We start from the raw sequence: 72,089 nt of genomic DNA, 5'->3' as shown, positions 1-72,089 counted from the left end.
GGCCAACTTCCAAGCCGGGCTACAACATACACGAAAAGTATAAGTACGATTCTATCAGAACCCTGCTTTGCACTGAGAAGTGAGGAGACAGCGTATGAAAGCTGTTTTTGTTCTTTACGACGCACTTTGACATTTCAGCAACCGCTTCCTGTGTCATTAGCTGAATCACACTAGACACAATTAGTAAGAAAGGCGTTAATAGCCACTGGCTCAAAAGAAAGCATATTAGGAGATGTTTTCATCATTGTGAAGTAATAATTACATGTGGAGGCAATTCTGACCAGAAAGTAGATGAAAAAACAATTACTTGCCGGCGGTTGGATCCGACGACAAGTTGTTTTTTCTTCTACTTTATTTTTGTAGGTACATACAGTCTTGTTTGACTGCGATCATCGTAAAGTGTTCACGGCAGTATAAACAGGGCCGCCTTCCTCTCCCCCTTGGCGAATACCGAGCTGATCCCAGTTTATTGCGAAGAAAATTCCAAGAAATGCATAATATAAATGAATCGCCCTTCACAACCTCCCGCCGCGCTCACCAGCAATGGTCATAAACCTCCCTTTAGCGTATAAGTCGAACCAGGCGTATAGCCACACGGGCGTGGCGCGCTCACCGCGCCCTTTTTAGTGCAGAAGTTGGTCAGCCAACAATGACATAGCATGCCCAGAAATGATTTCTCCTACTGATTTCCTCATTATACCCTGAGATATTCATGCTCTATACATCAGTGCTAACTACTACTGAGTTTACAACGCCAGTTTAGATTAATTGAGACCATTGGATCCAGTAAGCAAAGCAGGTCAACGGCGACAAACTGCGGCCGATAGACTGGCCATGATATCGACATTTTCCACCGCCATAAGCTCTCAAGTCGCACTGAAAACAACTGTACCGGTGGCTATAGTCGCGCACGTGTAATTTCCACTAAAGAAATTTGTACAAATTCTTGAATCGCCTTTACAGGAACAATGCAAGGCCGAAATTAAAGGTAACTGAACACAGGTCTATTTTTGTTGGTTGCTGCAGGCCGTCCGTGGCGTGATCATGCGATGAAGATGTTTTTGCACAACGTTGCATGTAAATTCAGTCGTCTGCCTTTAATTGATGCAAGTGGCAGATGGAAATTTGAGCTGCCGTTCCACGAACGGCAGTTGGAACCAGCATGCAACAAGAATCATTAGAGACCGCGAAGACATCATTTTGTCACCGTTGGCAAGTAGCCCACCACAAGGTTGGATCTAGGATAATTCTTGAGCACCTGCGTGCAGCCTAAGGCGACAGCGATGCGCGCCAAAAAGCATGCACCATTTGATCGGGAGAAAGAGAGAAAAAATAAATGCCAAAAGTGAATAGTGCGCGAAAAGTGGCCGATAGATCAAGAAGTAACGACCCTGAAGAGTTTCCCACGCTTTGACTTAGCCTTGACGATTGCTTTGCCTTGCTAAACAAGGAAGCTCTAGTTGTTCCAGGTGTTTTGAAGAGGAAAATGAGAATGTCTGCTGAAAAATTTATGTCGTGTATGTCTATACGTGTGTTGAGACTAGGCAATCATACATGGGTGTAGTTCAGTACATTGGTTCGTACAAAGGCAGAAGAAATAAGCTTCTTTCATGAACTCTTCTGCGTGACTGTACAACGAAATGCAGAGAGGAGGCGCTGTGTGCTAGACATGCCAACGTCACATGCATTTACTATGTGCATGATGAAGGCTCACAAATCATTCTTTGCCCGGCCTGTTCGTTATCAATAATAAATCTTGCGAATTAATCGCTTTATTTGCGTTGCGTACTTCAGGTACACCTTTCTCAAGACAGATGAATGTACTCGAATACCTTCGACAGAATCGCGAAGATATTTAATACCGGGTTTTGAGAGCGGCCCTCCTATGTTGCACGGCTCGCTTGTGGGGCAAATGGTGTACACTGAGAAAATACTGCAGGCCTTAATGAAGTCTTAAGCAAGAAGAGAAAAAAAAAACAGATGTATTCGTAAAGTCTAATGCATCACAGAAGTGAAACATATTACAATGCTTGTTTAATGAAATCAAATTCTATATAGCCTTTGCAACTACAGCTGTAAGTTTTCAGCTCGGGAGAGCATTCACGGAGCCAGTACTTCGGATTTCCGATGCAGCGCTGATGGAAAGTTGCCGTGAATACAACACAGCGAGGCAAAGTATAGCACAGGGCACGTCACGCATGATAGCGAAGGATAGTAGAGTGCAGTACAGCACAGCTCAACACCGCATTGCATAGCGCAACATAACACAGCAAATAGCAGTACAGCATAACAGCGTTGCACAGCATAGCACAGCATTGCACAGCATAGCATAACATATCACAGCATAGCACAGCATATCATAGCGTTGCACAGAATAGCATAGCGTTGCACAGTACAGCATAGCACAACATTGCAGAGCATTGCATAGCACTGCATAGCGTTGCAATGCATAGCACAGCATAGCATAGCATTGCACTGCATAGCACGACATTACAAAGCATAGAATAGCGTTGCACAGCATTGCACTGCATAGCACGACATTGCACAGCACAGCATAGCGTTGCACAGCATAGCACGACATTGCACAGCATAGCATAGCGTTGCATGGCATATAGCACAGCATTGCGCTTCATAGCACGACATTGCACAGCATAGCATAGTGTTGAACAGCATAGCACAATATGCACAGCGCAGTGAAACCTCAGTACACCATGCACAGCAAAGCACAGGCCACGCGGCAGAACACAATGGAGTACAGCACATCGCTGCACTGCACAGCCCAGACCAGCTCAAGAAATACAGCACACTACAGCGCAGTGCTACGCATCGAAGCACTGCAGGTGGCAAAACGCAGCACAGCACACCGCGTCATAGCAAAAAAACTGCGGACGCAAAAATAATTTGTCCTGGTGACGAGCCTGACTGGAATTAAAAAAAGTTACTTTATTTTCCTTTCATTTTCTTTTCTTTTTTCTATAGTCACGAAATTATATACCCTAACTTTCAGGAAAAAAGAGGGACTCGGAAATGTTTCGGCGTTATCCCCATGCAGCCACGTGGACCTCTACGAAAGTGTACGTCCTAGAGGCGACCGTTTTAACCAATTGGTGTCTGTAGTCAAGGACGGCACCGGTTGGAAAGCATGTCATATATGCGGGCAGCTCAACAAAAGATCCTGACTTGGCCTTCGCTGGCCGGTCTCCTATTTTTAAACTAACCGCTATTGTCAGCCACCACAACACCTGTGCGACGTTGACGCGGAAGTCCGACTCGTTTCCTGCCGCAGCCGACGAAACCTTGACAAACGCGACTTTGTCCTCCCCTTCGCAAGAACAGCAACATGGTTTATTTTTGTTTAGGGGATGATTTAGTGGAACATCCTGTATGCTGCCTTGGGATTAATATTCACGCTGTGATACATCCTAGTCGGTTGCCTACATAACGTGGAAAGAGATGCACCCATTAAATAGTTTCTTCGACGCCATTTAATATTGCATCCGATCAGGCAGAACAACACAAAGCGATGTTGCGAAAAAAGAAAAGGGCTTCCTCTTGCTTATTCTCAATTCATTTCGAAAATATAGACCAAGATTGAAAACGCATCTCGCATACCGTGGCTAAGTATGTAACAGGGTGAATCACCGTGCCGTAATATTCCGTGGACTTCGGCTGTGACTGCAGCACTTGAAACAGTACCATTGCTATTTCGTCTTAATTATAAATTCATCGCAACTAATCTCGACGTTCCTACCCCGCCGGGGTGGCGCAGTGGTTACGGCGCTCGACTACTGTTCCCAAGGACGCGGGATCGAATCCCGGCCTCGGCGGCAGCTTTTCGATGGAGGCGAAAAGCAAGGCGCCCGTGTGCTGTGCGATGTCAGTGCACGTTAAAGAACCCCAGGTGGTCGAAATTTCCGGAGCCCTCCACTACGGCGTCTCTCATAGCCTGAGTTGCTTTGGGACGTTAAACCCCACTAAACTAAACTAAACTAATCTCGACGTTCCGGTGATTCCAAATGCAGGGATTACCCTAAACTAAGTGTCTACTCTGGGCGCTTAAGGAATAGAAAAAGAGCAGCCTACTTCTATTTCCCACATTGAGGTTTATCTATAACTGAAAGCATGGAGCATGCTACCGGTACAAATTTCGCCATTAAATCTGTGCCATTACATCAGGATACCAAGAATAGAAAAAAATCACTTTAAAACATCACTAAGATTTGTGATGCCAAATTATTTACATCAAGATTATTTGGTTATTTTTACTCTGAAAGCTGTCAAGCTAACAAATGTTTAGCGCGGCAGTGCGCTGTTTAACTAAGCCCGCACGTTAACTAAAGTTAATTTTCTTAAACTACCTCGTCCTTTAGAATCAGCGCACACAGTGGACAAATTTTCTGTTTACATGCGCAATTTGATTGCTTTGCTAGACGCTATACTGATGAAATCACGTATTAAAATTCTTTTCAGACACATATCCTTCACAAGGACACGCCAGTGAAAAGTCATACTTTGACTTTTATTCTGTTTAGTTCAGCTTCCAGTCGCTTTTCTTTGTTGGGGGCCAAAGCTATTAACAAGATGTCGTTAGAGTTCAGCTTCTGAGCGTCTGCTATAAATATCCCTCATTGGTCGTGGAAGGTTGATGTAGTTTCGTTAGGTCTCATTACCGCGGACTAATCAGTGATTTGCCAGGTCATGTGACTTTGTGGCATCATCAACATATCATAAAAATCAGGACATTCCACAGGCGAGCTGGAAGGTACTCGGAAGGTGGCACTTGGCAAGTGTCATGGCAAGCGCCTATTGGTCGTCGGGGGGGGGGGGGGGGGGGGGGGGCGACGTCACAAGACGGCTTGATGTGGCCGATATGGCAGGTGCTTTCGCAGAGGTCTCTCCAAGGCTGTAACGCCATCCACAAGGCCGCAACCTCAGAAAAAGAGCATTGTAAGGTTCATCTAAAGATGAGCAATTTCATTGAAAATAAAAAGGGGGTCAAGCGAGAACGAGCCTTACCCAGCCTCGACGCCATCGATAAGCATTACGTTCGATAAGATTAGGGGCCTTATATGCGATCGCCTCATACTAAACAGCAGACAGTAGCCACACATTACAGCACCTAGTCAGATTTAGAACCACTAATTAGAGCTACTAAGCACCCATTCTAAACGTCCTAGCACTACTAACTAAGTAGAATTACTACTTGGCAATGCTAATTAGCAATGTTAATTATGACTGATAATTATAAACTAACTAATGTAATTAGCAGCAATGCACAATGTCCATAATGTAATGCTATTGCATCAAAGGAAACTATGGCGTTTTTTTTTTTATTATTCGAGTTAATGGATTTTTGTGTTCCTAAGAACTTTCTTTACTTTGTGAAATACCAATTTTCAAAACATAAAAAGAACCTTAAAAACTAAAATCGAAACTTTGAAACTGAAACTGCAGAAGCATCCTTAGGGCGAATTAACTCTGATTTCATGGGTTGGTTCGCCGAGCTGCGCAGGTCGATCGAATGTCAGAACTACATGAAGTCGCAATATGCAGTTTTGTCAACATATCTTCAAGGGCACAGAGCAGCTTTCCAGCAACCACCGAGTCTTTGGAATGCGATTCGTTGAGTGATTTTCAACCGGGCGGTGTGCCCTTCATGTACAGCTAGAACCAATATAAGAGGGAACACAGGAGTGCGTGGCCTTTGCGTTTCGCAACGCCCTGCCACAAACAGAAGACGAGAATGGATGGCACCAAGGATATGCTCGGAAAGAGTTGCCGAGCAAGCTTACTTTGCACGCGCCTTTACTGCTGATTCTTATCACATGTCGGTTGCAGCGCTTTGCGAAATGCGAAATCTACGCTCCACCTTGTTTCCTCTTTATTGGTTATAGGTACACGATCTATCAGCGCGAGAGTCAGAGGAATCGCACAATGTGCCTCGTCGTCTGAAAAATAGTCTGAGAGATAGAGGCAACCTGATAAACTTGGAGTAGCATATAGTGCCATGTCATTTAGTGTGCATGTATTACTTATGCGGCCGTCGGAACTAAAGTTAATTTAAGTGGTATTCATTCTTACAGCTGGTACCGCTGCTTTCAAGCTGTTCATGAAGCAGCTGAACCTTTTTTTTTCTGGCTTACTGTACTAGCTGTTTGTGAAACAGTATATATAGGCAGTCAACATCTACAGTATGTGAAATAAAGCAGCGTGCATGAAAGTGTAATGCCGACCCAGATGGGACGAGCCTGTACCTCAGCACGTGCCAGCATCCTAGGCTCAACCATAGTATCTTGTGAGTCGCGAAGGGTGTGTGACCGGCAGTCCCATTCGACCAGAGATCCCCTCGGCTCGACCGATGTTCACACTTGCGAAGGCGACCCGCGGGTCGCTTTCCCGAATTGGTCTCGTTCGGAACGAGACTTGTCGATCGTGACCGTTCACAAAGCCAGATGTAAAACTGACTTCCGTTCACTACAGCTCCGTCGCTAACTGGTTACCGGTTCGAGACCAGCAGTCGCAAGGCTGGAAAATCGAGCAGTGCTCGAATGGCCTTCGACTGTCGCTTTTCGACCAGTGCGACCATTTGCGCGACAGTCGCTTTTCGACCAAAATGGTCGCACGAACTCTGTGAATCGCAAGTGCGAACGAGCCTTAAAACAAACTTACTAAATTCGCATTTCGCTTTTTTGTTAACCCAGCGTCAATATTTTGTTGCATGTCGCAACAGGCAAAACAACGGGAAAAATTCAAACCCCACCCCACGCAGCCGCAGGAGCAGTAATAAATTTACTTATACATGGTTTTAGATATCGTTCATTGTACATATAGCAAACGCAGCGCAGTGGTTCCGCGATAATGCGCTGAAGCGTGTGTGTGTATATATATATATATATATATATATATATATATATATATATATATATATATATATATATATATATATATATATCGTAATGCGCTGAAAATGAAATTGCGTTTCGAAACGACTTAACAGCGCGATTCCAACGAAGGGCCAGAGAAATTGTACTGTTGCGTCCTTTTGAAAAGCAATAACGTGCCCACTAAGCTATGTTGCTATAATTAAATTGCGAGCCGCGTAAACTATCGGCACTGATTGCGTGTATGAAAAGAAGCAACGAAAATTTTACCTGTGCAAGAAAGGTCCCAAGGGACTACACATTTCTTTCCCACCAATGACGTCGCTGATCTTTGCTTACTTGCGGTTTGTAAGCAACAAATGCACGAATTTTTGGTTTTACAGGCATACTTTAGCGCTGGCGAAATCTCGTGAACTCAAATCAACGTAGCTCCCGTTTTGGAATGCGCAGTTTGGCAAAAGTGGAACGAAGTTGGGCTCATGATGTTATCGCCGGCTCGCACTTGATACATTGTTAGGTGTTTTCTATAAAATATAGACTTTTTCACCTTCATTTCTCGACAAAAGATCGTTAAATCGGGACAAATAGTGAAATTGGTTTCGTTATTTCGAGTTATTCAAAGCTCTAGAATATGGGAGTCTGATGAGTAATAGGGACATCTTCGCTAAATCAGGACTTTCGTTAAATCTACTTTCGTATATCGAGTTTCGACTGTAAAATAAACACAAGAAGAAAAATGCAGTAAGAACACGCTGCTGATCGCCGTGGGAGCTTCAAAGTATATATCGCTAAAAGTGGAAAGACAAAGGTGTTTGCATTGGCAAAAAAAAATTAAGAAAGTTTTTGTAGTGGCTTGAAAAATAGACACGCAGTCGTTAATCAAGTTAACTACTCGCAACCGCATTAAATACTTGACCTTGCAGAGCATGACCTACCTTTTCTTCTTTTTTTTTCGCTTCTCACGCTAGCAAGCATATGTCGACATGAGCGCGAGGCTCCGAACGGAAATTCTATTGTATTAATGTATCCTAACATTGATGCAGGCGGTACATTGTTGTCATAGAGGCAGTAATCACTGAACTGACGATATATTAAACTTTTTTTTTTAAGTATGAAGCGTGGCCTGCTTGCTCTTGACTGCAGCATCTCATTAACATGGGTGCTTTGACAAGACGTTGCCCTTGAACAACGCTGGCACAGAACCTGCATTCAAGCAGCTCCTGAATGCAGTTTTCATCATCATCAACCGGACTATACCCACTGCAGGGCCAAGGCCTCTCGCATTTTCCTCCAATTAACTTGGTCCTGTGCTAGCTGCATCTAATTGACCCCTGCAAACTTCTTGACCTCATCCGCCCACCTAATTTTCTGCCACCCCCTCCTACGCCTACATTCCTTTGGAATCCAATGGGTTACTCTTAGTCTTAGAGACCATCGATTGTCTTACCTTCCCTCGGAATCCAATTGGTTACTCTTAGAGACCATCGGTTGTCCTCTCTTCGCGCTACATGTCCTGCCCGTGCCCATTTCTTCTTCTTAATTTCAGCTAGAATGTCAGTAATTTGAGTTATTTCTTTGACCTACGCTGCACGCTTCCTATCTATTAATGTTACACCTACCATTTTTCGTTCCATAGCCTTCTGCGTTATCCTCAACATGAGTAGAACCATTTTTGTTAATCTCCATGTTTCAGCTCCATAGGCGAGTACCGGTAAGAAGAAACTTACAAAACACTTCCCTCTGGCAAGCTGCTATGTTTGAGTACCTCGCAAATGCGCTCCATTCTTATTCTCCTAGCTGTTTATCTTTTGTGGTCCGAATCTGCGGTCACTACCTGTCCTAAGTAGACATATTCGCCTACCACTTCCAGCGCTTTGCTACGTATTTTAATCTGCTGTTCCTTTCCCAGGCTGTTCCACATTACCTTAGTCTTCTGTATATAAATTTTAGATCTACCTTTTTGCTTCTCCTGTCTAGATTATAAATCATTAGTTGCAATTGGTCCTCTGAGTTACTTAACAAGGCAATGTCATCAGACAATCGCAGATTACTGAGGTATTTTCCCTCGACCCTGATGCCTAACTGCTCCCATTCCTTGTCTTTGAATACACCCTCTAAGGAAGCTGTAAATAGCAATGGGGAGATCGTGTCTCCTTGCCTAAGATCTTTTTTAATAGGAATTTTCTCACTTTATTTGACAGCTTTAGCGAGTCCAGAATATTCTCTAAGGTATATCGCAGTGTCCGCGACACTACGGTACAAAATGTTCCGAGCACATGCGGACTTCATGCTGGCGCGGCGGACAGCTTTTATCTACAGCCAACGTGTAGTCGTTGCTAGGAAATTTACGACAGATCCCGCCCGCTGTCACCGTCGAGAAATTTGTGCACCGCTCAATACGGCAAAAACTCTACTCTGGTGTATATATACATAGAAAACGGAATGCAGGGAATTCAACCGGCGTGAGAACACCCAGATGCCGCGCAATGACTTGTCGATCCCGTTCTCCGCATGCTCGTGACTAACACATGACGTCATCAGTACAGGGTGGTTGTAGACATCGCTTGATTTACTAGCGTCAATGGGCAAATCTTTGAAATTTTACTGCGGAAAAAATGCCACGTTTAGGTGGGAAATTTCACATGGAAGATTGGCACAACATGGTAAATAAGCCTTGGAATTTCTAGCCGATACGTGAACATGGAAAAAAAAAATTTAAGAGCACTGCAGAATCTGCATTGGAGTAATGCGAAAGCACGGATGCTGCTGCTGTTGATTGCTTTTGGTTGCTTCTAGTTGCTTACTTCACTTCTTGTTTGCCCATTTTAGTCTTTGTTACTTTCAAATTGCGCGCCAGTCCCTTCCTATGCCGTTTTTTTTTTTTTTTGGCTCTGCTTCCAGTTGCGTGAAGTTATATCCACTATGGCACCCCTTTCTCTCTTTCCGCTTTCACTCCCGCCTTCCTCCCTTCCTTTACGGCGCAGTTCAGGTGGCCACAGAACGAGTGTGGCAGATACTGCGCCTTTCCTTTCCTGTGAACCAGTTATACTAATTACCTAATTAATCTATTGGCCTAACTTTTTTTTCTGACACAATATTACGTTACCCTCTATCGATTGACACCACTCATTAACCTCTACCACTTCTCAATTACTCACAACTGCTGCGGACGCGACTTTGCGGACTCGTTCTGCGGACACGGTCTGCGGACAGAAGTCTGTGAACATAGCGAAGTAATGCTTTCGCATTTAAAAAATCACCGAGTTGAACGCAGCCGTAACTTTTTCCATCCGTCTTCAATTGCGCTTCGATTCAGGAAATACGTATATGTATAGGCGCACCTTAAGGAAGCATCTAATGATGCAATGGAAAACGTGCACTGCTGTCCTTGTGGTTAGACAAAAAAAAAATCCATTACTTAGTCGCTCAAACAACTCCAAGACGTCCCTGAGACACTGCACTAATTGCGTTATACGTTCACGATTTCGATCATGAAGACGAACCGGCAGTTCTGGCGTCCCAGCTGCCAGCCTTGACCTCTCCCTCGTTCATATATGGTCTCACATGAAAGCACGCCGCCGCCTATTTTTGCTCGTTCACGCATTCACAAAACCCACGCAGCGAGACGAAGCGGGCAGCATTTGCGGGACAAAGCCAACAGTGAAGTCAAGCCAGGCCGATATATACGGGCGCTAAACGCCCGACTGAGCATTGCTCAGGCAGTATAGCCGCCTATTTACACATCCCGCGTGCATTAATGAAGCCGGAGAAACACGTCCATCATCCTCGCTGCCAGCCCTGTGAGGGATGGGCCCCGTTCGCCGAGCACGGATGAGTGCGTGGCAGAGACAGGGGCACGCTTTGGAGCCGGCGGAGAAAGAACTGCTAAAGGAAGCTATAGAAAGACTAAACTGAAAGAACTTTGAGATGGAAAGTGCGTGTGTTTTGTTCCACGTCGCGTACTCGCATCTATACCTTTCCGGTGAGAAACTGAAAGTGATCGATCGCGTCCTCCGCCAGTGTATCGTGCATGGTCGGCGGAACTAGGTTTTAGAAGGATCTTCGACTACTCACGAGTCCCGTGAGGAACACATGTCCGACACCGAGTTCCAGAGAGACCCGTGAAAGACGGAGCGTGAGAATCTCTGATGTACTCGCACGTACGTGCATCCCTGTATACGTACACGCCTGTGTACAGTTTTCTTACTGGCGAGCTCCACTTTTGTATCATTTTATCTTTTCTTCGCTCACGCGTACGTGTGCAGTCGGTCGTCGTTCTCTCATCCATCAGCGCACGTGACCGCGCGTTTGCGCTTGCGTTCAGGAGTGGAGACCGGAGTTTTTATCTCGTGGACCATTCGGACATATACCTTCTGTATATGCTTTATTTTCCAAAGCTCTTAAATTTAATGGAGTCCATGCCTGGTACCGAGAAGATTCGAAACTTCTTCGATAGGTGGACGTAGTGATTGATGGCAGCAAAGGGATACAAGCCAGTGAGCACGAGTTCCATCATGCCAAATGGCGGAGAAAGCTAATACTCTGTCAAATGTTCAACGCTTGCTTTACACACGCTGCTGGATGTAAAAGTTGCTCTACAGGCACAATCTAAAGCAAAGTAAATTGAGTTAGGCATCGTTACACTCACTCTGTCCTTAGTTATTTCAAAGCTCTTTCTGCGCTCACGTATATATAATTGTAATAATATAGTGCCGTGCAATGGTCGCGCTTGAATCATGCATGCAGTGAAAAAAAAAAAAGATTACATTGCACACGATCCACGTGCTCGGCTGCGTCGAGACTATAATGGTCATGATAGCGTCATAATGACCGTAAATTACCAAAAGCTGATTAGAGAAATTCGCCTTCTCCAGTCAGCGCCATATTGGATGTAAATGGCTATAAGAAGTGTTTATCGGAGTCAAGTGCGGCAACCTGTGGCACGAAACCGTCAACTTGTAGGGAGGTACTTTTTGTGCTAACGTCTGAATTATGTGGCCTTGAATATAGATTTGCAAGTCGAGCCAGGCACAGTAAATAGCTGATAATCAATTTTCATTTACGTTACTTTGACGTCAGCGCAAGAAACGATTTCCTATATGACGGGAGGATCACGTCAAGAGTTAAGCACGTGACTACAGTTTACACTTTTGAGTGACATAGGTGAAATATGACGCTGACAGGCGAACGGGAATTTTGGGAATTGGGCAACACGTGGCCGACTCAATCGTAATCAACGACCCGGTGAAGGCGAGCTACCACCCTCGAGATAAGCTACACCTCAGCCCTCCAAATCAATAGCAAATCCAAAAAGCAGCAGAAAAGAATTGCATTGAATTGAAATTGGTTCTTGCCTCTCAAACAATTACCATCCCATGCGGCTAATTTGGATGCGCACTTAAGATTGAAGCTGCCCATACTTTCGCACGAGGACCCGGGCGATGAAGCAACCTCTCATGAGGTCGGCCATAAACTGTGACGTCACAAGCCGCTGACCAATCAGCACCAGCCACATTACCTGCCATTCCATTACCACGTGTCAGAGGCGTGCTCGGGAGGAGGACCGGAGAAAGAAGCAAACATGAATGAAATGCCGAAATCGGGCTCTTAGTTTGGTTTGGTTTATATGGTTATAACGTCCCAAAGCGACTCAGACCATGAGCTCTTAGAGTGAGCGCACTAAAAAAATTAAGGGGACGCTCGCAATTCGGTCGCCTTAACTAGTACACACGATAGAGCCTTTAACACTGCCTGTTCACTTCGCGAATTTCCTTTCTAATGGTTCCTTATCATACAGTCGTATACGGCAAAGCAATCGCTAGAAACACATTTTATACTGTTTCGCGCCATATGTACTGCGGCAGTGCGATACGATCGCGGGTTTCCTCGTGGGCGTCGCATGCTGGCGCTGTTTTTCACACAAGGCTTTCGAGAATGGCTGGATACCATTGTGAACCAGATGCAAGGTCAGTCCAATTCTTCACTGGTTTGTGGAAATACAGAAAAGAGATGATCAAGTTCCTGAATCGCTTTTGAGAGTAGGCCTCTATTGTCTCGGAGGGAATTTTAATATGACGAAGCCAACTGTGACTGGTTCATTATTTGGATTGGATTGGAAAACATTTATTGTCAGCAATGAGCGATTTGTGGGCGCTACACTTAGATGGCCTCAAGTCCGTTGCTCTCGGCGATCTTTTGAGCCCACTCAGTAGCCCGTACTTGCGTCAACGGGTCTGAGCTGGCCAGTATAGCCTCCCACCACTCTAAAGAAGGTAATGGTATGTCCGCCGGTGGCGTCGATTTTTTGCAGCTCCATAATATATCATCGTATCCGGCTATTTCGCCGCAGTGTTTACAATCTGGATTGTACTGTGCGAGGTACATGTCTGATAATTTAGATAGGCTGAAGAAGGCACGCGTCTGGAGCCGACGCCAGATTACTTCCTGCCTTTTGTCAAGTTTCTTGTCTAATGGAGGATATATCCGCCTTTCTAGTTTAAAGTGATTAGTGTAGTCACGAAATGAGATAAGTGCATCTCTCGAGAAATTGGGGGAATCAACTTGGCTCACTGCTCGGCTGACATTACCTCAAGCTGTTCTGTGAGCTCACTCGTTTCCTTTGTTCCCCGAGTGTGCCGGCACCCATATTAATTCCACCTCTTTTTGGTTCCAGTCTTTATATCTTAAAATTCGCTCTGTCTCTTTGGAGATCATGCCCTTCGCAAAATCGTTTATAGCAGATTTGGAGTCGCTAATTATGGTAACCGCTTTGGTGCTGACCATCACCATGGCGATAGCCGCCTCCTCCGCAGTCCCTGAGTTGTTTGTTTTTATCGAACCTGCCGTTAATGGTTTACCCGAGTCGTTCACACCCTCAATAGCAAAAGAGCTGCATCCTTTGTATTCCGCCGCGTCTACAGAAATAGTATATTCAGAGCCTTCTAACTTGGCCTCAAGGGCCTTTGCTCTTGCTTTTCTCCTGCCTTCATGAAAAGCAGGGTGCATGTGTTTTGGTAGCGGTTTAATAGTGAGTGCGTTCCTTACTTCAGTCGGCAGTTTTACTTGTGCATTTCTTTCCGGGATTCTATCTTGTAGTCCTAATTTACCCAGGATTTTCCATCCCGTGGATGTGGTGGCGAGCCTCTGTTATATGTTCCTCGCATAGTTCCATGGTTTTATTGTAGACCCCCAGGTTAAGAAGTCTTTCCGTAGGGGTGCAGCGGGGTAGCCCCAGTGCTGCTTTATATGCCTGCCTTATGAATGTTTCAATTTTGTTCTTTTCTGCCATCCCTATCTTGAGGTAGGGGATAGTGTGGACTATTCTGCTCATCACAAAAGCCTGAACAATTCGGCACAAATCTTTCTCTTTGACCCCGCTTCTTTTGTTGGCTATTCGCCTTATCAACCTGGTTGTCTTGTAAAATCGCCGCATGCAAGGGGATAATTGTAAATGTTTTGTCTTGCATGTATTGCGTCGAAGACGGGCGGTAAAGAAAAACAACAAGAAGAACACAGAGACCGGCTTTTCTGCGATGCGAGGCCCTTACGCTACCGCGCGTAAAACTGTGACAGATCGAGAGCGAATTGACAAAATTTTGCCAGTAACTCGCCAGAGTGTGTGTAATTGCCCAGGAGGGAGAAGTTTGGCGGTGCTATTGATGGTGAGCCCCGTGGTTGCAGCAGCCACCTTTGTCGTGCTAGCCCTTTTTTCTTCCTCTTTCCTGCCCTAACAGCGTTTCAAAATAAATATTTCCAGCCACAAAAGGAATCCAGCCACAAAAGAAATGAACAATCACACGATGATTACAATACTCGGTAACATGTAACAGGGCCGCGTCGCTCTTAGCGATTCTTGCAATTAAGAAAGTTTGGGGGTTATTGGTGTATTTTCATGCTATCATGCTATTTCGAAGATTAGGGAGGATTTCGTATACGTATGGTCCTTGCCTTCTCTTTCGTCAGCTGTATCTATAGTGCCACAGCACTTTTGCGTGGACGGCTCATTTACGATTATGATACAATTTTTGTTCACAGCTACAACGCATTCCTCTGTTTGACCCTTCCCTCATTTACTTGTTTTACAGCACAGGGGTCGACCCGCTATATTGCTGCCGCATTTTTCTGCGTAACTACTTATCGCAGCTACACAGACGGAAACAGAACTTCCGAGCTTCAACCACGGAGAAGAAGATGGTTACAAGAAGCTTAACTGTCGGCTACAAGGGAGGAAGACCTGCATTTGTGGCTAATTGGCAGTATTAAGAGTCGGATCTTGCTCCGGTTTCTAGAGGGAAATAGACTACACGACTTTAAGTTTAAGACAACCCCATTCTATGCCACATGACAAGTCTTCGAATAATGAAAGAAACGTTTGGTTTCGCAGCGTTGGGCGGCGTCCTACGACCATGTGCCCCATCCTACGACAACTAAGGTTGCACAATGCGCGAGGAGAGCTGCGCGTGGTCACGTGATCGGTGGGCACGGTCCACTCGAAGACAAAAGTAGTGCAACTCAATTGTAGAGGACCGTCGCGTCATCTATTACATCATCGCCACCACGGTCGTCGCCTACCCACAAAGAAGTCAGTAAATAAGTTTTCGCATTTATCCTCTTCATGGTTGCGAAGAAAGAGTTCAATACCAAATGGACTGGGTTGCTAAAATAAATTGCGAGAGAGGAAGAAGTACCTATATGTTTGCGGGGAAGGGAGGTAGGGCGGGGGGGGGGGGGGGGTGCTCCATATCTGAGTTCTGCTCTTGACCTCGTGACTTAGTCGAGCGCTCTGCAAATTTATTAAATCTTGCAGCCCAGAATAAGCTCCCGAACTGCTCATGACATCTTTATGCCTTGTTCCCGTGACTCCAGCCTTTCATGCCACTTTGTGCAGCAAATTGTACAGGTGGCCCCATTAAATCAGTCCTGCAAAGTGCAATCATTAAAGTCCTATTCGCAGGCTCTGAATTGTGACCAGCAACGTTAAGGTTTGTCAGCACAAACTTCGCGTTATACATTCAAGATCGCGACTATTCGAAATGTTTCTCCGTGGAACACCGGCGACACGCCAAGAGCCATCCGCTGAGGTTCAAGATGGCAATGTGGTCGTAACGAACCGAATCACAAGCAACTCTTCTTCGATACGTCCGAGTTTAATCAGCGCAATTTTGATGAGTGTTGTCCTAGATGACACTTAAATGGCTGCCGTCCAAGGCTTCCAGGCAGCGACAGCTCAGTAGAGGGGCTGTGGAACTCCGTTGACCGTGCGGCTCACGAGTTGGTCGTTGCGGTACTCCTCGACGGTTTCTATGCCGTTTTCGACGATAATTCGCTTCTCGTATTTGCCGGGCTGTCCAGGTGGGACCGTTACGTTGATGTTCCTCACCTGGAAAGCGTTTGGTTAAGCAGCGTTAGCATACTGACACAGCGGCCATTTTAAAGACTCGTCCTGATTACAGAAAAAAAAAAAAAAATAGGGGGACACTTAATCTTCGCCGTTAAATGACGCGATAGCGTTGCACGAACACAATGTTTTTTTCTAGTTTAATTTTGTAATTTTATTTTTTTTAAACTTCTTATGCACCGATACTTAGCATCAGCAGGCATTAGCCTTGAATTCTGAGCATTTTGACGCCTTTGAAGCTCCCTTCCCAATTTTTCATTCTTTTTAGTTATTTCAATTAATTACGCGTTCCAAATTTTCTTATTCACCAAAGTCGAACACGGCTTTTCATTCTGAGTAGCGTGGCACCTTTGAACCCCCTTATTTGTAATTTTTAATTTGTTTTTAATTATTTCAATAGAGGGTTTACAAAAGTAAGTCTGGCAACCATGAGCGGCACGCTGATCACGCGCTGGCCGCCATATTTTGCTCGCTTCATCCGTTCGCTTCGTGTCCGTCCGTCAGCGCTCGCCGTTCTGTTCGCGCTTTTCACGTTTTTTAACCTAGTGTGCTGTGCTTGTACCTCTGCTCTGTACCTGGCGGTTTTTGTTAGCAACGCCTAGAAGCGTATTTTGACAGCCGAGACGTGGCGGGGCCCACCGGCCGCGCTGCTGAGCGCAGTTACAAATTGCTCTACGAGTCGTGCATGGGCCCCTCGGCAATCTGTGTAGCGTCATTCCTATCCAGGACAGTATCAAGAGTTTTGTAATGTGGATTTTTTTTTTGTCCGTGTGGCTTTGCTGTTTACTTGAACGCTTATGAGAGACGATCGCGAGTTTGTTTGCTTGGTTTGCGCAATCACCGTCTCTCATCCCACTGGTAGATACTTGGTTGATGAAATGAGCGAGGATGCATTTTATTTTATGATAAAAGAATCGTGCGTAATTTGACGTAAGTTGGACTGGCGCTGAACACTTTTCTTCCCATGCCGTCGATGCAGTATTTGGCACGAGTTTCGAAAATAGTCGGGGACTGCGTAAAAAAAAAAAAAAAAAGAAAATATGCCATGGTAATTTGTGCTTCCAGAGATTTAAGATTGATTGGTGTGCGATAGGCGACGACGAGTTAATAAAATCTTCGTAATTAATTGATCAACTGATGAAATAAAGAAACGAAAAAAGGAAAAACTGCAAATTAAGGGTTTAAAGGTGTCAGAATGCCCAGAATGAAAAACCAGTGCTTGATGATGCTAAGGAAGAAAATTTAGAATGTGTTAATGATTAATGGAAATAATTGAAGAATGTGTTCAATAGTGTCAAATTGCTCAGTATGGAAAGCGATTGTTGCTGACGCATGAGTATTGGTGTATAAAAATATAAAACATCAAATAAAATAAATATAAATAAAGAAATGATAGAAATATAATATAAATGAAACAGCTAAAATATGAAACGTGAATAAAAAAACATCGTGCGTGTGTGTGTATGAGAGAGAGAGAGACGCTATCGCGTTATATCTTTAACGGGGGAGCTTAAGTGTCCCCGTAATTTTTTTATAACGATATGATATAATATAAATCTGACTTTATGAACACAGCCAGTTGCACCAAACACAAACACTTCGCAGTAATGTAAGTTGGATTTTCAAATTTCTTTTCGTTTCAGCCGAGTTCCTCTTCCTCAGAGTTCCTCAAAGCTTGCCATGTCAGCGCTATCATATGAGGTTACAGCTTCAAATGTCTACTATCTGACAGAGGGAATAAACAAGAAATCGGCATATTTACAAAATCCACTGAATTTCAGGTAGCTGTCAATTAGCGAACCGTCGGGTGGCTCGACAAAACACACAAAAGTGAAGCGCACGCTTCGTTATTTTATCGGCCGCGCTGGCAGGTATACAAGGCACAGAATGCGAACCTGAGCTGCGCGCTCTGGACGTGGATCGGTCGAAACGGGCTGGACGTGAGCATATTACAACACACTAGTGGGATGTCATCTTTTCCTGCTTTACTAGACGCCGCAGGTTTGGAAGCCGCTTGCTTTTGCAGCGTGAAACACGCACCTCGGGCGCACTAGAGAACCGTATTGCTCTCTGCACCAAGCAGTACCATTTCGTAGGACTGTGAAAAGTAGTTTCGGTAATCATGCCCGTGTCTTAAATAAAATACACAATGCCCCTGTCTTAAATCAAATACGTACAAAATGTTTCAAAGAACGTATTTGGACTATAGCATTCGTTATAGATGCATTGCTCCTTCTCCCGTGTTCTCCATCGCAGCATAAGCTTCTCCTTCAAGTTCACAAGGCTCCATAGCACGCGAAACAACCTTGCTGTTTTAGGTGATAGCACGTTCTGTGAGCTAGCTCCCAGTCAGAGGGACGTGCAGTAATGCTTTACATGATGCAAGTGACACTTGTAAAGCCGATTAGGATTGCAAACGAGCGGTGCGAGTGCTGCAGAAGAGCACGCAGTAACATGCTGGCATCATTCCGAATAGAGCTTGGTGCTAACAGTGACTGCCGTGATGTTTAAAAATGGAACAATCACTTGTGAGCATGGAATGCTCACAAGTGATGGAATGCTCACCCGTGCATGCACGGGTTCCACGAAGGCGCGCGTTGACAACGTTCTCGATGGGAGGCGCGGGCGGACTGAACAAAACATGGCCGCCGCGCACAGTTTCTGTTTCTTTCACTAGATGGCGCTAACTTTTGTAAAGCCTCTATTCCGTAATTGATCAATGACATTCTAAATTTCTTTAGTTAGCATTATCAAGAGTGCTTCATCATTCTGAGGAGTTTGACACTTTTGAATTACCCGCTTTCTTTCAGTTTTCGAATGATGTTAATTATCAGTTTACACAAATTTTTTTCTTAATTAGCATCATGACACACTGGCTTTTCATTCAGAGCATTTTGGTACCTTTGAGGCCCCCTTTGTCCATATTTTCATTATTTATTTTTTATTTCATCACTTCATCAATTACAGTGATTTCATTAACTCATCTTTACCTATAACACACCAATCAATCATCAATTACTAGAACCAAAAATTACCTTGACAAGATTTTTTTACGGAGCCCCCGATTATTTCCCACACGTGATACCGACAACCACTAAATTACTACCTACTACGCCGACGGAATTTTGGCCGAACGAGCTGAATGTAAGCTATCGCCTAAAAAGCCGTGTTTATCAAGTTTCCTTATTTTATCGCATTTCTCATACGTGCTTGCTATATGTATAGACTGCCCCGTATGGAGGACATACCTGACCAGTCTGGTCCGCGATTTGGTAGTTCGTGCCTTCGTTCGAGACCGTGGTTCTGACGCTGTACGGTCCTTCGCCGTAGATGGTCAGGTTGCCGGTCTGGTCATCTTGATTTACCTGCACCGTGCTGAGTTCAATACGCGAGCCCGAGCCCTGGCTACCGGGTCCCATAGATGCTTGCGAAGCCGGTCGCGAGAGATTGGTGGCCGACATTTTTCCTCGGCAGCCCTAGTATGCTGCCGCTACCTGCGGTTATAAGAGAGAGAGAAAAAAAAAGAGGGTGTCTAGATGTGTTTTGAGAGGAGGATGGCGAAAGCCTACCCTTCCTCTACAATTATCTGCCTCTCATCGCTTGCCTCTTATCGACGTTTATTGCAGTTCTACATACAACTATGATTGATTTACAGGAAAGGAAAGGCACAGTATTTATCACACTTTCTCCGGCAACTGTGTTTAGACGGTACACCATCGCCCCTGTCGCTTGGCGCTCCTTGGCGTGCGTTCAAGTGTGGCATTGCAAATGGCAGGAACGCTAGACAAGAACACATCTCGCAGATGGTTTTGTTTGGCTTGTGGGGTTTAACGTCCCAAAGCAACTCAGGCTATGAGAGACGCCGTAGTGGAGGACTCCGGAAATTTCGACCCCCTGGGGTTCTTTAACGTGCACTGACATCGCACAGCACACGGGCGCCTTGCTTTTCGCCTCCATCGAAAAGTGGCCGCCGAGGCCGGGATTCGATCCCGCGTCCTTGGGAACAGTAGTCGAGCGCCGTAACCACTGCGCCACCCCAGCGGGGTGCATCTCGCAGAATCTCGCAGAATGTGACAGATCTAACGCACAGATCTCGCGCACAACTCTTGCTCACGGGATTTCGTTCCATGAGCATAGAAAGGGTTTCGCTTTAAAAGAGCACAGAATATCGATTTAGAGTTAAGGAATGGAAGGCAAGACAGAGCCAAGAAAACGAAACAGAAAGAAACTGTTACCATCCATAGTAGTGCATCTTTCACGGGATGCACTACTATCGCTCCCCGTGCGCGGACTATACAACGACTGAAGATTTTTCTTCGATTCTGTTCGATCTCTATTATTCGCCGCGATGAAGCGACGACGCTTTGGCTAGTAAAGACTCAAAGTCACTGACATCGATAAATCGGGGCGGCTTGATTATAGCTGTGTCATTTGAACAGAGTTTTTGTTGAAATTTTACTCTCTAGCATCATTTTAAATACGGCCAGATAGCTTGGGTACGTGAAAGGAAAGCGGCATATACGTGCACTCTATCAGCAGTGGCCCTCGATAAACTATTTATACTGCACTGTGAATGCAGGGGCTACTGATAGGACGTAAAATGGTCCACTCCAGACTTCTCTTTATGGTCTTCAGAATTGGCTCAAGCAACACCATAATCGAAAGAAAAAGAAAAAAAAGTTTCGAGCGCACTACAGAGTCTGCAGTGGGAAAATGCGAAAGACTCAGCATTGCTGCTGCACGCGGTACATCGTGCGCACCTCGTCGAACCCAATTAGTGTTCAGTTGATCGAATCAAAGTTCAACGGCGTTCTGTAATTGGTTGACAGGAAAGGCGCAGTATGTCACTCGCGGAATCGCGCTGACGCACTTCGCGGACAACACAGCAACACCCAGGCTTACGCATTTCTTCAGCGCTGATTCAGCAGGAGGAGGAGGAGGAGGAAACTTTATTGAAGAGAATTTGGAAAGTTCTTTCTTTGTGGGAGTTCGCTTCTCCTCAAGCCGCCCCAGGGGTGGTTATCGCTCGATGGCGCTCGACGACCTCCTTGGCCCAAGCCGTGATGGCGTGTTGCTGGCTTGGATCAGAGCTAAGCAATGCGGCCTCCCACTGTTCCGAATTGTTAATCTGCAGGCCCTCCGGCGGATGCATGCTTTCACATTTAAACATGATGTGTTCGAGATCTGCCCCCTGGTCACCCCAAAGTGAACATGAGGGGCTGTATTCGCCTGGATACCATTGTGCTAGCTTATACGGATTAAAGCACGTATTTGTTTGAAGTTTTCTAAGTAGTGTTTGTTGTGATTTGCTGAGTGTATAGTGGGGCTCCGGATATTTCAGTCTGTTTTTATACCAATTCGTAATTCCTCTCTATACGTAGGGTCTCTCTCGCGAGCCGATCTTAGTTCGGGGTAACGCACCTCCCGGCCTTCGACGAATCCTCGGGCATACAATTCAGCAGTGGTCTCAGAAATTGTATTATACGGAAAAAAAAAAACGGCCTACATAGAGGAGAAACTCTCTTGACAGTGTTCGAATGACCTCACAGCCACAAGCGCACCTGGCGTTCTGCGCGCGCTACGTGGTCGCCGGCGTATTCAAACATAGGCAACCTAGGCCTAGGTTCGAAGCGCCCGCAAAAACGCAGATTGGAGATTGAAAATAAGGCGCGCCAAGACGTATTCAGCGCACCGCGGTGTAACCTAGAACACTTCCTCATATTCCAACACACCTGAGAAATAACCGCAAGGTACTGGCGCCCTACGCCCGGCAGCGTTCTAAAGGCTCCAGAAGCCCACGAGCCTCTAGCCGTCGGTCCGCGCTGTGAAGGAGAGAACTGGCAGCTTACCTCCAAAATTTTGACCTCCCACCACCGCGCTGGCCTTGGTCTCGGGCAAAAGGCCGCTACGCCTAGAACTATACGCACTCGACCTTCTTTCCCGAGCTGGAGGCTTCACGGGAGCACGAGCGACGCAGATGCTTCTTCTTCTCCTTCGTTATAATGGCACATAACCACAGTGGGGGATTGGCCAGAATTCATTGTAGGTGACATTATATAACTGATAATGTCGATTTGACTGTATGATAGATTCCCTAATAATTAGGAGTTAGTGTTGCTGAAATATTTTGAAATTTTGAGGCGATAATAATAGAAAACAATGCTGATGATGCCGATCATGAACGCCGTATGAATTTTCGTCTCATTCTGATCGTATTCGCTCTGCCCCAGTCTTCAAAATTATTAATTGCAGTATGTCTAACTCACCGTTGGTCGTGATAGTTGACGAAAAAATGTCTGGCCGTTCTTCCTGGCGGAGCTATTTTTTAGGTAACAACTTCTAAGACAGACCGCACGGCACCGTTTCTTTGGCGTCGCGTCAGCGTCTCGTATACGGGCATTCGCGGAAACAAGCCACACTTGTGCTGCAGTGGCTAGAATTCTAGCCACCGTAGCTATGCGTCACAACCAGTGGTCACGGCCTGTGGCGGGTGCGCCAGAACTTCTCAACCATCCCGTCATGGTTACACAGCGGTTAGGGCGCTTGATTGCTACCCTCAAGGATGCGGAATCGAATCCCGGCCGCCTTTCAATGGCGGCGAAATGCGAAGCGCCCGTGTGCTGCGCGATGTCAGTGCACGTTAAAGAACCCCAGGTGGTCGATATTTCCGGAGCCCTCCACTACAGCGTTTCTCACAGCCTGAGTCGCTTTGGGACGTTAAACCCCGTAAACTAGGCCGAACCAAAACGTTGCGAATGCGTGACTTGTCGTTGGTCCTCACCTTCGAAGTAGATCTCAGCGTCGACAAGGACAATTAGATGCGACAAGGACAAGGAGCGATCGGAACGTCGCAGACGAGAATGGCTTGCACGCATCAACAGACGTGGCATTCACGGCAGTCCGCAAAAATATGCACGTCATTTCATTTCAGGTAAGCAAGCAATTATCGATGTGCAGCAGCTCCTACGTCGCACTGGCCAATTTCTTTACTTTTTCGCAGCGTCCGCGGTAGCTTTGTTTTTATGCATGCCCCTGGAATGTTGTCGATATGAGGCACGAATTGCTGCAGAAGCTCACCATTCTAGCTTTACGCATTCATTTTGAAGGTCGGCAGTCTAACTTTTCGATGACTGCAATATCTTGGTTGGGCCCCATCGTTGCACCTCCTCGGGCACACGGATAAAAACAAAGCAACCACGGAGCCACTCCCGACTTAAACCGCAAGGCGCGTGGCTGCGAAAAAGTAAACAAATTGACCAGTGCGACGTACGGGCTTCTGTAATCGAGGAGGAGGAGGAGGAAACAACTTTATTTAACGCATTACATTAAGCGTTAAGAATGTCCTGGGCCAGGGTCACCAAGGCCAACTGATCTTGCAGCTGGTCAGAGGCTAACCAAGCCCGCCACGTTGGGGGAGGAGGGTGTGGAAAGTGAGGAGATTGGAGGGCGACAGGGCATGAAAAGATGCAATGCTCCAAGTTTGCATAGTGTTCTGGGCAATTTGGGCATGCAGGGGAATGTATGATTCTGTATAGAAAAGATCGGGCAGGAGTAAGTACCTGACACGAAATGACGTGCACACACTTGGTATTTGTCCGGACTGCTGTGAATGCCACGTCTTTTGGCGCGTGCAAGCCACTCTCGTCTGCCACGTTCCGATCGCTGTCTTGTCGCATTCGTGCGAGCGTACCTTTGGTATTTTTAAAACCCCGCAGTCATCTTGTTTGGACTTCACATTTTGCTCTGGAGCCTGCGTTAAGCTGTTACGACCCACGACCGCACAGTAAACCATCTCTGGCACTATTTGCGCGGCCCGCTCCACGGTCGACTGTTGCACTGTACAGGAAAATGGCGAACTTCCCCAGACTACCCAGAATGCATAGCGTTTTCAGCGTTCGTGCAAGCTCGCGCTGTGCGCAGTGCATTGTGGGTAAATGTGGCGTAGTCAGCCATTTTTGTGTCTATACCGAAAGAACAGGGCGAACACACATATTAAATGCTGTCGTGCGCGTGCAGCTCCACAAGCCGTGCGATCCGTAGCTATGGTTTATTGAGCTTTTGAACGGGGCAAGCAACGGAAGCTGAAGAACTGCGCGCACGACCTCCGACCTCGGGTTACTTAATGTTCCGAAAGTACACACGAACGACTTCGCCGGAACGAAAAACTCACCAGGATGCGACGGCATCCACGTATGGCTGGCACGGCTCAACCACGCAAGTATCACGGAAAATGAGAAACCTATGTCGAAAAGGGGCTATAGGCTGGAATCTTCCGGATGTTCTCTGGCAGCGAGCTGTTGCCACGATCCGGGCACGGCTGCTCTTCCTGCAGCAGCAGCCCCTAGAGGCCCAAAAGGTCTTAACGCAGCGCCCCCGGGCTGCGGCAAACGCCAATGGAGTGCCTGTCTAGGCATCCCACCTAGTGTATATACCTCTATGTATTATAATAAATGTTTTCACCACACCACCTTCCTGCACTCGCAAGTCTTATTCCAGGTAAAAGAGCAGCGCGGAAACATGACAACATGCATCACAGTGTCCAGCCATGCACATGCATTGCGCCGCCAAAACATCCTCGTCGTGTTTGCGGCAATGCATGCCTTCAAAGAAGGGGTCGACAAATTCTGTTTGCCATATACCTGACTTACTCGATCTGAAGTCGTATGTTCGCCATCGTCTGTGTCGTCTGCGAAGCAATATTCGGCGAAGGAGCGTAGGCGGGCTGAGTTGTTTTGCGAAAGGTTTGAAGAGCTTTATAAACTTATGAATAATAATAAGCGAAACTTAGTTTGGCCAAAACTGCACTGTATTTGAAAAGTTGTTACACAAAATTATTTAAAGTGACGCCACCCGGCGTCTCCGTTGCTGCAGTTTTCAGGGAATGGCAATACGCGATGACGCCACCGGTGCCACGTCCCTGTGGCAGCGGCTTCTTTTGTTTCGTTGTCGTTACAGACGATGAAAACATCCGACTTCTGATCGAATGAGGCAAGTACGCCAAACAAGTCTGATATAACAAATACTACTGACTACAATATGCCATTTCTGTGCTAAATTTGAACTACAAGGGCTCAGCGGTTTAGCTGGGATAAGCATTGTATACGGCACGCAAAGTGCGAGTTCGTCTGCTTCAACAGCGGCTCTTTAACCAGCCGCTTGAAATGTAGTCTTCTTCTTCGGGGGTCTGTAGCCTCTCAGTTGGTTTCTTGTGATGGATCTCGTCCGTAGTACAACGAACTCATAAATGTCACTTATTTATGCTTACCATCCACTTGCGTATCGGCTACGAAAGGGTCGGTTCCACAGTTGTTGTTTTTTATGATCTACCGGTCTCTGTTCACATCGCTCATACTTTGCAGATAATCTGACGTGTCGCTAAACTCGGGGACTTTTTTTCTTGGCAATGGAGTCAAAGCTACAGAACCAAAACGCACCATCTTCCTACGCAGCTGAATATAGTCCCTAGTTACATGAGTAGTTTCTCCAAAAACAAATTGAAATCATAGCGCTAGTTATTTACGGTATATTTTTTATAACAGAACTGATTTTCCGACCTAAAACACTTGTCTTGGTTCCACCAGGTTTTCTTCTGTGATGTCTGTCGCGGGTTTTAGAGACGCCCCGACTTTGCAGACAAGATGGCGACTCCCGCCTCTTCCGGTCGTTCCGGTCCTGGCTCGTTCACTCCGCAACGAACTTGAAGCGTTTTCACCAGACAAGATCCGAGTCAAGTTCAAGAGACGTTGGCTGTCGAAGCAAACGAAAGAAATGATCTGGAACGTCTATGCTGGCCGAAAGTCGCGTGGTCGAACTACATGGCAGAGCGACACGTTTAAAGGCCCCGCCTCCCTACCTTTGCTCCCATTGCCAAAAAGAAGTGTCCATGAGTATAATGATGCCAATTTGGTTTTCATTACGTCAGTGCTGGCATGAGGTAGAGGGACCGAGAAAACGGACGCACACGAGCAGATATAAGCCGCCGACCGTACTATCAGAAGAGGAAGCAAAGATGGCGTCGGCTGCCTACCTATTCACTTCCTCTCAATCTCCAAGCCTCCTTGTTTAATCTTTAACCACCCTCCACAGTCATTCCTTCGGGGATGCCGAACGCGCGCCTTGGAGATTGAACGCGAGTTCAGCACGTGGTCGGTCGAAAGCGAGGGCGTGCCACATATGGGATGCCTCGCGTGCTTCTCCCGGCAGTTCCGCTAGGGAGAGTGTGCCAGTTCCCATGACATACTTCGCTGTTGAGGGGAGCGGATCCGGGGGTCCCGCTCCGAAATGTAGGTCGCGTGCCGGAGTCGCATGCCGTCTCCAAGGGATGAGGAGGGAGCAAAATGCGCAGGAACGTATCAATGCGCGCCACCCATAGCAGCGCCTTTTGTGGGGCCCGAAGTTGAACGGTAGTACGGAGGAGAGGTGCGGGAACAGACCGCGCCTCAGCTCCCTAACGCAAACATACCTGGGAGGACTAAGTAGGGTCGTGGCGTGTGGGTGCGCCTCCTTTTCGACTGAATGAAACACCTCACACGTGCGGTGACGAAAGTCGGAAGGGAGGAAGTGACAGAAATTTCGCTATCAGGTTGCCGGTCTTTACTTTACGATTGCCTTTGCTTTTCTTTTTAATATTCTTCCTTTCACGGGGAAGGTTTTAAAAGTTATTCGGGTGCCTTAGTGCACCTAGATTGGCGCCAGGTGCGAGCCAGTGATCTTGGCCCATATTGCTGACCGGGTCACCTGGTTTCCACGTGCACTGCGCGCGGCCTGGCGTTTCCGGTACAGCGCCCACGTGACCAAGTTGCCCGTAAATCGAGCAGAGTGGCCACCTGGCGGAGGACGTAGAAGCCACCAGATTAGGCTCTGGCGTGGCTTCCTGCTTTGCATCGTTTTTGGGGAGCGAAAACTTGGAAAAGGCGAATGTGCAGAAAGTGGCTAAAATGACCTCAGTACCGCCACGACAGCTGCGCGTCTCAATCTTGAACGCCACCGCTTCACTCGAGGAGCCCACCCGCACCCAGCTGCGTGTTCATCCCACCAATAACACGTGTACAATGAGCACGCCACACCAGAACGACGCACTTATGCTGGTACAAATCACCAAAATTAATTACCAAGACACCGACTACGCCGTAGCAGCCTACATCGCTCCCCCGGACGGCGCGGTGAGAGGAGTAATCTCGAACGCTTACTGGAATGAAACCCCCAGGGAGCTACTGGAGGATCTCGTGAACAGCAATCCCCGTGCCCCAATAGTGGACGCTCGACGCATGGGTGCCACTCGATCAATATTAATTACTTTTAGAGAAGGACCGGTTCCTCGCACAGTTCTTTACGGCGGGGGACTCCACAGGTGCACCCCTTACAGAGGCCACATGGACGCTTGTATCAACTGCAGACAGCCAGGCCACAGGACAGATGTGTGCACGCTGCCACGTACGAATAACTGCCCGAGGTGTGGGAAACCACATCCCAAGGAGACTATCCCTTCCTGCACTCCGGAATGTATTTTATGCGGAGAAGCGCACATGACGGGTACGGGGAGATGCAGGGCTAAAGGGCGAAGACCTGCAACCAACCCTGCAGCTCAACACCTCTCTCGTAAGGACAAGCCGCCCGGAGACGCTACTCGGAAGATAGCACTCAACGCCACTCGATCCACGTCGCTTCGCAAAGGAGAACACGCAAAGGACCCACAAAAGATGTCATGGGCCGACCGAGCAGCTGAAGGCATCTCTAAACAAACCCCGCCAACCCAGCCACATCAGGAAGAATCACGCGACAAGGAGCTCAGGGCCCTGCGGGAAGAGGTAAGCCGCCTTTCCTCCCTTATACAGACCCCACACCAACCCTCCTCATCCACCCTCCCTTCCCAAGCTGTACCTCCCGCCTTTTCTCCAACATCCCCAGCCACGCAGCCACCGCCCAAAAAGAAACGTACGTCAGAACCCCCACCTGTCACACATGATGCTCTTGAGCAAGTTGAGGCAAAATTTGAATCAAAGCTAAAGGCTTTAGAAGCCCGGATAGATTCCAAAATCGACTCCCTCTTCACCCAACTCGAGAACAAAATTGACTCGATGTTCTCACGCTTGGTTCATACACTCGACATGAGAATGACCAGCATAGACACCCGAATTCAAACCTTAGAGCACACACAAACCGTTATCCTGAAGCACATCAATCTCCAACTACCTCCTCTTCATCCCTCGCAACCACCACCCTCTTCAACGCCTAGTGCACTTGGCTCCCAATCTCTCCACTATGGCGGGGCAGCAACTTAATTTACCCATTCTCCAGTGGAATTGCCGCGGCTTCCGGGGCAAGCGTGCGCCTTTCCAATTACTCATTCCCATCCTCACCCCGCCGCCCCAAATCATTCTTCTCCAGGATACGGCCACTAGAGCATCACTGTCTAGTTTTATGCCCCACCACTCAGATACCACGGACAAACCCAGGGTGTCCACTCTTATTCACCGTTCAATCACCCACCAAACACACACTATTACGTCAGAGACACCCTGCGTTATCACGGAAATAATGCATCACCCACACACAGTGCCCTCCATCTTCATTGCCAATATATACCACCCCCCATCTCATCCAATGTCTTCCCTGGTGACGCTCTTGCGGGACCTCCACCGACTCGCTGGCAAGCACCCTCTCCTCATCGGAGGGGACTTCAACTGCCAACACACCGACTGGGGGTACAGTTACACTACGGGCCGTGGTCGATGTCTCTGGTCCTTAGTCCAGGAGCTGCGCCTAACTACACACAACAATTTCCACACACCCACGCGGATCGGCACCAGCGTCAGCATGGACACCAGTCCGGACCTGACGCTAAGTCGCTTCCTCGGTGGCGTCACCTGGGCAAGAACACAACACACACTGGGAAGCGATCACTACATCATTAACATCTCGCTCCCCTTTAAACAATCCCGCCACACACATATCACCCACAAACTGGTGAACTGGGACGCCATCCGCGCATTGCGGAAGGACGACCCAAACACAACTATCACGGACATCGACGAGTGGGTAGAATCACTTATGACCGATGTCCAACTCAATACCCGGCTAATTACAACCACACAAGACACCCCCACTCTAGATTCCCGCCTCGCCCACCTCTGGGAGGCGTACCACAGCTTACTCGAGCGTTGGAAACGCAACAAGTTAAATAGAACGCTTAAAAAGCGACTGGCCGGACTGCAGACGCAGATACGACAACACGCAGAGGAGGTCTGCCGGTGTAATTGGAGGCAAGTTTGCGACGGACTCGCCGGAAAACTGTCCACCAAGCGAGCTTGGCAACTTCTGAGACATCTCATAGATCCAACACAGTCCAAATCCGCTACACAACACCATGTTACACGCCTCTTACACACACACAATAGCGACCCGGACGCTCTCATTGACACACTTCAGCGAACATACACCTCACCCGGCACATCCGACTCCATGCCCCCCTACTCAGGAAAACCTAACCCGGAATTAGACGCTGATATTTCGGAAACGGAGGTAAGAGCGGCCCTTCTGACGCTCCGCACAAATTCAGCATCGGGACTGGACAAAATCTCCAATTCTATACTCCGCAATCTTGATGACAAATCAATCACACAGATTACAGACTACTTCAACAAATGCTGGTCGGAGGGCACCCTCCCCCAGTCCTGGCGACACGCCAAGGTAATATTTATACCAAAACCGAACAAGCCTCTTAAACTAGAAAACCTGCGACCAATCTCGCTCACCTCGTGTCTCGGGAAACTTTTCGAGCACGTGGCACTTGCGAGATTGACACTTCACATGGCGGACAACGACCTTTACCCACACAGCATGGTGGGATTCCGCCCCCATCTCTCCGCTCAGGACGCCATGCTGCAGCTCACCCACGACATCTTCGACCCGGCTGTCCCGGGCCACACAAAGGCAGTCCTGGCTTTGGATCTGTCCAAAGCTTTTGATCGCGTCGAACATCAGGCGATCATGACTGCTCTTTCTCCTCTGAACATAGGTGTACGGATGTACACTTATGTCCGGGCTTTTTTAACGGACCGCATGGCTGAGGTTCATTTCGGCCCCCTTACCTCCCAACCCTACACCCTCAGGAGCGTCGGTACTCCACAGGGACCCGTCCTCTCTCCTTTCCTATTCAACGCCACGCTCATTCCACTCGCCCGGAAACTGTCCACGATACCTCATCTTAGACATACCCTTTATGCGGACGACATCACACTGTGGACCACACACGGTAGTGATGGCGACATAGAGGGTACCTTGCAAAGCGCCGCATCCCTCACACAAGAACACGCCCAGAGCATCGGACTCTCATGCTCCCCAGAGAAGTCTGAGCTACTTATACTTCGACCCACGACCCGCGGATGCCCCACCACACCGATTGTTATCGAAGTCGATGGCCGTCCCGTCCCAGAGGTGAATACGCTCCGGGTTCTGGGACTTCACATCCAGAACAACGGCAAAAACACATTAACTCTCAAGAAACTAAAGCGGGTGACAGGCGCGATATCGCACCTCATCCGACGAGTTTCGGGCCATCACAGAGGCATGAAGGAGAACGACCTATGTCGTCTAATTCACGCCTTCGTCCTCAGCCGTTTTTTATACACAGTCCCCTATCTCCGACTCAACAGGCAGGAAACGGACGCCTTGGACGTCATGTTGCGCACGGCGTTCAAGACGGCCCTACATCTCCCAATTAATACTTCCACAGAACGCCTTCTACAGCTTGGCCTCCACAACACAGTTGGGGAGCTTGTGGAGGCCCATCGCCAAGCCCAATACTTGCGTCTCACCAAGACCTCCACCGGTCGCCATATCCTGGAGACTTTAGACATTCGTGTCCCAGCGAATGACCCTACCCTCCTTCCCATACCTCGCCCCCTCCACCAAGACCTTCTCATCAAGCCTCTCCCTCGCAACATGCACCCCCAGTATAACGAGCAACGCCGCCGAGCCCGAGCAGCGGCGCTCCACAAATACTACGGCTCCGAAACGGACGCCGTATGGGTGGACGCCGCATGCACGAATGAGGGAGCGGTATTGGCCGTCACAAATTCCTTCCTGCAGCCTGTTGCTACTGTCCCCCTCCCCTCGGTCACCTCCTCGGAGGCAGCCGAGGAAGCAGCCATCGCCTACGCGCTTGCACACACGGAAGCACGCTACATAATTTCCGACTCGAAAACTGCTCTACTAAATTTTGCGCGTGGTAGAGTTCACATTTCTGCATTCAGCATACTGAACTCGCCCGCCACTAACCCACCCCGCTATGTGGAGCTGATATGGGTGCCTGCGCACTCCGGGAATCCCGGTAACGAGGCCGCCAATGCGTTAGCCCGAGGTTATTTAAACCGGGCGCCGGCGGCCTCCGATCCGGGATTCACGCGTGATCGCATGCACTCCTTCAGTGAGCTAACGCAGGCCTATCGGGCCGAGCGACTACTCTATCCCCCACCTCACCCATCTTTAGACAACTACCACCAGACGCTCTGGCGACGACTACAAACGCGCACCCTCCCGTCTCCTTATAGTGCGTCTCGCCACCACCACACCCTCACCAATCCCTCCTGTACCCTTTGTAATAACCCCAACGCCACCCTCGCCCACATCCTGTTCCAATGCCCGGCGGATCCTCCCCCGCGGGGTCTAGAGCACCTTACCACCTGGGAGGACTGGGAGACCCTGCTGCACTCTGAGGACCCGGTTCGGCAGAAGATCGCCACAGACTGGGCTGCCGACGTCATGAACCATAGAAACATGAACGTTTGAGTGTAGTGGGGCCGTGCGGGGGCCCAGGGGCATGCATGCCCCAAACTCCTCTGTTTTAATAAAGTTATTACCACCACCATGTTAGTTTTCGCGTAGAGGAGAGGCGCTTTAACTGTAACGTTGCTGGTTGGACGCATCAACATTGGCATGACGGGAAGGTAGGAAGGAGCGAGAGTAGTGACGAGCTAAAATGTGCACTGTCATCGTACAGCAGCAGACTGCCGCTTCTTCATAGATTCTATAATAATAATAATAATAATAATAATAATAATAATAATAATAATAATAATAATAATAATAATAATAATAATAATAATAATAATAATAATAATAATAATTAATTGGTTCACAGGTAGGGAAAGGCGCAGTAGCTATCACACTTGTTTTTGTGGACACCTCAACCGCGCCGTAAGGGAAGGGAGGAAGGTGGGAGTGAAAGTGGAAAGAGAGAAAGAGGAGCCGTAGTGGAGGGCTGCGGAGTAATTTCGACCACATAGGAATCCTGAACGGGCGCTGACATTGCACAGCACACGGACGTCACTTCGTTTCGCCTCCATCGAAACGCAGCCGCCGGCGGTCGAAATTGAACCCGGCTACTCCGGCACAGTAATCGGGCGTCTTGCCATCTGCACCACCCTGGCGGGGCTAGCTTCAGTAGTAATACGGCCGCAACAGCTTCAGTAATAATGCGGCCATTGCGACTGGGATTTGGTTTCATGACCTCGTCACCGCCGTTGCCATTGGGGCGGCGCAAATTCTGCGCCTGAGCGCGTGCAGTGTACGCTTTTGAGTAGAAACTGCCGGTCAGCCATTTGTAATGAGTTAAATGGGAACCTCACCGACAGGTAGCTGCCGGACTTTTACAGTTGCATTGTTGTCGAGATTGCCAATTTTCATGTATTACGGCACAGTTTCTGGCCAAAGAGCTCCACCACGGTGCTCAGCTCTTGCTCTGTGGCTCTCGCATTCGGCTCAGTTACCAAGGTCACATGGTCGAACCCGATCGAAGACAGCCGCATTTCGATAACAGCGAAATGATGGGCCCTCGACGGACTCTGCGAACGCCAAAAAGGTCCAGGTGGCCGACATTATTTTGCTTGTTTATTGTGCCTTTGACATTATATAAATAATCTCATGTGCTAGAAGCAATTAAAAGGTGATGATAATGTTTGCCTCATTATACCATTATTAGTTGGCTTAATTTTCAGATTTTATTTTCCAAACATTGAGGCTGACTATTTTTGGTGTTTATATTGTAATACAATGTCAGCTTTTTTTTTTCTTTTTTTTTTCATGCTGATATTTTCACGCATGGATCCTGAAAAATTCCCAATGTCCCCATGTAGCGAAAAGTCAGGTAAAGTCTATGGTGGCTGTTTTCGTACCCCGATCAAGTGGGTGTACAAGTAACCACTCCGCAGACGCTCGTTCTTGAACCTATATTTCAGCATAACAAATTACATCACTACGACAAAACATTATATTGTTACGGTATGCAGTACGAGGCGACGACGATGTGCTGGTGTGGTGCGGTGAGAAAAACGGCGCTGATATGCGCCATAAATTTACAGGAGAACAACAAAAACCACGGCGACACTGGAGCTAGGGTGGGTTCGTTCTGGTGGTGTGTCCATGACAGTGATCCGTTTCGGTTACCGCTGTGTATTTTCCCCTAGCAATACATTTAAGAATCGATTGAAGTGACTGCAACACAGGCACGTAAGTAAAAGTTTGTTTCAAAAAAGTTGCCATACAACGTAGTCCGCGTGTCGAGGGCAGCGAAGCAAGAAAATGTCACTGTACCGCTTCTTTATTTATTTATTTCAAAATACTACAGGCCTTATGGCCCAAGCAGGAGGGACATACCAGGTAACAATCACACACAGAAAAACAAAAAATACAATACACATTACAACTCGACGAGAAGAAAGGAATCATAATAGTAATAGTAATTATTAAAAAATTTGACAGTCTGACAAATAAAAATAGACAATAACACACAGCACAATTCGGCATCAACAAAGGAAACAGATATAAAGTACTAAAAAGTTGAGCAGCCTAATCAAACAAATGACCTTCCAGTGCCTTGTTAAAATTACTGCTTTGGAAAAGAAATTCTGGAAGCAAATTTCAATCAGAGATGGTCCGGGGGGAAAAAACTGTACTTAGATGATTTTTGTTCGAGCAAAGACAGGTTGCAGCATGTGTTCCCTAGTGTGTCGTGTTCGTCTGGCAGTAGAAGGTTGGACAAAGTTAGGTAATGGTTAGGTAACTTCCTGCAACAGAATTTTATGAAGAAACAAAATTCTGTTCATTTTTCGGCGGACTGAAAGGAGCGGGATGTCATTTTCATCTATCAGCTGTGTGGGAGAATCAGATCTGCTGTACTTGTGGAAAATAAACCTGACTGCTTTCCTTTGTATTTCAAGATCAGTTATGTTCTTTTTTGTCTGTGGGTCCCAAATGATAGAGGCGTACTCGAGCTTAGTCCGATGAATGTGTTGTAAGCCAAAAGCTTTATATTAGAGGGAGCCACGTTTTCGTTTTAGGAAGCAGAGTGTCGAAAATGCCGAAGAACAAATTTGTGAGATATGCGGTGACCAGTCCAATTGATTGGTAAGTGTCAACCCTAAATACTTATGGGTTGCTACTTCTTTAATATCGGAGCCTTGTAGGGAATAAGTGAATTGGCTAAAGTGTTTTTTCCTTGTTAAACTTTGGAGTACAGTTTTCTTGATATTAAGTTTCATGCTGCATTCCATACACAATTTGTCGATAGCTGTCATAGAGGCTTGAAGAATACCATGATCAGAAATTTCTCTTATCTGCTTAAACACTATGCAATCATGAGAAAATAATCGTATGGATACAGAATTTGGAATAACATCAGGCAAATTGTTTATATATATAAGAAACAGTAATGGACCCAACACGCTTCCCTGCGGTACACCCGAAGTGACACACAGTATGTGGCTTATGTGTGCTTTCTTGTCTCAGAGACTTCGGCCTCCAGTGTGGTGAAAACGTCTACGTAATTAAGCAGCCGCGTTAAGGGGGTGACAAAAGTCTAGCGGGTGGAGTAGGAAAAGAGGGGTGAAGCCTTCCGGTGCACGCTCTAGCGTGCACCGAGTATGCGGTCAGAGCCACGCTCTAGCGTGCACAGAGTTGTTCTCAGCGCAAAACCGGGACACTTCGTGAAACGATACCCTTGCTCCACTTTGTAAATTTTCTAATTGCGATGAAGTATATTCTCACTCAGCAGGCAGTGAAATATGGCGCGCACGTTGAAGGGCATTTTAGCGCGAAAGTGTTAATACACGGGGTCAATCGGAAAACCAGGAAGCGTGGGGAGCCTCGACCTTTGACCTCAGTGTTCGACATTTAATTTCAGCATTTGTCCGTTATCTTGAAGTTGTTTGTCATTGCTGAAGATGATCAGGATAAACTAAGCTAAACTATAGGGCTTTCACGCGTTATTCTAGCTTAGCCACATGAAACCTTTACATTGTTTTTTCGACTAAAGCCCAACTAAAGGAAATTGTGGGAACACATGCATAGTCTCCGTCTTTAAGGGTATACGGTGTGATATCGTGTGCTAACCCCCAACAACAAAGCCCCGTTGAAACAAAGCTGTACGAGCGTGCCTGAATAAGTCTATGGGAGTAGAGTGCCTTTCTTTGCATCCAACAACACTGGAAGGTTGATTCTTGTTCCTCTTGTTCCACCAACCCACTTCAAATGACTTTAGCAACCCGAGTTGACAGCATGTCCAACTTTCTTATATCATATGATTTCTTTAAGTCGAAGAATCAATGCCCAGCATGCTAGTTGCCAGTTACCGCCTGCCGCAGCCATAAGCCCGTGACTTTTCGCTCATAATATAGACATCGACGCCGAATTTTGGGGCTAATGGAACGTTTAACGCCGTAACATTAAAGTGGTTTCCGCGTCCGTTTATCGGTGTTTTGTTGTTTATAGAGTTCGCTCCAATGACTATCCATAAACCGCGTTAAACCTCGCGTACCAAATACCGCCTGTGCATTCAAGGAGGTGCAGGAGAATGGCGGTCTCTCTCTTGCCGAACTTTTTCGCGAGACCACCATTACGGTTGCCTGTCCACACTCCCCGCTAGATAAGCACGAGCGCCTATAGCTCGACGTTGCCGGGAAAAGAAACACGACGATCCCTTGTGCAGGATGCAATAAATGCACTGGAAATTACTTCGCAGAATTAATATCTACAGAGATTTAGAAAAACACGGGGGAAAAAATGGAAATGACTGAGAATTTCATCGCTAAAGTGAAAATTACCAAAAATGACGCTGCAGGCGGCACAACTAAGTTACTTTGCCCAGCAATCTGCAGCAAAAAAAAAAAAAAAAAAAAAAAAAACTTTAATAATGAAATAAATGCATTGTTGTGCATAGGTATAAAGAAGAAGGTAATGCATGATAGAGGCAATTAAAGGTGATGGGGACGCGTAATGCTCAGTTATTGTAGTCGCATGTTGATAATTGAGCGCCCATGTATTTTCTACCGGCGTGTGCCTGAACGTGCTTACATGATGTCATCATGTGAATTCAAACTCATGCCCCGAAATCTCGGATGAGAATCGGTGCAAGCGCTTTTGTCCTCCCCCATCTCATTTCGACCCTAAATATGAAAGAACTAGGAAAGGTAGAGGCTGCGTGCCACAGTTGCCGTGCCTATCACCTGCTTCTCTTCTCCGAGCGTATTCTCCAATTATTTCTCTATCCATCTCTTTCACATTCTCACTTTCGGTAATCCGATGCACATGAAAACTCGCAGTATGGCACTTACGAAAGAAAATATGCACTTGCATTTTATCCCCTTCAGCGTGACAGCGTTCTTTATGGAATCAGTATTTCCAGCTTTTGGAAAAGCGGAAGCCTCTGACACAAGGTGTTTGCGCAAACGGGCACATACAGAAAGAAATGACGCGTGACGACTTTTTTCCCCATGTGTCCTGCCATGGCGGCCGCATCGGGGTGTGATAAGTTAAAGAGCAAAGCCATAGGAGGCGAGAAACAGCTGCAAAAGAGAGTCGTGAGGAATAACTCGAGCGAAAAGACTGGGCAGCCAAAGAATGCGTTTCGAGCGTTGCGGCAGGAAGTGTGCAGAGGAGAGTGGAAGGCGGCAAAAGACACAAGAACTTTAGATATCCACGCCTTCCTTGGAGAGGTTCTGTTGAAACGCCATATGGTCAGCCCGTATGAGCCAGCGCCACTCGACGCGTTCGGGGCACACACGCTCGCGCCCAGGCTGAGGTTTGCCAACGGGGGCAGGTGGTTTCGCGCCACCCCAAGGGAAGAAAGCACCGTCGGGGCGTGGTCCCCGCCTTCTCTCGTTTATTTAACTACCCAGTGCTAACTCACCCGCTGATGGTGGTCTCTGTTTCAACGACGCTTTGAGCTCATTTTTTGCCTTCTTACTGTACTTAGCCAGACTCCAATTCACTCCCCTCCTCCGCAAACTTCCCTCTCCCGTTCAAACCTCGTTTTTTCTTTTAGTTTGCTTCTTGCAAGCATTCCCAACTGGTGTTTATCGGACACGGAAGCGAGCGGTCACCTCTCCGCCCCGCTACGTACCGGCCACTTCCTCGGCTGAGAGAGAGCGGACGCAAGCATCTGGTCTCGAGCCCGTAAATTAGCGAGCAAGTCTTCTTGCGGAACCGCGAAACCAGACGGATTGCTGTTTCTTGGAGCAGCTGTACGTGGTCCGCGACAATCTGGATCGCCACGCCCGCCACTTGAAACAAATCTTCCGCGCGACTCGCAAACGGGAAAGGAAGCAGGTTGTCTTTTAATGCTTCGCGCCAGGAAAAAAAAAAAAAAAAAAAAAAAAAAAAAAAAAAAAAAAAAAAGGTACAGATTGGGTGCGAAGAATGCCGCCCGTTTCTTTGAGCAGAGCCGTGATAAGTGAGGAGATTGATCGAAATGAATAAGGCCTACGGCAGACAATTAGTCTGCTGAGCAGTTTCGGCCTAATCTTTATTGCTGGCAGCAGAAAGAAGGAGCAGTTCATTAGCGTTGCAGCCCGTAAACACGTCCGAATTCGGCTCCCCCCCTCTTCCCTTTGCGGGTATGTTACTAGCTCTTCTTCTCCGGAGTTATCGAACAACCTTGTCGTTAAAAGCGTTCGGCTTTTAAACTTGTCCTCCTCCCTCTCTTAGTCATTCGAATGGATGTAAGACAAAGCAGCAGTATATGCGGGCTCCGAGCACCGAGAGAAAGAGGGAAAGATTGTGCTGCGGAGATTGAGAGTGAGGGAGAAGTGAGGGTAGTACATTCTACGCCTCGTAAACGCTGCCCCTTGATAGGTACTGATTGCGGGGTTGTTGATCGCGCTCAACAGCTTGCTAATGGAATCGATGAAAGCTGCGCTGTATCAGTATAGCAGTTATCAGAAATGTATGCTCTTTTAGAGAAACCACTAAATAAAGCTCAAGTTAGATAGACTAATGCATAACAGGTGACATACAGCTAGCTTTGCGTGGACAATATTCATCCTCCTGAGGGAAATGTATATAAATCAGTTTTCGTGGATACTTACAGACAAATATGCGCCTTCCTGAAGTGAGTATGCGGTCAGAGCCACACTGTTCTTCATCTCTTGAACGGAAACGAAATGGCGGCTTTAGAGAAGAAGTATTAGACGGTGGTGACAAAAAATATTGTGCGCACAGATGCGCATTTCAGGCTGCTTTAAGGCACTTTTAAGCCTTTCTTGGTACTAGGCGACATTTAGCTTTCTTGTCATCTAGAAATACGAAACCCTTGTTAACACTGTTCAGTGGGCCAGGGTTTCTTTAGTAGAACTGAAGGATTCCAGCTTTCCGAACCAAACGGCTCGCGAGCACACACTAGAGTGATGTTTTTTTTTTTTTCGTGTTTCGACCGTCTCGGGTTTCTGTATTAAAAAATGGCATCGGAAGGAAAGCTTTGATTTATTCTGAGCTCGGCAAATTCTTTACCAGAAAAAAAAAATGAAAAGATGCGTGACATGCTTTATTCAAGACTGGCTCGGTTTACTTTATTTTATTTACACGAATGACAAAGGATAGGTTGGTGCCGGCTCTGGCTGCTCCTTTTCATCTATTCATAAGATCCACCTGGTCTTACGATATACGTACTGTTCAACATTCGGCTTGCTATGTTCTTTTAATGCGACACCATTAACGTCGACATTCTAAGAAGCTTCGGGTTTGCTCACTGCGCCAGTCGCGAACATCGCTGATTGGTCGATAGAGGTGGAGTAGTCTCGGGATTTCAGACACCCTGCCGAGCAATCAGCATACAGCCAGTTCTCGTAACCCTGTGACGTCATCAACCTCTCGACCAATCATGGGGGCAAGAGGTTCTACAATGTTGTGACGTAACCCGCAGGGTCGGAACCTCCGCCATAATGCGTTACAAGATTCATCTCAAGAAAGAATAGGATGTTTGCTAAAAGGAGGAGGAGGTAAACTTTATTTAAAGAAGAGGTCGTAGGCACGAGGTGGGTTGACGTTCCCGTCCCCGCGGTGGGCTCCTCTTCTAGGCCGGACGCCAGGTGGCCGACCGACGATGTCGTTCGGCGACCTCTTCAGCCCGCTCCGTGACTCGGAGTTGAACCTCCGGGTCGGAGCTGAGCAGCGCGGCCTCCCACTGAAATTGGGTAGAGAGCTGCAGACTCTGTGATGGCTTGTCTTGATTACATGAGTATAGGATGTGTGGTGTGTCTGCCTTTTGATGTCCACAGAGAGAACAGACAGGGCTGAACTGCTCTGGGAACCATATGGAGTACATGTACGGATTAAAGAAAGTGTCTGTTTGAAGCTGCCGCCAGGTGACTTGTTGTGTTTTACTTAGAGATCGATGTGGTTCTGGGAAGATTTGTCTTTCTTTCTTGAAGTGGGTAGTAATTTCTTTGTCGGTTGTCATCCGCTCCCTGGCCGACCTGAGCTCAGGGCAGCGCACCTCCCGGTTAACTACGAATCCTCGGGCAAATTGGTCCGCTGCCTCGTTCCCAGGATGGTCCGAATGGGCAGGGACCCAGATCAATGTGATAAGGCGGGTACGGGAGATTTTTTGTAAGATTTTGATGGCTGCGGAGTGGGCCCTTCCTTTTGCAAAATTTCGAATTGCGGTTTTAGAGTCGCTAAGGATGTATTTGGCAGTGGTGGAGGTAATGGCTAAAGCTATGGCAGCCTCTTCAGCCTCCTCCGGAAATTTTGTTTTATTGATTGTCGCCGATGCGAGGGGAGAACCTCGATGATCGACAACTGCCAGGGAAAAGGCATCTCTGTCCGCATGTTCTGCCACGTCCACGTGCGCCGTGTCTTTCTGTACTGAAAATCTTTCGTGTAATTTTTTTTTGCCCTGGCCCTTCTGTCCGTATCGTATTCTGGATGCATGTTTTTAGGCAGAGGACGGACTATTAATTGCTCGCGCACATGTCTTTGAATCGGCAAAGTGTGGGTCCAGGTCCCTTCATATTGTATTCCTGTTTTTTTTTTTTTTTTTAGGGTGAAACGTCCCGTTTCAGTGCTTGATAATCGTTCGTATTGTGCGGTGAGGTGTGCTTCCATCATTTCCGCTAAGGTGTTATGAATTCCTAACTTTATTAGTGTTTCATTTGGGGTATTGCGAGGGAGGTTAAGCGCAATTTTATAGGACTGCCTAATTAGTGAATCCAGGTCGTCTCTTTCTCTAACTGTGAGGGTGACGTATGGTGTAGAGTAGATAACTTTGCTAAGAACGAAGGCTTCTACTAGTTTCCTGACATTCACCACTGACATTCACGTGGCGAGCCCGGCCAGCTCTCTCTACACCAATGAGAAGTGTTCCTTCGCGTGATGCGGCTGCCTGACATTGTGAAGTAGACAGCCGCCGCATATTACAGCAATTTAGTTGAAATATTAATACTAAAAAGCACTACTGCTACTTAACGGTAACGGCGTGGGCTGCTGGCTGGCAGTTGCTCTAGGAACAATATACGGCCATAAGTCGCCAACTTTTAAGGGCGCGTAAGAATCCAGAATTTCTCCTTTCGATTAATTGTCCTTCGATGGTGCAGCTGTGGGCGCACCCCAAGGAATCACCTAAGAATACTGCAGAAAGAGTGTACTGCTGTTCCTGCGTTCAGGTCATAGAGAGGAAAGACAATTTTTGGGTTGCTCAAAAGATTCCACCGACGTGCCTCGAACGGTGCTCTATAGTGTACATCTCCACTATTTCAATCATGAATACACGCCGGTGGTTATGAGGTTTATTCTCTCCTACATGATTATTTTGAGTTTCGTTTCAGCTTTTGCATGGCGGTAGAGAGAGCGAATATGTGGGCCACGCGTTTTTACATGCTGTTCATCACAACAAACCTTTTTACAAAACCTGTTTGGAAGACCTTGGCATTAGTTACACACACACGAACCAAAGAGGAGGAGGAAGACGAGGAGGAAAGGCAGGGAGGTTAACCCCTAAAAGAAACCGGTTTGCTACCCCAAACTGGGGGAAGGGGGTGAGTGGGTATAAAAGTTGTGAGAGAGGGATTGGTGAATTTAGTACAGACACATCACAGACATGTCACATCACATCACGTCAGTCATATCACGTAACATAACTGCACGCGAACCAATATATATATATATATATATATATATATATATATATATATATTGTTAAGGTTTATTTACAAGGTGGTTCTGCTCTTTAGCCTGATGTGCTAACCAAGATATAGCGAGCTTCCTCTTCTTCCACTTCTATCTCGGACAGCCTCTTTTTGCACTTCCTTGTTCTCTTCTGTTCGCATGCCTGACATTTCCCCCTTCGCAGACGAAGCCCCTGGGCTGTCAGTCAGAGTCCCGAGCGAGAGTGGCAGCGCTTCATTCTTGCGACATGAACTACCTGTGTTTTCCGAGAGGGGCGACCTTGGGAACATTGACGAGACACGACGTAGTTCAACTCATTGATGCGTTTGAGCACAATAAATGAGCCTGTGTAGTGCGACAACAGCTTCTGGGACAAACCACACTTGCGGAGAGGTGTCCAGAGCCACACTAAGTCGCCGGGAAGGTAGGAGACATCCTGATGCCGACGATCGTAGCGCTGCTTAGAGCGGTCCTGCGAGGCCAGTGTGCGTAATCGGGCGACCCGACGAGCCTCTTCAGCGCGGCAGAGGGTGCTCGAAACAGACGGCTCGGTGTCGAGAGAGAACGGCAAAATGGTGTCAAGAGAACGTCGAGGCGGACGGGCGTAGAGGAGGAAAAATGGACTATAGGAAGTTGTCTCATGCTTCGAGGTGTTATAGGCGTAAGTAATGAAAGGAAGCACGTCATCCCAGTTCTTGTGCCGCGAGTCAACATACATCGCAAGTATGTTCGTCAGTGTCCGATTTGTACGTTCGACGAGGCCATTTGTCTGGGGATGGTACGGCGTAGATTGACGCAACGGGCAAGTACAATAGCGCAAAAGCTGCTCCACAACATCTGCCGTAAACTGGCGGCCTCGGTCACTGATAATTACACGAGGAGGCCCATGACGGAGGACGACAGCGTGGAGAAGAAATAACGAGACGTCAGCGGCGGTGGCGGCATGGATGGCGGCAGTTTCACAGTAACGCGTGAGATGATCAACGCACACGATGACCCAGCGATTGCCTTTGGACGAGCGGGGAAACGGGCCTATGAGGTCAACACCCACTTGCTCATATGGTGTGGTCGGTGGTGTCACCGGATGCAAGTGGCCCGGCAGAGAAGTCGTGGGGAGCTTGAACCGCTGGCACTGCACGCAGGAGTTCACGTAACGCTGAGTCGTTCGACGCATATTTGGCCAGTAGAAACGTTCCTTAATGCGCGTAAGAGTTCTGGTGAACCCCAAGTACCCAGCTGTAACGTCATCGTGCATAGATTGTAGAACAGAGGAGTAGAGGCTAGCCGGAACTAGCAGAAAGCGTGCACCGCCAGACGAGTAATTTTTTCGATACAGCAAACCATCGCGAATGCAGAAAGGGTTCGCAGATGCCGGATCACGAGCTTTTTCAAAAAGTGATACCAAGTCTTGATCTTTTCGTTGTTCTCGCTGGAAAGTGGCAAGATCCGGAAATTGTACGGAAACGGCGGCAAGATAGTCGTCAAAGTTGTCATCGCAGAGGGTAGTTGCGAGAGGCAGCCGCGAGAGGCAGTCAGCGTCAGCGTGTTGGCGGCCACTTTTGTACGACACTGTAAAGTTGAACTCCTGAAGGCGTAATGCCCAGCGTGCCAACCGACCGCAGGGGTCGCGTAGATTCACCAGCCAGCAAAGTGAATGATGATCGGTGATGACTGCAAAGGAACGTCCATAAAGGTACGAGCGAAACCGCTGTACGCCAAAAACGACGGCAAAGCACTCTTGCTCCTTCACGGTATAGTTGCGTTCAGACTTGCCAAGGGTGCGACTTGCATAAGCGACAACGTGTTGGTTTCCGTCATGCCGTTGTATCAGCACAGCACCCACGCCGATGCCACTTGCGTCAGTGTGGAGTTCAGTGGGAGCTGTCGGGCTGAAATGACGCAGTATGGGCCGCGAGGTAAGAATAAACTTGAGCTGGCGAAACGCAGAATCACATTCAGGAGTCCATTCGAAAGGAATATCTTTCTGCAAGAGGCATGTGAGGGGGTAGGCTACGTCAGCAAACTTAGGAATGAAGCGTCGAAAGTAAGAGCAAAGTCCCAGGAAGCTCCTGAGTTCTTTCACAGACTTGGGCTCTTTGACGCAGCTGACAGCTTCAATCTTCTGTGGGTCAGGTCTAACACCGTCTTTGTCAACCAAATGCCCAAGCACAACGATCTGGCGTTCACCGAAGCGGCACTTCTTAGAGTTCAGCACGAGACCCGCTTTCTCCATGCAGTTAAGGACCACAGCTAAATGGCTGTTATGCTCGGCGAAGGTCCTCCCGAAAATCACTACGTCATCTAGGTAACACATGCAAATTTGCCACTTCAGTCCACGCAAAAGAGTGTCCATAAATCTTTCAAAGGTAGCCGGAGCGTTGCATAGGCCGAAAGGCGTCACGTTAAATTCATATAACCCATCGGGAGTCACGAATGCTGTCTTCTCCATGTCTTTCGGATGCATCGGTATCTGCCAGTATCCGGACCGTAAATCAACAGATGAAAAGTAGGAAGCTGAATGGAGGCAGTCAATGGCATCATCAACACGCAGGAGCGGGTAAACATCCTTCTTGGTGACAGTATTGAGGCGGCGATAGTCGACACAAAATCGCCAGGTGCCATCTTTCTTTTTCACGAGAATCACAGGGGCGGCCCATGGGCTAGATGAATCCTGAATGATTCCTCTTTGCATCATATTGTCACGTCTCGGTAGAAGACCAAGGAGAACCTAGCGATAGATGGTTTGAATGGTCGACCAGAACAAGTCTTGTGTTCAAGCTTCTTTCACTTCCAGGCTCGCGCTTGTCGTCATCTTTTGCGTCGTCTTCTATGCGGCATTTGCCCCCCTCCTTAGGAAGCATCGTCCCGATGAGAACAAAAGGAAGTAGGAGGTTGAGGTCAGACTGAGTGGTATGGCTTCATACGCACGACGTGGACGACGTCAGCTTGGTGCTGGCGTCGCTTTGATGTCGACACCCCGTCTGGCATCACCTCATAAGTGACGTCGGTTAAACGTCGCTGAACAACATAGGGTCCAAAGTATCGTCGCAATAGTTTTTCGGAGAGTCCACGGCGGCGAATAGGTGTCCAGACCCACACTTTGTCGCCAGGTTCGTACATTACATGCCGGTGTCTCTGATTGTAGCGTTGTGCATCGTGCTCCTGCTGATTTTGGATCCGCACACGAGCTAGTTGGCGAGCTTCCTCTGCACGCTGAGCGAATTCCTCGGCGTCCTGGTCGAGATCATCGGTGTCGGCATTCGGGAGCAACATTGCATCCAACATAGTTGTTACTGGTCGCCCGTGAAGGAGGCTGAATGGTGTCATGCGAGTGGTGTCTTGGCGGGCCGTATTGTAGGCGAACGTAACGTAGGGAAGTATTTCGTCCCAATTCTTGTGGTTTACGTCGACGTACATGCAAAGCATGTCTGCGAGGGTCTTATTGAGGCGTTCCGTCAACCCATTGGTTTGAGGGTGATAGGCAGTACTTTTACGGTGACTGGTACCACTGAGGCGAAGAACGATTTCCAAAAGTTCGGCCGTAAATGTAGTTCCTCGGTCAGTTATAATAAGTGCCGGAGCGCCATGCCTCAGGACAATGTTCTCAACGAAGAACCTAGCTGCTTCGGCGGCGGTACCCCTTGGCAGAGCCTTGGTCTCCGCGTAGCGGGTCAGATAATCAGTGGCGACAATTATCCATTTATTCCCGGCTGTAGACGTCGGAAATGGTCCCAGGAGGTCCATGCCAATTTGCTTAAAAGGTGTCGCTGGCACTTGAAGAGGGTGGAGTAGGCCAGCTGGTTTTACAGGGGGTGATTTACGGCGCTGGCAGTCAATGCACGTACGTACATAGCGTTTCACTGTCGCCGGCAGTTTTGGCCAGTAGTATCCGTGCTGTACTCTAGCCAACGTGCGGGTGTAGCCTAGGTGACCGGCGGTTGGCTCGTCGTGGCACGCTTGCAAAACTTCAGTGCGGAGAACCGATGGGACGACGAGCAGAAGACTGTTTCCCCCAGGACGGAAGTTCTTCTTGTAAAGGACGTTGTTGCGAATAAAAAATGAAGAGATTACTCGGGCGAAAATCTTCGGCACAACCGTAGTTCGCTTCTCCAAGAAATCAATAAGAGGGAGCAATTCCTGATCCTCTCGCTGCTGTTGGGAAAGCGTTGCGTCATCTATGACACCTAAAAACGCAGTGTCTTCATCGGTCATAGTGGAAGGTTCGACCGGCGCTCGCGAAAGGCAATCTGCATCTGTGTGCTTCTTTCCAGATTTGTAAATAACTGCCATGTCAAATTCTTGCAATCGAAGGCTCCAACGCGCGAGTCTCCCTGAAGGGTCCTTTAAGTTCGTCAGCCAACAGAGAGAGTGATGGTCGCTGACGACTTGAAAGGGGCGAGCGTACAAATAAGGGCGGAATTTCATAACCGCCCATACCACTGCAAGACATTCTTTTTCGGTTGCCGAGTAGTTCGCTTCTGCTTTAGATAGGGTCCTGCTGGCGTAAGCAATTACCTTTTCCACACCATCCTGGCGCTGCACTAACACAGCACCTAAGCCCACGTTGCTGGCATCCGTATGAAGCAGTGTAGGGGCGTCGTCATCAAAGTGCGCCAGGACAGGCGGTGTCTGTAGACGCCTCCTCAGCTCATTGAAAGCTTGTTGCTGTTCTTCACCCCAGCGAAAGACAGCGTTGTCACGAGTCAGTGAAGTTAATGGCCAGGCTATTCGTGAGAAGCCAGCAATAAACCTACGGTAATAGGCGCAAAGACCCAAGAAGCGCCGCAATGTCTTTTTGTCCGTAGGTGTTGGGAACTTGGCGACTGCGGAGAGCTTTTCAGGATCCGGCCGAACACCTTCTTGGCTGACGACGTGGCCTAAGAACTGCAGCTCCTCGTAACCGAAGTGGCACTTCTCGGGTTTTAATGTGAGGCCCGCAGATTGTATGGCCTGAAACACAGCTAGCAAACGGTGTAGATGCTCTTCAAATGTAGCCGAAAACACTATCACGTCGTCAAGATACACCAAGCATGTTTGCCACTTAAGTCCCGAAAGCACAGTGTCCATCAGTCTCTGAAATGTTGCTGGCGCCGAGCATAAACCGAACGGAAGGACTTTAAACTCATACAATCCGTCGGGAGTGATGAATGCTGTCTTCTCCCGATCCCTCTCATCCACTTCGATTTGCCAATATCCACTTTTCAAGTCCATCGACGAGAAGTAACGTGCATTTCGTAGGCGATCCAAGGAGTCGTCGATGCGAGGGAGAGGGTACACGTCTTTTTTGGTCACTTGGTTGAGCTTGCGATAGTCTATGCAAAATCGTAAGCTGCCGTCTTTCTTTTTAACAAGTACCACGGGGGAAGCCCAGGGACTCTGTGACGGCTGGATAACGTCGTCTCTAAGCATTTCGGCCACTTGGCGCTGAATGGCTTCACGTTCTTTCGGAGCCACACGGTAAGGATTTTGTCGAATCGGGCGAATCGAGTCATCCGTGATAATTCGATGTTTTGTCAAAGGCGTTTGGCCGATCCGCGATTCTGAAGCAAAACAGTCTCGAAATTGATCTATGAGATCCAAAAGGCGGTCCCGCTCTGAAGAAGACAGATTTGGGCTCACATCAACGATGGTTACGGGTGTCTTGCACACTGATCCTCTCTGTTGCAGTAAGCAACAGTGCTGCGCATTTGGGAGGCTGTCGAAAAAGGCCACAGTTGTGCCTTTCGGAATTTGCTGACGCTCGTCGCTGAAGTTTGTCAGCAGCAGTTCGGTATGCCCATTGGTCAAGTTGACCAGCCCTCGAGCTATAGAAACGCCTCGGCTGAGTACCAGGGTAACTGCCCGTTCGGCGACGCCATCGCCTGTATGCGCCACGTCGCATTTCACTTCAACAAGAGAACATGATCTCGGAGGTAATGTCACCGTCTCATTGGCGACGCGTAAGGGCAATAGTGGTACTTGCGCATAACCAAGGTCTTCATGGTTATTGGTGAATGCAACGATGCTGTCACGGATGCTGATTACAGCCCCATGAAGACGCAGAAAGTCCATGCCCAAGATGAGGTCTTTGCAGCAGTCAGGGAGAATAGCGAAGCTGCCAACAAACACCGCGTTTCCTATTCCTATCCGGGCAGTGCATTTCCCTGTCGGTGCCAGTAGCTGACCCCCAGCACTTCTTATTACTGGCCCAGTCCATTCAGTTTTTACTTTGCGCAGGGTGTCGGCCAGTTTCTGGCTAATAATTGAAAAATCTGCCCCGGTATCCACCAGAGCATGTACCGCCAGCCCATCAATGGAAACGGCGAGGTCAGCGCTAACAAAATTATCTGGGTTGATCGTCCCTTTCGGCATTTGCGGCGGAAGCACGGCAAGGTCGGCGCTGTCAGCTTCGTCGTCATGGCTGATCATCTGGTACGGCATTTTCGGCGGTAGTGCGGAAATGTCAATGTTAGCGGCGGCGTCAGAAGCCCGGGTTGTCGGCAATTGCGGCGGTGGTGAGGGTTTCGACACTTTTAGACTGGTTGCAACCTCCCCTCGCGAGGTTGCAGCTCTTAGTTTCCCCGGTGAGGGCTAGGAGACCGCCGTCCGCTAACGCCATTAGTGTTGCGACGCGTCGGCGAATAACGCTGTGGCGATGGGGAGGAGCGGCGGCGGAAGCCCGGGGATTCGGTTTCCCTGCTGACCGGAGGGACGTCGTCGATTTGGGCAGAATCAGTGTCGAAGCGGCGGCGAGCAGAAGCAAGCGGAAAGGACTGCCCCTCTTCGCGGTGGCGGCAGTACCGATACACATGGCCAGGTTGTCCGCAGTAAAAACAAAGTGGTCGGCTGTCATAACTGCGCCACCTGTCAGTTCGGCGCAGTTGAGAGCGCCTGGGAGGCGCCCACTGAGGCCCCTGGAGGAACCGAATCTCCTGGCGGTTCGGTGAGCTCGGTGGGGCGTGGTCTGGAGGTGGGCGACGAAGGACCGCAGCATAGCTCTCGGGCTGCGGCTCGAGGTAAGCTGCAGGAATGTTGGCCGTGCAGGTGATCGGTTTTGGAGCGTGGTATGGGTCGGAAAGGGGTGCCGCGTTGTCGACTGAATGAGACTCGTTGCATGGTGTAGACGGTGATAGGGCGTATCGAATTTCATTCCTCACTGTTTCCATGAGGGCCCCTGACGACTGAGCCTTCGTAGTCGTAATTCGCTGCAGCTCCTCAAGGACAATGCCTCTAATGATGTCTCGAAGAGTGGTCGTATCTGTTGCAGTCAGCGCCGCCGCAGTCGTCGGGGCACAGTTGACCGGTCGGTTGTACTGGCGGCACCGGTCTTGGAGGGCTCGTTCGATAGCCGTGGCGTCCTTAACGAACTCACTCACGGTTTTAGGGGGGTTGCGGACCAAGCCGGCAAACACCTGTTCTTTGACGCCATGCATGAGATGCCGTAGCTTCTTTGGTTCACTCATATCAGGGTCGGCACGGCGAAAAAGGCGAGCCATGTCTTCCGCAAACATAGCCACGCTCTCATTTGGCTTCTGGATGCGCACTTCAAGCAGGCGCAGCGCATTGTCCCGTCGGTCAGTTCTCGCGAAAGTGTCGACCAGCTGGCAGCGGAAGTCATCCCATGTGGATAAGCTGGCCTCATGGTTTTCAAACCACGTTCTAGCATTATCCTGAAGGGCAAAATAAACATTACAAAGCTTCTGGTCTGCGCTCCACTGGTTGATCTTTGACACTCGCTCAAACTGGTCGAGCCAGTCTTCCACATCTTCAAACGCTTCCCCGCGAAAGCACTCTGGCACCTTGGTGTTCTGTAGAGTCACCGGTGTAGGATTGGTATGTGCCATGGCTTGAGAGGTCTTAGGAACTTGGGCGTTTGAGGAGTCGTTCGGCAGATGACTGTACTCCGGCGCTAGGCCTAGAAGGCGGCGGCTAGCACGATGGACAGGCGTGTCGATGTTTGGGATCCGCTGTGGACTGCCGGAAGGAGTCCTATGCATACCCCAGCGCGCTCCACCAGTGTCACGTCTCGGTAGAAGACCAAGGAGAACCTAGCGATAGATGGTTTGAATGGTCGACCAGAACAAGTCTTGTGTTCAAGCTTCTTTCACTTCCAGGCTCGCGCTTGTCGTCATCTTTTGCGTCGTCTTCTATGCGGCAATATCATGGACCTGTTCGTCAATTATCTTACGTTCTGAAGGTGAAACCCGGTATGGTGTCTGTCTAATCGGGTGTGCAGATCCAGTGTCGATCATGTGATGGGTGCGGGAAGGCGGAATCGGTGGTGGCTGATCTCGAGCAAAGTCGAACACGTCCGCATGTTTCATGAGAACCTCCATCAATATTCGGCGGTCGTTGGTGGGTAGCGATTCATTTATCATAGACTGAAACTAGGAATCAGCATGATCAAGACGTCTAGTTGAACGAGCAACGCCGTCAGCCCGTCACTGAACGCGGCGATGTGCATAGAAAGGAGTTCTTCAAAGTCGGCGAGTTTCAAACCACGCGGCAATACGGCAGATTCATTGGTATGATTGACAGTCCAAAGCGTGGCACGGCCCTCGTTCACTCGAACAACGCTGCGGGGCACCAACACACTCTTTTTGGCACCGGAAAGGGAAGCGGGTTCCACCAGAGCGTCGAAGGCATTGGGAACCGCACCCGAAGACACAACTGGGACGAAGATGACGGACATCGCCGGAACGACGGTATCCTCGAAGACAGAAAACACTTGGACCGCCCGCGGCGATTCTTCTATGAGGGCCGATCGAAGGCTGGGGCTTATTGATATCTCGCCACTGTTGAAGTCGAGAGTTGCGCCACACTGCTGTAAAAAGTAAACTCCTAGAATAACGTCGTGCGTAGAGCGAGGGAGTACCGTAAATTCAGTTCTAAACTCGTGTTCAGCCATCGCCACATTTACATAACAAATACGAACCGGAAGCAACGAGTCTCCCCCTACACCTCGAAATATGACAGTTCTATCCCAGCCAAACATAGTTTTGCGGCCGAGACGGTTCTTAAAATCTAAGCTCATCACGGAAACTGTAGCACCTGTATCCACAGGCCATAACACAAACATCATCCACTAACACTTCCAAGCGGTTCTTCAGCACAACGACCGGTAGAGGAATTGGCAATATCGATGACCTGGCGACCGCACCTCCATCGGCCGCACACGCTAGTTTCCCGGTGGCGGAGAAGAACGGCGGGGAGAAGGCGATTGTCGGGAGCGGCGGGCAGGAGTCAGGCTGCGATCAGAAACTGGTGAGTCGTTGCGTGGTGGTACGTAGCGGTAGGAGCCCGAAGGAGGGGGATAGGTCGGGTCACGGACTTCTGGACTCACGGTAGAACGGCGATTCCACCTTTGGCGCTGGTAGCGTGGTGGCGGGTTCCGGCGGCGGCATAATCTGGATATGTGGCCAAGCATACCACAGCGGTAACAGACGGGTGGTTCACGAGCACGGTCCAAATAATAGTCCTCGGTAACTGGATCGAAGCGATCAGCGAAGTCCAGCCGCTGGGGTTGTTGCGGAGGAGGTGGCGCCCTGTAGTGGGTACGAGTTAGGGGAGCAGGGCCATACGAGTCGTTTCGGTGGTCACGGACGGGAGGAGGAGCGGTAGAACGCCAAGAAGAGCGCTGGATGGGAGCTGCCTGCAGGGAGCAGCTATCACAGGGGATTGCACTGCGGTTCACATCTTGATGGCGGGAGAGCTCATCACGGACAATTTGGCGAATCATGTCGGCCAAATGCGGAGGCTCATGTGAATGCTCGTGAGAATCCACGCTTGCAACAGTGGTCACGTTAGGCAGACGGCCGAATTTCAGGGTTATGCGACGCAGTTTTAAGGTTTCGAACGTACGACAGTGCTTGATCACGGCCGTGGGAGAATCTAAGTTTTCTTTTGTAATTAAAAAGTTATATACGTCCACCGCGATGCCCTTTAAGAGGTGGCCAACTCTGTCTTCATCATACATGCTCGGATTCACCGCTTTGCAGAGTTTTAGGAACTCTTCTATGTACATTGTGCATGTTTCACCAGGCCCATGGGCTCGCTGGAATAAAGTCTACTCAGCGCATTTCCGTTTTGCCGTGGTATCCCCGAAACAATTTCTAATCTCGTCTTCAAAACGCTCTCAGCTCGTTAAGGACGCTTCATGGTTCTCAAACCATGTCAGGGCTGTGGAGTCCAAGAAAAAAAACAACCTTTGCCAGCATTACAGTGGCATCCCAGCGATTGTACTTGCTCACCTGCTGGTAATTGGTGAGCTAGTCGCCCACGTCTTCGCCAGCCTTGCCAGAAAAGGTCCGCGGCTCACGGTAATGCTGCCATGCAGGTGCCGCTGGACCTGGCTGCCGTGCATCGCCGTCTTGAATCATTGTGGGTGTCAAAGGGGGGAGCCCAGCGAGTCGTCGGCTCGAACGAGGTAGAGAGGAATCCGTGGTGATCTTTCAGCACCTACAAGGTGGTTCTGCCCCTTAGCCTGATGTGCTAACCAAGATATAGCGAGCTTCCTCTTCTTCCACTTCTATCCCGGAGAGCCTCTTTTTGCACTTCCTTGTTCTCTTCTGTTCGCATGCCTTGAGAAAAAGTAAATGGCTAGATGGCTGATATCGATTTATTTGCTCAATAATACTCATGGAATTAAGACAGTACACATATTGGCGGTGTATGTTATGAAGGCGTAATTCAGTAAAACCGACAGAAAGAAAAATAAAAGCATGGTTGCGATGTAAACGTTGCTACATAAACTGTGAATATTCGCAACAAAATAACAGTTCTGGTTCAAATAAAAGCACTCAAAATTGAGAATATCATAAAGACTCAGCCTGAGATGTGTGCATATTTAATTGATTTTAAAACACGTCTCAAAGTGAGAGGAAGTATATAGAGCCTACTGTGTGCTCATGAAAACGAGTGCCGTGCTGCGCACAGAAGCTGCTCGGACGGTAAACCGTTGTGTTTGCAGTATTTGCGTACAACATTTTATGAAATGAAGTTGGCCACAAAACACAGTTTTACGAAAAAAAAATGCATTGAAACTGAGAAAACAGCTCATGCACGGCATTCATGTAAACACGAAGACAAAACACAGCCGGAAGTGTTCCGGCGGAGTTTACACGTTCAAGCGCGGCTGACGATTTTATTGAAAGAGAAAATAAAATAAAAACAAGTCCTAAAGAAGTTTTGTTGTGTTTGTATCGGCGGTGCGTATACCTTACTCCCGTTGGACGAGCACCGGTTCCGGGCCTCCATACTCATCGGATTGGATTGGAAAACATTTATTGTCAGCAATGAGCGATTTGTGGGCACTACACTTAGATGGCCTAAAGTCCGCTGCTCTCAGCGACCTAATGAGCCCACTCAGTAACCCGAACTTGCGTCATCGGGTTTGAGCTGGCCAGTATAGCCTCCCACCGCTCTAGAGAAGGGACTGGTAGTAGGTCCGCCAGTGGCGGCGCTTTTTTACAGGTTTTTTTAGATGAACCCCATTTGCCCGTGTTAAGGTATCTGTTCTTCAGATCCTGTATGAGATCTTCAGTTGTGCCCTGGTATTTATGAACCAATCTTTTCAGCTGTCCTTAAGCTGCCGTCTTAGTTTACCCTGGATCTAGCAAGTGTTTTTACACCCAAGCTTCCCATTTATTTCATCGCAAATCTGTCCCCAGTGTTGACTCTGAAGTTCGTTCGCGTACTCTTCTTCCTGTCGTTCAAGTGTAGATATTCTCTTCTTTAGCCGTCTATTGTGCTTCTGTTTTTAGAGCTCCATAATATATGATTGTACCCGGCTGTTTCGCCGTACTGTTTACAATTTGGATTGTATTGTGCTGGGTACATGTGCGCTAATTTAGAAGGGCTGAAGAAGGCACGCGTCTGGAGCCGACGCCATACTCAACTTTCTTTACCACTCCTTTCTTCACACTTTGTTTCCTCACATCACCGTTCGGGCAACCCACCAAGAAGTAAATAAAAAAAAATGTTTCTGCGCGGTCCCCCCCCCCCCCCCCCCCTCCCCGGAATATTTTTTCTCTCCTTAGCTATATGAGATTGTCCTTGCACTTGATGTAACAGTGCAGCGTGAAGAAAAAGAACGTGAAAGCAGAGAAGCTGAGGAACTTAAAGAAAACGAATATAGCTTTGGCCCTTCTTTTTCACTTCCCTTCGCGCAGGTGACCGGATGGCTGCCTTTCACACTTTCAAGGTGCATTCTTGGGCGGCAGGTGACAACCTAGGGTGGGAACGCGTTCGGCCGTTGGGCACTTCCTCTCTTCCTCTCTACGGATGAGGAAAGGCTCAACGGTGTCAACAAGAGGAAGGCGGAGTCACTCCGAGCAGGCCGTAGGTCACAAGGTCGAGGCCGGAACAGGGACGGAGAGTTTGGCAGATCGGCTAGTCCACTCCCTCTCCAGAGGCTACACGGCACCTCATATCCCTCCGATCGCCCCTCACACACCAAGTACCAGAATTGTGGTGGACTCAATGGACCGACAAAAAAAAAAAAAAATCTCACAGGTGGTCGGAAAACGAAATGTCGAGCGCTAAGCTCTTTATTTACGCATTTCATTTTACCTTCATTTCTTGCTGTTTTATTTGTTCCTTGTTTCGCTCCTTATTCAACTCCTTCTTTCTTTTTCTTCTTTCCTCTACCTTTCATTCGCTTCTTAAATTGTTTGCCTCGTCTTTTTTTTCTCATATTGTTAACAAGAGAACGTTGACTGGCTCATTCCTCTGCATTTTGTGCCGGTCATGGAGGCGGGTTTCTAGACATGAACCGTTGTGGCGAGAAATGCATTTCGGATGACCAAAAACGCTACAGGAAAAAGTCTCAATCAGCTATGATTTAAACGCGATAGCGGCAAATGCCCCCTTCACCGAAAATCGGGCATTGGCGTTGGTTGTGAGCGAAAAATTACGAGCATGGCAATGGCGGACGGTAGCCGGCAGCTGACATGGCCGAACACTAATTGGACGTATGGTTGGACATTTGGCAGGAGCTGCCAACTGGGGCCTCTTTTTTTCACATGGGAGGGTGATGTAGAATCAACCTGCCGCGACGACCGTTGCATTCACGTTACCCATAGGTCACGCAGGCACATTCATGCGGCTTGGTTAGAGCGGGGCTTTATATGTGGCGTAGGCTAGTAGCCTACGCTATCGTGTCATATCCTCAAGGGCAATACTTTAGTGTCCCTCACAATTTTTAAATTTCTATTAGCTGCAAAATAAGACCCTTCGATCTAATCTACACTTCCCAGTGTCTGTCAGTCCGTGCGCAAAGTTGAATCACGTAGATGAACCCCATTTGCCCGTGTTAAGGTATCTGTTCTTCAGATCCTGTATGAGATCTTCAGTTGTGCCCTGGTATTTATGAACCAATCTTTTCAGCTGTCCTTAAGCTGCCGTCTTAGTTTGCTCTGGATCTAGCAAGTGTTTTTACACCCAAGCTTCCCATTTATTTCATCGCAAATCTGTCCCCAGTGTTGACTCTGAAGTTCGTTCGCGTACTCTTCTTCCTGTCGTTCAAGTGTAGATATTCTCTTCTTTAGCCGTCTATTGTGCTTCTGTTTTTTCCATCTCTTCGTAAAGATCTCGTGGGCTTCCCACATGTGGGCCAAGCTCGAATCTGTAATATCATATCCGACGGTTGGGATCTCTCTAGTGTGTGTGTATGCTTACATCACTTTTGAGTCGTTCAACCTATTGATTTAGATTCGCGATCTCCCTCGGAGCGGTTCTGTCCCTGACTTTTATAGGAGTATCCCTTTTTGTGCAGCGTCCCCTAAAGTCCCTTGGTAATTTGAAAGTAGCGACACTCTCCTCCGCGCCGCGCTTTCCTCCTCGATTCTCCTCGCGCGGCGGCGGCGAGCGCTGCGCACGACACGCTTTTTCCCCCTGACGCCCGCCGGCCGGCCGCAGCAGTGAGTGAAGCGCGAGCTTTTGGGCCAGGTCTGCGCTCCAGGAGTGCACAAAATTTTTGAAAAATTGCGAGGAAAGCATTGAGAATGCCGATAGTAAAGTTCATGATTTGATTGGTTTCTTCTTAGAACTGTTTGAATGGGGAATACTGATAAACAAAGCTTTCAGGCGAGTTCTGTGCTACAGACACTTTTTAAGTCTCATGATAAGGTTTTACTTTGTGCACTTAATCTAGTACTGCCTCTGACTTTGTGTTTGTTTTTTTTAGAGCGTGAAATCTGTCACCGCGGTAAAACTTCAGAAAACGATCCAGGCTGGTGCTTTGAACTTCAAGATTAGAGAAGGTTAAAGCAGGACTTAGTCTATTTCGCTACTGTCAAGCTCTCTCTCAAAGCATAGTATATGTCACGTGATCAACCATGAGATTGGATTATTGGTTAATTGTACATGTATTTCAATCAATTACTGGGCCAAATTAATTTATATTTAGCAAATTGCAATTAAAATTTAAATTTTAGCTGCAACACCGAACCGTATACCGTTGGAAAGCTTAGGCCAAGCGTAATGGCACTGTGCTAGTTAGCGATCCGCGATAATCTGCGTTAATTAGTTAATTTTGTATAAAATCAAATTTTGAGCTGTTCCTTGCTGCTTCGAGGCAAGGAACAGGTTTGCCACGGCAGTCTTGATATGATGCTAATGGAGGAATTAAATAATTTTATGAGTACGTGGCCCCTCACTGACTTCGCGTGTGGTTAAAAGACAGCAGGGTACACTGGGAGAAGTGGTGGGCCCTATTGCCGATACACTGAAGTTCTGGGGCAAGCATGCTGTGGTCTCATGCGCTGTGTAAAAGAGCTTGATTTCATTGAACGCAACAATCAAATAAAAAAATTACAAGGTGCACATAGGTCTTCAACGTGCGGAAATGAGAAAGCATATAACTGCCAATTCATTAACTATCGCTATCCTATCTATCACTATATCTACTAATGCCAGAGACCTATCGTAACTGTCACTATCCACAACGAACACTATCACCTCACTATCCGGGCCTATAATTTACTATTATTATCCGTAACAGTCACCATCATTACTTATCACTATTCATAACCATCACTATTTAATCTGATGCCGTCCCATGACCCATTGATATACTTCAATTTTCATTGACTTACGTTGTCAGTCATATCTCTATTATCTCATAATATCTGAGGAGACAACTATACATTGACTTTTAATTCTTATACTTTCTTGTTTTCTCATAAATGGAGGTGGGAAAAGAGCAAGCCACAGAAATAACTGACTAATATCAGCGCGAGGTTCATGTCTCTGTCGAGGAGGCTTCCTTTACTTCAGGACAGGTCGGTGAGAGAAAATTGATGGAACTGCGTTTGGTCTGTTCTTTTTTTCGAGTTCGTGTAATATTGGCGGCTCAAACTGGTCTTCAGTGAAATGTAGCTAGAACATAGAGCGATGAGATAATTACTCAGGCTAGGTGAAAAAAAAATAAAAAATCTTGCATACAATTGAAATGAGTAATATGTTAGTGTTAAGAATTGTTGCTCGCAAAATGTTCCCCTATTTTTACATAATAACTATAATCATTATTGATTGTTTAAGTTTCGTAAATACAGAAAATTGATGCAATGATTCCGGCTGATTTGACATCGATGGGATAACTTTTCTCGCAATAAATGAATACGCGGAATCGCGCTTTTAGAGCTCCAGCTTTCAAAGCGAAGGTAACCTGCCAACGCCTAGTAGTCATGGTCAAAGTGAAGCGTGTGTGATCATATGAACACCTCCTGCACATTGGCCGTATCCCTGATAAAACGAACGCATATTTTTTAACCCACGCGTGCGTCGAAGCATGGTAAGACACATTCAAGAATTGAAAAAAAAAAATGCCATACGACCTAACTAGTGCAGATTACCCGCAATACCTCGGGTTTACTTGCCAAAGAGTTTTTCAGGGCCAGCATTCATTGCTCCCGAGTAACCGACGCACACTACAAGTAAAAGCTGGAAAGTCTAGCTCCTCTACAAGCCCGAATTTTGATTTTTAGTGAAAGAGGCCAGGGATCCTAGCATAATCGCGACAAATGCAATCGAGAGACTGTAATTTTCCAGTTATTTCTGACAGCAAAAAGCAGATTATAGCGCCCTGTTTCTGACTGTACAGAAGTCGAAGCGTGTTAAATGATGGAGCCTTGGAGCCTCGCAGAATATTCAGCATGCTGCAGAGGACAACCTTATTTTTATACAATAAACATGCTGCCGCCGCAAAAATATTGAGCAGCAAGCAGGAATAAAAAACGCAGCGTCAGGTGACGCGTTATTACGGGGAGTGAGAAAGGCACTCGACGTCGCAAACAACTCTGTTGTTTCTAGGAATAAGCGTCTTTCGACTAATCTTGTGAATCCATTGACTCGTGCGCAAGCCGTCACGCTTGCCTTGAGATATCATGAATACCGCATAACCATCTTCAGGTCGCTTGCTGCAGTTGTACGCGCAACAGCACGGCATAGACCTTGCACGCTGCAATTAAAGCACAGCGCGCAATATTCGCTCGCCGAGACTAGGAGAAAAATGGCGCGAAGGAAAAAGAAAACACAAGGAAAACGCCGGACGCGCGTCGGTTTCCAATGGCAACGGCAGGGAGACCAATCGTCGCTCAGGAAATCGGGCGGAGAACCGGCCTTCAGCGAAGAGGCGCGCAAGGGGCGAGGAGGAGGCGAGGAGGTAGCGCGGCGGCGGCAAAGTTCAATCGTTGGCGTAACTTTCAAAGTATCAAGGGGTTTTAGCGGCCCCTACAGTGGCCTGGTATGTATTTCAATCTCTATAATATAGTGATCGCTACCTATGTGTCCTGTGTTTGACCACTTCTTGCCCTCTAGGTCTCTGCCGAGCGTCAAGTCTGGGGACATGTCTACACAGATGCGGTTGCCTATCCTTGTGGGGTCTTGTGGGCCGTTTAGAATCGTTAGTCTTAAGTGCTTAATTTCCATCCATAGTTGGTTTCCTTTGGGGGAGGTCATCCTATACCCCAAGCCGGGTGCGGGGCATTGATGTCCCCAGTGATTATTAGCCCTTTCCTGTCAGCTAGTCTTATGGCTTTCCGTAAAAGGTCTGCCAGCCCTGTCCCTCGGTTTTTGGGCGAGTTGTACGTATTCAGAATAAAGAGGATGTTTTCTCCCATTGTGCTTAGGATTAGTTTAATCATTACATACTCTTCACTCGTGCTTTCGAGTTCATGTTGTATTGCGGTCAAATTTCTCTGCACTAACGTAGCCGTGAACGACCTAGGTTTATGGCCCCCTTATAATTCTAGCGGGGTATACGCGGCGTAGCCGGTTACTTTAACCGCGCCGCTTGCCTCTTGTAGCGTGATTACATCGGGTGGAAAACGCTGTGCTGTGCGCAGCCTGACAATGTCTGCGATTGACGACCAGTGGCTTCAGCGGTCGCTATTTGTCACTATAAAGCGGCATATAGTTGTGTGAATTTTCCTTTTTAAAACAATAGTGGCCTCTTATAAGTATAGGAAAAAATGTACAGGCAATATTTATTAGGTCCACCGCAAGCGGCTTTTGATTCTCTCTTGACTGCGGCCTCACGCCTATTCGCTACTTTAAATTCGGTTGTATCTCTGATTGATCTTGTCCAGTCGTATACCGGAAAAGCAAGAAAATCCTACCTGGTCCTTCGCTGTGGCAACTGTGTCAACCGGGCTGTCGTCTGCTTCCGGAAAACCGCGGGTGATTAAAGCGATGCAGGTTAGAATACAAGTCCGCATGCGAGAATGAGAGGTCAGAGCGGTGAGGGAGAAAGAAGGAAACAAATTTACCATATGGCTCTCTCTAATGGATCTAGGGAATGGAAGACATTGCGCTAGTCTGCGCCACTATTTTTATTGCGAAAGTAATACTACTTTCACCTTTCACCCCTTCGCGTAGCAAGGCGGTAGCTACCATTGACCTTTAGCGTGGCCTTTGGCGCGCCGCCAAGCACGGCTACGCAAAAACAGGGGCCCCAACTCGCGCCGTCAACTCGCGAGGCGGTAGCTACTAAACGCGGCCTAACTCCCGCTCCCTCCGTAAGGGAGCGCTACAGCCGGAGTGAAGTCATCCCATCTGCCGCAAAAACAGGGGCCCCAACTCGTGCCGTGAACTTGCGAGGCGGTACACTCTAGCGGTACCTACCAACCGCGGCTTAACTCCCGCTCCCTCCGTGAGGGAGCGCTACAGCCGGAGTGACGTCATCCCATCTGCCGCAAAAACAAGGCTCCCAACTCACGCCGGCGACTCGCGAGGCGGTAGCTACCAATTGCGGCCTAACTCCCGCTCCTACAGCAGCTACCGCCGGGGGTGCAACGTTGGATACTATAGGAGGTGGCCTAGCGGCAGGTGGAACCAACGCAGCGGAAGTGGGGTTGTCTCCCCTGATGGGGCTGGTACAGGTGGGTGGGGCTAGCCTGGCACCGAATTTTTATCTGTTCTAGGCCGTCATTGCACACGCTACCGCTGGTGGTGGACGACGGCTGTTGTTGCTGCGCGCGTTTTTCTTTCCCTCTTCCTTTTCTTTCCTTCTTCTCTATATTCTATACTATCTGCACGAGGCAGCGGACGTGCCCCGCCGGGGTGGTCCAGTGGTAAGACGCCCGACTACTGTCCGGAGTTCCCGGGCTCGAACCCGACCACGGCGGCTGCGCTTCGATGGAGGCGAAACGAAGTGGCGTCCGTGTGCTGTGCGATGTCAGTGCACGCTAAAGATCCCCAAATGGTCGAAATTGATCCGTAGCCCTCCACTACGGCTCCTCTTTCTCTCCTTCCACTTTCACTCCCACCTTCATCCCTTCCCTTACGGCGCGGTTCAGGTGTCCACATAGCAAGTGTGACAGATACTGCGCCTTTTCCTTCCTGTGAACCAATTTCAGGCAGCGGAGGTGGCTCAGCTACAGAGCCAGTAGCAGGCCCGTGCATTTTCTTTTCCTTCTTCCTACAGCCACAACAACAACAACAACAACCATACGTGCGGAATTTAAGCGCCTTTCTTACAACGCAACCTGTACGCGCCATACACGTTTAGTTTGACAAATCAGTTCTTCCGGTTCATCACGAGTCACGACATTCTTTCTCGATGACGTGCCGCACTTTTTGCTCGAGGATTTCAATTCGAGTATGATATGATGGTAGTAAGGATGAAAATTACGATGCAGTTAGTTGATAATGATGACAGTAGCGACATTTATTACTATTATTTGCTTTGGTTTATGGGGTTTAACGTCCCAAAGCAACTCGGGCTATGAGAGACTCCGTAGTGGAGGACTCCGGAGATTTTGACCACCTGGGGTTCTTTAACATGCACTGACATCGCACAGCATACGGGCGCCTTGCTTTTCGCGTCCATCGAAAAGCTGCCGCCGAGGCCGGGATTCGATCCTGCGTTCTTGGGAACAGTAGTCGAGCGCCGTAACCACTGCGCCACCCCGGCGGGGTACTATTATTATTATTATTATTATTATTATTATTATTATTATTATTATTATTATTATTATTATTATTATTATTATTATTATTATTATTATTATTATTATTATTATTATTATTATTATTATTATTATTATTATTATCTGTTTGGTGTGAGACCATTCTAACGGTTGTATAGTTAGTTAAAAAGTGCGCTATGTCTAGCTGACTTGTTTTTTTCCTCGAGTGTTTTTTTTACTTTATTTTATTTTTTTTTTACACAGACATCTGGAGCCCTTTTGTCAGAAAACACAGATTATCGCCACCTGCTGCCAAGCCAGTGCTGGCTTTGGCATGCCCGGGAATGTTCATGTATGCGCTGCTTTGTGAAATAAACTGTTATTATTATTATTATTATTATTATTATTATTATTATTATTATTATTATTATTATTATTATTATTATTATTATTATTATTATTATTATTATAGTAGAAATGAAAATGACGATACAGTTAATGAAGAGTCCTGTAAAGTGGCGTTGTAATTCTCACTTGCTGGCAGGGTCACTTCACTACCGGCCGATTCGTAAAGCTTTAAGGCGAAGGCCTTTAATGCCTCCTCATTGTCGACAGAAAGTTGTCAGCAGAGGTGTCACGCTTTCGAGAGTGAGAGTTAAAAATAAATTAATAAACATTGTCTCCACTAGGAAATCGAACCTCCATTCCTTAGATATTGCATCCGAGCGTTTTACCAACTGCGCCACGCTCCGGATCGTGAAACGCTCTTCATAATTCCCCTTAATTGTCTACCGCGAGGTTGATAGCGGGATTCCGTGTGTGACAGATACTGCGCCTTTCCTTTCCTGTAAACGAATTATAGAACGCCGGTGAACTTTGATGCGTTAAATGGAATGGTCGTGTTCGACATCCAAGATGGCAGCTCTTGGTGTGACGTCATCGCCAAGATGGCGGCAAGTTAAAAAGGCCCAGTTTCTCACTTCTCGGTATAGACACCTACAATTAACGGCATACAGTACGACGTAAATATATCGGTTCGATTAATCCTTATCGCAAAGTAGCCTCTAATTCATCTAGCTCATGGATATTAAACGGAAAGAAAAATGGTACAAATGGTATAACACCAAGCTGAAAGCTGCGCAAAGATCGGTTGCATCATAATTTTGACACGAAATCATGTACATCAGTAAGCTCTCGCGTAAAAGAAAACGACGACATGATGTTCCCTTAAAGAATTAGTTACAATGTGTTTGATCATTGCATTACATCATTACAACAAAATAATCGGGATCTGCGCACACCCACACACACGATTGATGCTCGTTGGGCTAGTTGGTTAATCATGACTTAAATAACAGCGTAGGTAGAAAGAAGGGACGAGAAGGCACACGAGAATACAGCGCTAACTGTTTATTTCCCCAAGCGTGCCATATATATTTTACACCATATATACACCGTGAAATCATAGAAAGGGAAAGGGAAACGATACTCATCATGATGCCACAGCATAGCACCAGGAGCCCAATCTCATCTATCTATCAAAATCTGAGCTCCTTCTGGCTCAGAACGACCGATGGCATGCTCACACACTTATCTCCAATTGATTAAAAAAAATCAATGAATGTTGAAAGTAAACATCAGGATCAGCAGTTAGAGAAATTATCGAAGCGATGAAGATTGCGCGTGCGAGCGATAAGTGTGTGAGCATGCCATCAGTCTTTTTGAGCCAGTAGGAACTCGGATTTTTAGATAGATGAGATTGGGCTCCTGGTGCTATGCTGTGGCATCATGACGAGTATCGTTTCCCTTTCCCTTTCTATAATTTCACACTTGCTGATGTATATATACATGTCACGCTTAGTGAAATGAACAGTTGGAAGTCAACGCTCTATTCTCTTGTGCCTTCTCGTCCCTTCTTTCTACCTGCGCTGTTATTGAAGCCACACACGCGTGTCCGCGCGCGCGCGTAAAGCATGGTTGGGGACCCAACTGACCACGCAGGTGAGTGCGCTCCAGTTCCCACGGCACACGTCGTCGGCGCTTTGGGGAGCGGGCGCGAGGAGCCGCACGACCGAATGTAGGTCGCGTGCCGGAGTCGCATGCCGTATAGGGAAAGCGGGAGAGAACAGGCGGCAAGGGGAGGGAGGAGAAGAAGGGCACCCCTGTTGGGTGGCATACAAGTGATGTGCGCACCCGTGCATAACAACAGATGGGCGCTCGTCAAGAGTTCTAGTGCAAACGCAGCTTGACAGACTAACGACCGCTCCCTGAACGGGCCTGCCTTCTTTCTGCCAGCGTGCTGAACTATGCGCGTTTTGCGACTAAAGGCGAAAGAAAGAAAGGACAAATTTATCTTTTTTCCTGCTTTGTCATTCTGTACTTTTTCCCACTTTGAAATCTTTGGAAAGGGCGCCCCTTATAGGAAAGCAGTGGTCCGTACACACAAACCGAGAGGCGCGATCGGTGATCGTGAGCCACTGATCTTGGCCTAAATAGATCGGGCCGGTCACCTGGCTTCTGAAACGCGCCCTAAGCTCGGCATTTCCGGGACCTGGAAATATCGATGCATTTAGGGTGGGAAGTTGCCGAGGCGGTGGGACGAGCAGCTGGCGAGTGATGGGCCATCTCTTCACTCTACGTGAGATTGCTGAGACACGGCAGAACTGCCGTATCGGGTAACTTAGTTAATCCAACTTTCAGGATCTCTGCGCTCTGCACCACTGGGAGTGAGGTGAACCAGGGGATAAATATAGGCTGCATGAAGCTGCCACCCAGAAATTAATCTGTATACACCTGCATTCTCAAGTCCTCGGATATTGCGAAAGCTACTCTATATGTAGTCTTTTTTTTTTCTTTTTTTTTCTCTATATCTATGCCCATGAATGCTTGGATTTTAGCTCACGTTCACTGGCATCAAAGGGGATTTGCAATGTTGTCATTCTCAGCAGGCACCAGCACTCGTTCTACACAATTGGTGTATGTCCAACACATTTAAAAGGTATAGACAGCAGACGAGAATAAATTCCAAACTAATCATACCATGCATTAGTTTAATGGTGCACTATATGGTGGCCTGTTTGTTCGGACACTGTGTAATTTACGGCGAGTACATATAAAGGAAGATCCTAAATTGGAGCCAGCAGCAAAGAAGAATGTTTTCGATAATCATTTCTCATGATAAATCTGAGAGGTGGATAGGTATCACTATTTCGCTTTACAAAAGGCAATAAACTAATGTTATTGTAAGGTGGTTGTTAAACGCAATGTAGTTGACCCTCAATTAACAGATTCTGACATACAGTCGCCAGACGTAGTAATATAGGAATTTTTATAGTAATATATTATAGTAATATATAGTAATATAGTAATAGTATTTATTATAGTAATATAGTAATATAGGCATTATAGTAATATAGGCAGTGACATTTTGGTTTATTATTCACACCATTGCACAATATGTTATGGGCTACCTGCGATTTGTAAGTTCTTCTTTTGCTAATATGCAGCAGCTTGAATTTAAAATAGTTTCGCTTGGAGCTACGACCAGCTATTGGCTATGGATCCAACAACTGTTCTGTATTATGAATGAACATAAACAAACGAAATGCAAATAGAACTTTTCTATGTTTTGACGTGTACGATCGTAATTATTAGATCTTATAAATTGGTGTTTAAAACCATTAAGGTGCGTCACGGGGCAGACTGAACACATTGAACACACATTCTACAAATCGGATCTAATGAAATTAATCCAAATCAAATATTTATTCCCACCACGTTCTCAACAGATGAAGGATTACCGTGAAAAAAAAAAAAAAAAAGAAAAAAAGCTGCCAAGGCGGCTTGACGACTCCGCAGCGAAATTAAAACATATGCTTCAATTTTTTTAGCTGCATTATTTTTTCATCAATATAACTTGATTTCTTTAGCTGGCTCTGCATTGTTGCCACAACAAATAAAGCTACCTCTAATTGACGAAGCTTGGCGAAAAGTGGCGCAACATCGGTTTGTTGTAGAGAAAGCTACCTTTATAGACACTGTTAGGAAATGTATAGTTCAGCCTGCGATATTCTTTAATAACTTTTTCCCTGAAGTCAACGATAGAAGTGAAGTGCGTCACTTGTAAAGGCCTCGTCAAGCGGCTTCTGTATTGTTCCGCAATTAAGGCGGTAATTAGGCTACACGATTAGTGCTGCCAAGGCTAGGGGGCGGAAGACGTGGGCGTCACGAAAAACTTCACCTCGATGCCAAAATAATGCCGCAGCTGTATGCTAATTGAACACAAAGCAGTCAACAAAGCGACAGCGGTCGGGCTCTTTACCGTTGGGCTTCCGGCTCCGTTTCGGTTACTGCATGCAAGACATGCCCACATTCGAAAGCGCACTTTTTACTACCTGAAAATAAAAGGGATTGCTTGTTAAATGCAGCGAGGGACACCGGGGTGTCCGGCGTGGTAATCATACTGAATTTTGGACCTGCGTGCCCGGAAGAAATAAAACTGTTTCAGTTCGTTCACCTGCATTTCTACGCGGCAATATTTGCGCGCTATATCGAGTCGATGATATTGCCAAGCCATTGACAGCGATTGTGTGCAGTATACCCTCCGCTTTGTCACGTAATTAACTGCAATCAACAACAATTGGAAGGACGCGGCGCATAACGCATGGAGTCGTAAAAACAAAGAATGGTCGGCCGGTTTTCCGGTGGGTTTTAAGCGCATTCCTACCAGCAACCGTGGGTAGTTTAGTTAGAGGGGAAACATGGCGTTTTGTCACGACACAACGTACTTAAGTTAGAGAAATTTATGCAGTCGGCGTTAGCAAGTTAACTTAATCTCCTAATTTTTTTCCATGCAGTTGCAAATAAGTCCTCCCGTGGGAGCAGGTTGTTTGCTGTCCGTATAGACTAGGTACTTTAATGATATGCCTCGCACGAGGTAATCGGCAAAGCCCATTTGCGCAGGTATGTGACAACTGACCCAAAAAAGCAAAAGGAAAAAAAATGGGGGCTCATAAAAAGTCAATTCTCGCAATTGCACTCACGAAAAAAGTATCCACTGGTCACCTGCTCGTCCCTTGGGGCCTTCGGTTATTGCCTGCGCATGAAACCAACGTCGAGGAGTAGCGGGGGCCGTATAACTATTCTTGTAGCGCCACAAGACAGCGCTCGTCACCGCGTCGTACGCGCTAAGGGTGCAGTCACATTGGCGACAGACCGCTCGCGACGAAACATATCGAACAGCAATTAAAGAAGAACAAGGAGAATAACAGAAAAAAGAAAACGTAAATTAACAGATGAGGAAAATTTCCAAGAAGTTGAACTCCCATAAGGACATGATAGGGGATACCACCAGAGCGCCAGAACACAACTATAATGGAAGTGCAGCACGCGGAACTCCACAGCCAACAGGTGACTAAGTGCGCTCCCCTAATCAAGTTTAGAATATTTATATTTTGCAAATTAACAGCCAATACATTGCCCTATTCATATACGTGCTGTTCCTAAGGCTCTACAGGTACTATATGAGATATGCCACAAAGATAATTTCTGCCACCATCATATAGGTACGTGTGGGTATACGTGGCAGCAGCACATAAAAGCCACCGTCCTCTTTCTCTCGTAAATTGGAACTTGGCTAAAGACTAGGGTTCGCAACGGCTGCTGGGCAAGTCATTCAAACAACTCGGAAAGCAGTCAGGCTATCGCTCGTGCTCTACTTTACGTTCGTCCAGGTCATCGCAACCACCGCAGCAGTAATCATGAAAGTGGCATCGAGTGTGGCGCATTTGAGATATACATGCATTCTTTATCAGGAATCGTGTTCCGCCCGGCAGTGTGGATAATCCACGTGGAAGAATACGCAGGCTTCGTACTTGCCTTGATCCCTGTAAGCAAAGCACTAAGCTCTATATCAGCTGCAGGCGCTTTAAAGTCATGCGTGATTTAGAAAAACAATCAGGATGTATTCAGCCCTCGAGCGCGCTCGCTGACGTAAAACACAAGGTTTTAGGAATTTCGCAGTAGCGAACTCGCATCTCGGGGCTATATACTGCCAAAAGACTGCAGAACCTGGCAAATATTTTAGGAATAAAGTTGGGGAAATGTGCTAGCGAACCTCCATCCTTCGGATTCCAAGCCGAGCGCTTTAACCATTCTCCTTCTCTAGCGTGAGGATGATAGTAGTGATGGTGATAGATTAGTCAGCGGCACATTTCGGGCGAGCGTGTACTCAGCATTGGACACGATTGGATTGAACTACATTAGATTGGATTGAATTGGGCAAGTTCGGGTTACGCTGGTTTGGATTGAATCGGACACGATTGGATTGAATTTGACAGGATTGCATTGGATTGCCTTTGGCTGGAATGAACTGTACTTGATTTAACTGGATAGGATTATACTGGATTGGTTTGGATTGGATTATATTAAGACTGGATTGGAAAGGATTAGATTGTATTGGAGAGGAGTAGGCAGCCCAGCGACAGGCACACATGCTTCCGCTACGAATATCCTGGTCTAGCTGAGCTTAAGCCATTTTCCAAGCATAACCATAGCTCCCTATCTTTCGCTATCCCTCGGTTTAACCAAAGCTAAACCACAACTAATTTTTTACGCCCTTCAGGTAGGCCTGAAACTCTGATATGCCTGCGCGTCTTAGTTAATGCACTGAAATCATTGCTATGATCAGCGACTCAAACGTGTGTTTGTTGCAATTGGTAAAATTTAACTTTACTGCTGGGCACCTTAGCAAAAAACCCCTACACGCATTTACTTTATTTTGTCATGAAGGCACCAAGTGTGGACGTTTTTTGAAATTTGATCTCGAAAACAGTGTACCTCATGCTCAAAAGTGCATAGGCCAGGCGAATTGAAAAAACGATATACCAGCGTTTTCTGACAATGCAGAGGGTAGAGGAGGTGGTGAAGGGTGGTTGTTCCTGGCCCTACGGGGCTTGGGACGGTGGGCCGACGCGCCAGCCGCCAATTTTTATCTGTTGTGAGCCGTCATTGCACCCGCCACTGCTTCGGTCGTGGACGACGGCTGTTGTGGCGGCGCGCGTCTGTCTCTCCCTCTTCTTCTTCTTTCTTTATTTTCTCTTCTGTCCGCACGAGGCAGCGGAGGTGGCTCAGCTACAGAGCCAGTAGCAGGCCCGTGCAATTTTCCTTCTTCCTACAGCCACAACAACAACAATGCAGTGGCTGTTTTCAAGATAAGCATAGATCGTCCTCCTTAATATTCTTGCCTGCTCACCCTAAAATTTTCATCAGGCACACTTTTTGCACATCCAAAACAAATAATTAGGGGGACACTTAATCTCCGCCTTTAAAAGTGTGACGTCATTGCTTTAAGGACTCGCGTCGCGCTCCCTTTGCATTTCCTCGTTCGGCGCACGTGCAGTATATATGTGCTTGCATAATTACTAATATCTTAATTTGTGTCCCTATTATCTCACACATTTACACTAAAATACAGTTTTGAAATACCATGTTATCGAACTACCAGTCGTAGTAGCTACCACCTCAGCTAGATAATAATAATAATGATTGGTTCTTAGGAAGAGAAAGGCGCAGTATCTGTCACATTTGTTTTCTGTGGACACCTCAACCGCACCGTAAGGGAAGGGAGTAAGGTGGGAGTGAAAGTGGAAAGAGAGAAAGAGGAGGGTAATGCAGTGGTAAGACGCCCGACTACTGTGCAGGAGTACCCTGGTTCGAACCCGACCTCGGCGGCTGCGTTTCGATGGAGGCGAAACGAAGAGGCGTCCGTGGGCTGTGCGATGATTGATTGATTGATTGATTTATAGGATGGGAAAGGCGCGGCAACTGTCTCACTTGTTCTCTGTGGACACCTCAACTGCGCCGTAAGGGAAGGGAGGAAGATGGGAGTGAAAGTGGATAGAGATAAAGAGGCGCCGTAGTGGAGGGCTTCGGAGTAATTTCGACTACCTGGGGATCTTTAACGCCTGAGCTAGATATAAAGTGCAGGTAACCATTCCGTATATACGAACGTACCCGCATTGCTAAGACGCCCGTCTACCGTACCGGAGTACCCGTGTTCAAACCCGACCTCGGCGACTGCGTTTCGATGGAGGCGAAACGAAGAGGCGTCCGTGTGCTGTGCGATGTCAGCGCACGTTAAAGATCCCCAGGTGGTCGAAATTACTCCGTAGTCCTCCACTAAGGCTCCTCTTTCTCCCTTTCCACTTTCACTCCCACCTTCCTACCTTCCCTTACGGCGCGGTTAAGGTGTCCACAGAAAACAAGTGAGACAATTACCGCGCCTTTCCCTTGCTATAAATCAATCAGTCACCCGCATTGGTATAGGCGGGGTGCAGCGTGCCTGACGCAGTACCCGAGGACTCTTGAACATCGATTGTTATCCCAACGCGAACGAGCAATCTGAGTGGGCAGCTTCTTTCAGCTTTGTGGTACCATGTGGTGTCGTTACGCTACACAATCTATTCAGGAATCATTGCTCGGTCATGTCACCATGCCAACTATATTGTTTAACTGCGAGAGCCGTGTAGTCGTAATTTCTCGCTCACAACGCTAATAACACCAGATGTTCTGCAGAACGGGGCTTATAACGCTATCGCGTTACAAACAGTAAGCGTAGTCTTTAGCGTGACCTCCACATTAATTCTGTTGAAGCATAGTAGTTCGGGCGCTCGGCTACTGTGCCCACAAATGTGGGATCGAATCCCGGCCTTAGCGGCCGCTTTTCCGTGGTGACGAAACGGTCTGGCGTCCGTGTGCTGTGTGGTGTCAGTGCGCGTTAAAGAACCCCTGGTCGAAATTTCCGGAGCCATCCACTATGGCGTCTGCTCGAGTCGCTTTGGGACGTTAAACCCCACAAACCGAACCACTAAACCATCGTGCACGGAATGCTTATGTCCCAACTCGCGAGCTTTTCTTGACTGCTGAGTGACGATGGCTTAGCAAGTCTGCAGCAGGGCTGTCAGCATCACAAACCACAATCTGATATATGCAACATGGCCCCGCCGGGGTGGTGCAGTGGTAAGACGCCGGCTACTGTCCGGAGTTTCCGTGTTCGAACCCGACCACGGCGGCTGCGTTTCGATGGAGGCGAAACGAAGTGGCGCCCGTCTGCTGTGCGATGTCAGCGCACGTTAAAATCCCCAGGTGGTCAAAATTACTCCGTAGCCCTCCACTACGGCTCCCCTTTCTCTCTTTCTACTTTCAATCTCACCTTCCTCTCTTCCCTTACATCGCGGTTCAGGTGTCCACAGAGTAAGTGTGACAGATACTGCGCCTTTCCCTTCCGGTGAACCAATTATTATTATTGTTATTATTATTATTATTATTATTATTATTATTATTATTATTATTATTATTATTATTATTATTATTATTATTATTATTATTATTATTATTATTATTATTATTATTATTATTATTATATGCAACATGGGGGGGGGGGGGGTTCGCTTTAGGTGCCAAGCTCACGGAAAGCTTTCAGGCGCTCTTGCATTGCTGGCAGGTTGTCTGCTCTCCGCACACTAGTGGTTTGAATATTTGATCGACATCGCCAGCAAATGACGAATAGAAAGAAAATCTAGAGGCATATATCAGTCGTGTTTGCTTCTGTACTGGCCAGATGCGGCTACTATAGAGGCAGGGGTGTCTTGAGGGGCGCCAGATATATGTATAGTTATCAGATGAGTTCGTTCATAAATGGGAAAATCGTGTTTTCTTTTTATTATTTATCCTGACTTGCTACCGATACAAAAAACATCAGCGACAATATCGCTTGAGACGTTGGCTAACTTTCTAGCTGTAGGTCTCGCTGAAAAGTGATAGACGCGTGCAATGAAACTGTTCGGGAATGGGAGAGAAAAAACATATGCAAGCTGAATACATTTGAAACCTTAGAATAAACTTGTGTTAGACAATGGACAGGTCGGCGCAGTCATTCAGCACTTTATTCGTTTTGTTTATTTATTTCGCCATCATGGCCAAATACACGACAGGGAGGCAGCCATCATAAAAGGAAAGCCATCGTGTTAACCATAAAAAAAAACAAAAAAAAAAAAACAAAAGACGCTGTCTTCAGTTGCCATGCGCGCATTCCATGCAAAGTTAATACGATACAATTCCATTCTTTTTCCTACAGCCTTCTCTTTTTTACTTTTCCGGTTTCGCTCGTTGGCTCAAGTGATGATCCCTGCTTTCTTTTGATTTGAACCAATTACGAGGGAGGAATGATATCTTTGTAGCGTACCAGCCAACGGAAAAAAGGCGGGAATGGTGTGAAAACAGAATGGAATCGAGAACCGTCAAATTCAATCAGCCCAGCACTTCTCATGTGGTAATGGAAGGTGTCAAACCGCCTCTTGTCTGCGCTATCGCGAGGAGGAAGACTGTACCTTGCGTTAGCGGGGTTGGAAGCGACACTGTATGTGCAAATAGCTCATACAGTGCCGCTTCCAACCCCGCTAACGCAAGGTACAGTCTTGGTCAAAAGTCCTGAAGCCAAAAGATTTTCGTATCAGCCACAAAATGAAGCCGTACGGCACCATTAAAGACTAAAAGGCCACGAAATGCTATAAGACAGTTCCTTTCTGTAATGACAGATCATTTCCTGGCATTGTACAGGCCCTTCGGCCTTTAATGATGGCATGATGGCTCCAGTTTGCGGCTGAGACGAAAATCCTTCGACTTCGGGACTTTTGACTAAGACTGTACATGGATATTAACAGTGCTGTGAGCGGTTGCTTAAAAGGTGTACAGTCCAGGCGTTTCTCAGGCTTGCCTGCAAGCTTTCGTTTGCCTGAAATCCGGCGCTGCGGTCCAGCACTGATCCCGACATTACTACTGAAGACTGAAAAATATCTCCCGTACCGGCGCGGAAACCGGCGTCCGTGATTAGTAGTCAGTACGCGCGCATTGCGGTGCGGCCTGCATGCTAGGGGTCGGGTTACGACGGAGTGGGTTTTCCTCCGCGATGCAGCCGGACAGGTGAAA

General features: G+C 47.5%; 1 protein-coding gene across 1 annotated transcript; it reads right to left on the bottom strand.

The window, feature by feature from the left end:
* Positions 1–16,107: 16,107 nt before the first annotated feature.
* Positions 16,108–19,739, bottom strand: LOC146179063 (uncharacterized). Its single transcript, XM_084580101.1, has 2 exons — positions 19,527–19,739; positions 16,108–16,260 (listed from the first exon to the last, which is right to left on the bottom strand). Exons 1-2 carry the CDS (start codon positions 19,737–19,739, stop codon positions 16,108–16,110), a joined length of 366 nt encoding a protein of 121 aa, XP_084436227.1.
* Positions 19,740–72,089: the final 52,350 nt, after the last annotated feature.

This window comes from Amblyomma maculatum, chromosome 9 (assembly GCF_055883805.1).
Source record: "Amblyomma maculatum isolate TAMU_Amacu chromosome 9, ASM5588380v1, whole genome shotgun sequence".
NCBI classification, from domain to species: Eukaryota; Metazoa; Arthropoda; class Arachnida; order Ixodida; family Ixodidae; genus Amblyomma; species Amblyomma maculatum.
Note: the sequence above shows the minus strand (reverse complement) of the source record. Positions and strands in the feature narration are given on the sequence as shown.

Coding starts and splice junctions, on each gene's coding strand:
- LOC146179063 (XM_084580101.1), bottom strand. CDS start 19,739: ATGTCGGCCACCAATCTCTCGCGACCGGCTTCGCAAGCATCTATGGGA. Junction 16,261..19,526: donor TCGCGGACCAGACTGGTCAG/GTATGTCCTCCA, acceptor AACGCTTTCCAG/GTGAGGAACATCAACGTAAC.